This window comes from Leptodactylus fuscus, chromosome 1 (genome assembly GCF_031893055.1).
Source record: "Leptodactylus fuscus isolate aLepFus1 chromosome 1, aLepFus1.hap2, whole genome shotgun sequence".
NCBI classification, from domain to species: Eukaryota; Metazoa; Chordata; class Amphibia; order Anura; family Leptodactylidae; genus Leptodactylus; species Leptodactylus fuscus.
The window spans coordinates 119,116,813-119,177,760 of NC_134265.1; the positions used below are offsets into that span (position 1 = coordinate 119,116,813).

The following is a 60,948-nucleotide window of genomic DNA, read 5'->3' on the forward strand; positions in this document are numbered from 1 at the left end:
TACAAAATACTTACAAAATAATAAAAATTTAAATTTTTAGGAGCAAAACAGTAACAATACAGTTTATGTATTTATCTGAGATAGTCAAGATGATTGTCTATAAAATGGTGGTTGTCTCATGGTCGATGCTGTAGTGGATGGTGAGATATGGAGCCTGAAAGTCAAACATTCAAAACATTGTTATCCTTTTGCTCATGAGTGTATATAATATAGATATTGTATTACACTGTAGTTTACAAAAAGGGTTCCCTTGCATTCCATCAGTATTTTGTATTGAGTATATTTGTTAGTGTTTATTGTGTTATCAATACTCTAGTAGTGTTTTGGCTACTACTGTAACATGGTAAATTCAATTTTGGGATTAATAAAGTTACCTCTCTATCTGTAACTGGTGCTGACAGACAGTTACCAACATCAGGACAGTGGCAATATGGTGGCTCAAGATAGCCAACACTGCTTTCTTCTGCAGTCACCACGCCACTGTATCTAGCCCGCCATCTGTCATGTGGGGACACTGCCCCCAAAAGTCTCCGGGAATCGCCCACCAGCAGAGAAAGAACACACTTGACAGCTGGTTTCTCTCTGTGGTTTCCTTTTTCTTACAGCAGATGTTTATAATACAGCACGTCTTAAATAGAGATGAGCGAACAGTGTTCTATCGAACTCATGCTCGATCGGATATTAGGCTGTTCGGCATGTTCGAATCGAATCGAACACCGCGTGGTAAAGTGCGCCATTACTCGATTCCCCTCCCACCTTCCCTGGCGCCTTTTTTGCTCCAATAACAGCGCAGGGTAGGTGGGACAGGAACTACGACACCGGTGACGTTGAGAAAAGTAGGCAAAACCCATTGGCTGCCGAAAACATGTGACCTCTAATTTAAAAGAACAGCGCCGCCCAGGTTCGCGTCATTCTGAGCTTGCAATTCACCGAGGACGGAGGTTTCCGTCCAGCTAGCTAGGGCTTAGATTCTGGGTAGGCAGGGACAGGCTAGGATAGGAAGGAGAAGACAACCACAACAGCTCTTGTAAGAGCTAAATTCCAGGGAGAAGCTTGTCAGTGTAACGTGGCACTGACGGGCTCAATCGCCGCAACCCAGCTTTCCCAGGATCCTGAATGGAATACACTGTCAGTGTATTCCCGTATACCCGATATATACCCCGATACCCGTTCCAACGGTGTGCCCCCCCACCTTCACCCCAGAAATACCCTGCAAGTCCCCTAGCAATAGAATTGGGGCTATATACACCCACTATTTTTGCTACTGCCATATAGTGCCATTGTCTGACTGGGAATTCAAAGAATATATTGGGGTTACGTGCACCCACAATTTTTACTACTGGTATACAGTGCCAGTTTCTGACTGGGAATTCAAAGAATATATTGGGGTTATAAATACCCTCATTTCTTGCTACTGCCATATAGTGCCAGTTTCTGACTGGTAATTCAAAGAATATATTGGGGTTATAAATACCCTCATTTCTTGCTACTGGTATATAGTGCCATTGTCTGACTGGGAATTCAAAGAATATATTGGGGTTACGTGCACCCACAATTTTTACTACTGGTATACAGTGCCAGTTTCTGACTGGGAATTCAAAGAATATATTGGGGTTACAAATACCCTCATTTCTTGCTACTGCCATATAGTGCCAGTTTCTGACTGGTAATTCAAAGAATATATTGGGGTTACGTGCACCCACAATTTTTACTACTGGTATACAGTGCCATTGTCTGACTGGGAATTCAAAGAATATATTGGGGTTATAAATACCTTCATTTCTTGCTACTGCCATATAGTGCCAGTTTCTGACTGGGAATTCAAAGAATATATTGGGGTTACGTGCACCCACAATTTTTACTACTGGTATACAGTGCCATTGTCTGACTGGGAATTCAAAGAATATATTGGGGTTATAAATACCCTCATTTCTTGCTACTGGTATATAGTGCCATTGTCTGACTGGGAATTCAAAGAATATATTGGGGTTACGTGCACCCACAATTTTTACTACTGGTATACAGTGCCATTGTCTGACTGGGAATTCAAAGAATATATTGGGGTTATAAATACCCTCATTTCTTGCTACTGGTATATAGTGCCATTGTCTGACTGGGAATTCAAAGAATATATTGGGGTTACGTGCACCCACAATTTTTACTACTGGTATACAGTGCCAGTTTCTGACTGGGAATTCAAAGAATATATTGGGGTTACAAATACCCTCATTTATTGCTACTGCCATATAGTGCCAGTTTCTGACTGGTAATTCAAAGAATATATTGGGGTTACGTGCACCCACAATTTTTACTACTGGTATACAGTGCCAGTTTCTGACTGGGAATTCAAAGAATATATTGGGGTTACAAATACCCTCATTTCTTGCTACTGCCATATAGTGCCAGTTTCTGACTGGTAATTCAAAGAATATATTGGGGTTACGTGCACCCACAATTTTTACTACTGGTATACAGTGCCATTGTCTGACTGGGAATTCAAAGAATATATTGGGGTTATAAATACCCTCATTTCTTGCTACTGCCATATAGTGCCAGTTTCTGACTGGGAATTCAAAGAATATATTGGGGTTACGTGCACCCACAATTTTTACTACTGGTATACAGTGCCATTGTCTGACTGGGAATTCAAAGAATATATTGGGGTTATAAATACCCTCATTTCTTGCTACTGGTATATAGTGCCATTGTCTGACTGGGAATTCAAAGAATATATTGGGGTTACGTGCACCCACAATTTTTACTACTGGTATACAGTGCCAGTTTCTGACTGGGAATTCAAAGAATATATTGGGGTTACAAATACCCTCATTTCTTGCTACTGCCATATAGTGCCAGTTTCTGACTGGTAATTCAAAGAATATATTGGGGTTACGTGCACCCACAATTTTTACTACTGGTATACAGTGCCAGTTTCTGACTGGGAATTCAAAGAATATATTGGGGTTACAAATACCCTCATTTCTTGCTACTGCCATATAGTGCCAGTTTCTGACTGGTAATTCAAAGAATATATTGGGGTTATAAATACCCTCATTTCTTGCTACTGGTATATAGTGCCATTGTCTGACTGGGAATTCAAAGAATATATTGGGGTTACGTGCACCCACAATTTTTACTACTGGTATACAGTGCCAGTTTCTGACTGGGAATTCAAAGAATATATTGGGGTTACAAATACCCTCATTTCTTGCTACTGCCATATAGTGCCAGTTTCTGACTGGTAATTCAAAGAATATATTGGGGTTACGTGCACCCACAATTTTTACTACTGGTATACAGTGCCAGTTTCTGACTGGGAATTCAAAGAATATATTGGGGTTACAAATACCCTCATTTCTTGCTACTGCCATATAGTGCCAGTTTCTGACTGGTAATTCAAAGAATATATTGGGGTTATAAATACCCTCATTTCTTGCTACTGGTATATAGTGCCATTGTCTGACTGGGAATTCAAAGAATATATTGGGGTTACGTGCACCCACAATTTTTACTACTGGTATACAGTGCCAGTTTCTGACTGGGAATTCAAAGAATATATTGGGGTTACAAATACCCTCATTTCTTGCTACTGCCATATAGTGCCAGTTTCTGACTGGTAATTCAAAGAATATATTGGGGTTACATGCACCCACAATTTTTACTACTGGTATACAGTGCCATTGTCTGACTGGGAATTCAAAGAATATATTGGGGTTATAAATACCCTCATTTCTTGCTACTGCCATATAGTGCCAGTTTCTGACTGGGAATTCAAAGAATATATTGGGGTTATAAATACCCTCATTTCTTGCTACTGGTATATAGTGCCATTGTCTGACTGGGAATTCAAAGAATATATTGGGGTTACGTGCACCCACAATTTTTACTACTGGTATACAGTGCCAGTTTCTGACTGGGAATTCAAAGAATATATTGGGGTTACAAATACCCTCATTTCTTGCTACTGCCATATAGTGCCAGTTTCTGACTGGTAATTCAAAGAATATATTGGGGTTACGTGCACCCACAATTTTTACTACTGGTATACAGTGCCAGTTTCTGACTGGGAATTCAAAGAATATATTGGGGTTACAAATACCCTCATTTCTTGCTACTGCCATATAGTGCCAGTTTCTGACTGGTAATTCAAAGAATATATTGGGGTTACGTGCACCCACAATTTTTACTACTGGTATACAGTGCCATTGTCTGACTGGGAATTCAAAGAATATATTGGGGTTATAAATACCCTCATTTCTTGCTACTGCCATATAGTGCCAGTTTCTGACTGGGAATTCAAAGAATATATTGGGGTTACGTGCACCCACAATTTTTACTACTGGTATACAGTGCCATTGTCTGACTGGGAATTCAAAGAATATATTGGGGTTATAAATACCCTCATTTCTTGCTACTGGTATATAGTGCCATTGTCTGACTGGGAATTCAAAGAATATATTGGGGTTACGTGCACCCACAATTTTTACTACTGGTATACAGTGCCAGTTTCTGACTGGGAATTCAAAGAATATATTGGGGTTACAAATACCCTCATTTCTTGCTACTGCCATATAGTGCCAGTTTCTGACTGGTAATTCAAAGAATATATTGGGGTTACGTGCACCCACAATTTTTACTACTGGTATACAGTGCCAGTTTCTGACTGGGAATTCAAAGAATATATTGGGGTTACAAATACCCTCATTTCTTGCTACTGCCATATAGTGCCAGTTTCTGACTGGTAATTCAAAGAATATATTGGGGTTATAAATACCCTCATTTCTTGCTACTGGTATATAGTGCCATTGTCTGACTGGGAATTCAAAGAATATATTGGGGTTACGTGCACCCACAATTTTTACTACTGGTATACAGTGCCAGTTTCTGACTGGGAATTCAAAGAATATATTGGGGTTACAAATACCCTCATTTCTTGCTACTGCCATATAGTGCCAGTTTCTGACTGGCAATTCAAAGAATATATTGGGGTTACGTGCACCCACAATTTTTACTACTGGTATACAGTGCCATTGTCTGACTGGGAATTCAAAGAATATATTGGGGTTATAAATACCCTCATTTCTTGCTACTGCCATATAGTGCCAGTTTCTGACTGGGAATTCAAAGAATATATTGGGGTTATAAATACCCTCATTTCTTGCTACTGGTATATAGTGCCATTGTCTGACTGGGAATTCAAAGAATATATTGGGGTTACGTGCACCCACAATTTTTACTACTGGTATACAGTGCCAGTTTCTGTCTGGTAATTCAAAGAATATATTGGGGTTACAAATACCCTCATTTCTTGCTACTGCCATATAGTGCCAGTTTCTGACTGGTAATTCAAAGAATATATTGGGGTTACGTGCACCCACAATTTTTACTACTGGTATACAGTGCCATTGTCTGACTGGGAATTCAAAGAATATATTGGGGTTATAAATACCCTCATTTCTTGCTACTGCCATATAGTGCCAGTTTCTGACTGGTAATTCAAAGAATATATTGGGGTTATAAATACCCTCATTTCTTGCTACTGGTATATAGTGCCATTGTCTGACTGGGAATTCAAAGAATATATTGGGGTTACGTGCACCCACAATTTTTGCTACTGGTATATAGTGCCAATTTCTAACTGGGAATTCAAAATGCGCAAGGCTCCCGGAAAGGGACGTGGACGAGGCCGTGGGCGAGGTCGGGGGAATGGTTCTGGGGAGCAAGGTAGCAGTGAAGCCACAGGGCGTCCCGTGCCTACTCCTGTGGGGCAGCAAGCATTGCGCCACTCCACAGTGCCAGGGTTGCTTGCCACATTAACTAAACTGCAGGGTACAAACCTTAGTAGGCCCGAGAACCAGGAACAGGTCTTGCAATGGCTGTCAGAGAACGCTTACAGCACATTGTCCAGCAGCCAGTCAGACTCTGCCTCCTCTCCTCCTATTACCCAACAGTCTTGTCCTCCTTCCTCCCAAAATTCCCAAGCTTCACAGAACAATAACCCCAACTGTCCCTGCTCCCCAGAGCTGTTCTCCGCTCCTTTCATTGTCCCTCAACCTGCCTCTCCACGTCACGATTCCACGAACCTAACAGAGGAGCATCTGTGTCCAGATGCTCAAACACTAGAGTCTCCTCCATCTCCGTTCGATTTGGTGGTGGATGACCAGCAACCCACCCTCATCGACGATGATGTGACGCAGTTGCCGTCAGGGCATCCAGTTGACCGGCGCATTGTGCGGGAGGAGGAGATGAGACAGGAGTTGGAAGAGGAAGTGGTGGATGATGAGGACACTGACCCGACCTGGACAGGGGGGATGTCAAGCGGGGAAAGTAGTGTGGATGTTGAGGCAAGTGCAGCACCAAAAAGGGTAGCTAGAGGCAGAGGCAGAGGTCAGCAGCTTAGGCGAAGCCAGGCCACACCCGGAATCTCCCAAGATGTTCCAGTTCGTACCCAGCCCCGAAAAACTCCCACCTCGAGGGCACGTTTCTCGAAGGTGTGGAGTTTTTTCAAGGAATGCGCCGAGGACAGATATAGTGTTGTCTGCACAATTTGCCTCTCGAAATTGATTAGGGGCTCTGAGAAGAGCAACCTGTCCACCACTTCAATGCGCCGTCATTTGGAATCCAAGCACTGGAATCAGTGGCAGGCAGCAACGGCAGGACAAAGGCCGCCTGTGTAAGGATCCAGTTCTGTTTTTATGTTTCACCTGTCTGTGGGCAAGTCTGCCTCGTTGTAAGATGGCCGCTATAGCTTCGGTGGCCATCTTGCCTGCTCTTGAGGCTATATTAATGAATGCACCTGTGTTCCTCCCTGCTTGAGTATCAGTCAGATCTTTGTCTCGTCTGCCTCTAGCTCTCCGCCTCTATTGTGAAGAGTCCTGTGGTTCTCTTGTTCCAGAGTTCTGCCATTTCCTACCATACCTGCATCTAGATACCTGTCTTCCTCCCGGCTGTTGCCCTTCAGCTTATCCCCTCAGCTGCACATGAGCTCCCCCTGATTGATTCAGTCTCTCATCAGGAAAACCTCTAGTGCTACACAACCTGCCTTTTACTACCGGCCGAACGCTACCCAGCTGTGCTGCAACTGACTGTAAGTTCGTCTCTTCTTTGCTGTAACTATTGTCTGCTGTGCATTTCCCCTATCAGCCATAGGTGTCCACAGAGCATCCACACATAGTGTAACAGGATACTCAAGCCCACAAGATGGAGGCCGCTGAGTCTGGGGACTTGGAGACCCGTATTAAGAGAATACAGCAATACACAACTTCTTTGTATACAGAGTTGCAGTCGCTAAAGTCCAAGATAAATTCTCTAGAGTTACAAGCTAACAAAAATGTGCAGGATCTTGGCAAAGCGATGCAGGACTTGCATACACGGACAACCGCGGTTGAGGCTTTGAAGTCAGCTCCCCCCGTAGTACTGAGCCCCCCAAAATTGCCACCATTTAGGTTTGGTGGAGACCGCGACAAGTACCGTGGCTTTGTAAACCAGTGTAAACTCTATTTTGATGCACATATCGGTCAATTTCCAAATGATCGCGCCAAGGTACTCTGCATCATCATGCTTCTGACACACAAGGCTCTAGCATGGGCAAACCCGCTAATTGAGACCGCTGATCCTTGTCTAGATAGTCTGACTCAGTTCCTTGATGGCATGGCCCTGATGTTTGATGATCCTAATCGTCGCGCCACTGCAGAGACCAACTTACTGGCGCTTCGACAGGGCCGACGTACGGTCACAGAGTATGCCATGGAATTTAAGAGATGGGCAGTGGACACGACTTGGAAATCTGAGGCGCAACTACCGTTGTTCAGGAGAGGATTATCCAGCGCCATTAAGGACGAACTGGCCCGTTCTGAGGCTCCCTCCAAGTTTGAAGAGTATGTACACCATTGCATACGGATTGATATCCGCTTATCCGAACGAAGACAAGAGAGATGGGCAGCGATGAATCGCAGGGACAGCCCACCAGCATTTTCTCCTGCATTTCCCAAGGAACCTTCTAATAGGCCCCCACAGGAGACTGAGCCAATGCAACTAGATGTTGTACAGAGGTCTGAGAGTAATGCTCGTAGGGAACGCCGGCTGCGTGACGGTCTATGTCTCTATTGTGGGGAGTCCGGTCATTTTCTCATAAATTGCCCGAATCGACCTCGCAGGACTGTCGCAGCCGTGGCCGAAGGAGATTTGTCTGACTGTGAATCAGAAGCCTCAGAAGCGTCACAGCCTTTGAATGCAGTTATTCAGACCCTGTCGTCGGTGGCTTCACACCTGGAGAAGAGGAAGAAGGAGACCCATTGCCTCCTGCCAATTCAGATTTGGACCAACACTCGTTGGATTTCCACCTCAGCAATGGTGGATTCCGGAGCTAGTGGCAACTTCATGGATCTGGCCTTTGCTAAAGAACATGGTATCGCAACCCAACATAGGGCCTCACCCGTGCTTATGGAGACTGTGGATGGTTCCCCCCTGGTATCGGGGCCAATAGATCAGGAAACCAGACCCCTAAGGGTATCCATGCCGCCTGATCATCAGGAAGAACTATCCTTCATGCTTATCTCCTCTCCTCATTTTCCAGTAATCCTAGGCCTCCCATGGTTGAAAAAGCAGAACCCAGCTATCAACTGGGAAACTAGAGAGTTACGCTTCCCTGCAAAGAAGAAGTCAGCCATTTGCCCGGTCACATCGGTTCCTGACAATCCTTCTAACCTTTTTTCATCAGTCTATTCTGACTTCTTGGGCGTGAGTGACAAGAAGAATGCAGATAAACTTCCACCACACCGGCCATATGACTGTCCAATTGAGCTTTTGCCCGGTGCAGCAATTCCGTTTGGCCACATCTATCCTCTAGCCGGGCCGGAGTTAAAGGCCCTCAAGGACTACGTTGATGAAAACCTGGCAAAGGGGTTTATTCGTCCTTCCTCATCTCCAGCAGGTGCTCCAATCTTTTTTGTGAAAAAGAAGGACGGGTCCCTCAGACCCTGCATAGATTATCGGGAACTCAACAAAATCACTGTTAAAAACCGTTATCCACTTCCTCTAATCCCCGAACTTCTGGAACGAGTTCGCCATGCCAAGATTTTTTCCAAATTAGATCTTCGAGGAGCATACAACTTACTGCGGATTAGAAAAGGAGACGAGTGGAAAACTGCCTTTCGGTGTCGGTACGGACACTTTGAATATCTGGTCATGCCGTTTGGTCTATGCAATGCCCCAGCTGCTTTCCAACATTTGGTTAATGACATCTTCCGGGATCTCTTGGATCAGTTCATGGTGGTGTATTTGGACGATATCCTTATTTTTTCCAGCTCTCTACAAGAACATGAGGAACATGTGAAGATTGTTCTGGACCGCCTACGAGTAAACCAACTTTACATTAAACTCGAAAAATGCGAGTTCCACAAGACTGAGATCCAGTTTTTGGGCTATGTAATCTCACAACAAGGATTGTATATGGATATCAGTAAGATCCAAGCAATCATGGATTGGCCGGTCCCGAAGAATACCCGAGAGGTACAACGTTTCATAGGCTTTGCCAACTTTTACCGGCGCTTTATTAAGCACTTCTCAGAGATTGTCAGTCCCATTACCCAACTTACCAAGAAGGGGACAGTGTTCCGTTGGACACCCCAAGCCCAGGAGGCATTTACTCGCCTTAAGTCAAGGTTCACATCCGCCCCAGTATTAATACATCCTGATCCGGAGTTGGCATTTATAATAGAGGTGGACGCTTCAGACAGTGCCGTGGGAGCTGTCTTATCTCAGAGAACAGGAGAGAAGGGTCTCTTGCACCCTTGTGCATACTTCTCCCGAAAGTTATCTTCTGCTGAGAGGAATTACGATGTCGGAAACAAGGAACTGTTGGCGATCATCTCCGCATTCAAAGAATGGAGGCATCATTTGCAGGGGGCTTCTCAGCAGATTGTCGTACTCACCGATCACCGTAATTTGGAGTTTGTCCGATCCGCAAGATGTCTTTCTCCCCGACAGGTTCGCTGGAGCCTATTTCTAAACCAATTTAATTTTATCATCTCCTATCGACCGGGCTCCCGTAATGGCAAGGCTGACGCCCTTTCCCGGATGTTCTCTACCGAATCGGATTCGGCTCCCTCATTTGAGACTATAGTACCCGACGCCAATGTGGTGGGAGTGATACAGAATGAAGACTTAATTAACGCCTTTAAGGAAGCCTATGTCACTGATCCTCTCTTGTCCCAGCCGGCTAATGACGTTCATCTGACCTTTAAAAATGGAGTATGGTTCCAAGGCCAATGCCTCTACGTGCCTAAGTCTGCCAAACTAAGAGTACTAAGACTGATGCATGACTCCAAGGTGGCAGGTCATAAAGGGGTGCAGAAGACTCAAGAGTTCCTCTCACGATTCTTCTGGTGGCCGGGGTATCAGAGGGATGTTAAAGACTATGTCCGTTCTTGTGTCATCTGTGCCAGATGTAAGACACCTCGGTCTGCTCCGACTGGATTGCTACAACCTCTGCCAGTGCCTTCTCGTCCATGGGGATCCATATCTATGGACTTTATTGTCGAATTACCTATCTCTAAGGGTATGAATACCATTCTAGTTGTGGTTGATCGATTAACGAAGGCTGCCCACTTTATACCTTACCCCAGACTACCAACTGCTAAAGACACTGTGGAATTAATTATTCAAAATGTCTTTCGGCTGCACGGGGTCCCCGACGAAGTCATTTCAGATCGAGGAGCGCAATTCATGGCGAGATTCTGGCAAGGATTTTGTTCAGCATTAGACATTAAAGTCCGCTTGTCCTCTGCCTACCATCCGCAGTCAAACGGCCAGACCGAGAGGACCAATCAGACTTTGGAACAGTACCTGCGTTGTTTCATCAGTCATTTGCAGGATGATTGGCTGGATCTCCTTCCTCTGGCAGAATTCTCCTATAACAATTCCCAGAGTGCTTCTACAAAGGTGTCACCCTTCTATGCCAATCTGGGGTTCCACCCCAAAGTTTTTCCCAGGCTGCCAAGTGATGTCACCATACCGGCAGTTACGGAACGTGTGGCAATCATTCAGCAAAACTTGGAAGTGTTGAAGGAAACCTTGACTGCAGCTCAGGAGAGATATAAGAGATCAGCGGATCAGTCCCGCAGACCAGAACCCATATTCAAAGTTGGAGACTTAGTCTGGCTTTCTACAAAAAATTTAAAACTGAGAGTACCCTCCCCGAAGCTGGGGCAAAGATTTGTAGGACCATTTAAGATAAGTGCCATCATCAGTGCAGTGGCCGTTAGATTAAAGCTCCCTAACACCATGAAAATCCATCCAGTATTCCATGTTTCCCTATTGAAGGCTGCTATCCCTAATCCGTTCCCGGGACGCGCTGCCCAACCACCCGATTCAGTATTGATTGATGGTGAGGAACAATTTTTGGTGGAAGAGATTCTGGATTCTAGAATCCATAGGAACCAATTACAGTATCTGGTCAAGTGGGAAGGGTACCCGCCTGAAGAAAATTCTTGGGAACCTGTTGATAATATAAATGCTCCCCGTCTGGTGTCCAGGTTCCACCGAAGACATCCAGGTAAGCCTGCCCATAGGGTGTCCGGAGGCCACTCCTAAGGTGGGGGTAGTGTAAGGATCCAGTTCTGTTTTTATGTTTCACCTGTCTGTGGGCAAGTCTGCCTCGTTGTAAGATGGCCGCTATAGCTTCGGTGGCCATCTTGCCTGCTCTTGAGGCTATATTAATGAATGCACCTGTGTTCCTCCCTGCTTGAGTATCAGTCAGATCTTTGTCTCGTCTGCCTCTAGCTCTCCGCCTCTATTGTGAAGAGTCCTGTGGTTCTCTTGTTCCAGAGTTCTGCCATTTCCTACCATACCTGCATCTAGATACCTGTCTTCCTCCCGGCTGTTGCCCTTCAGCTTATCCCCTCAGCTGCACATGAGCTCCCCCTGATTGATTCAGTCTCTCATCAGGAAAACCTCTAGTGCTACACAACCTGCCTTTTACTACCGGCCGAACGCTACCCAGCTGTGCTGCAACTGACTGTAAGTTCGTCTCTTCTTTGCTGTAACTATTGTCTGCTGTGCATTTCCCCTATCAGCCATAGGTGTCCACAGAGCATCCACACATAGTGTAACAGCCTGCCGTTCACGCCACTGCCACTGCCTCTGCCACTGCCTCTGCCACTGCCACTGCTGACTGTGCTGGCGATGCACTCCAGAGGACGAGCCAGGACACCACTTCATCTGCCTCCGCCACTTTGTTGACTTCTCCCTCATCCTCCCCTGTTCCTGTCTTATCTCCTTCTCCTGCACCATCAAAGGCACCATCAGGCGCTTCTTTACAACAACCCACCATCTCTCAGACATTGGAGCGGCGGCAGAAATACACTGCTAACCACCCACACGCGCAAGCCTTGAACGCCAACATCGCTAAACTGCTGGCCCAGGAGATGTTGGCGTTCCGGCTTGTTGAAACTCCCGCCTTCCTGGACCTGATGGCAACTGCGGCACCTCGCTATGCCGTCCCTAGCCGTCACTACTTCTCCCGGTGTGCCGTGCCCGCCTTGCACCAGCACGTGTCACTCAACATCAGGCGGGCCCTTAGTTCCGCGCTTTGCACAAAGGTCCACTTGACCACCGACGCGTGGACAAGTGCATGCGGACAGGGACGCTACATTTCACTGACGGCACACTGGGTGAATGTAGTTGAGGCTGGGACTGCTTCCCAAACTGGCCCGGTGTACCTCGTCTCCCCGCCTAACATTCCTGGCAGGGACACGAGAAGAACACCCCCCTCCTCCTCCTCCTCTACCGCCTCCTCCTCCGCCACCGCCTCCTCCTCCTCCTCCGCTGTTAGATTGACCCCAGCTACGAGTTTGAAACGTTGCAGCACTGGCGTTGGTAGACGTCAGCAGGCTGTGCTGAAGCTGATCAGCTTGGGGGACAGACAGCACACTGCCTCCGAGGTGAGGGATGCCCTCCTCGATGAGACGGCAATATGGTTTGAGCCGCTGCACCTGGGCCCAGGCATGGTCATTTGTGATAACGGCCGGAACCTGGTAGCAGCTCTGGAGCTTGCCGGACTCCAACATGTTCCATGCCTGGCCCACGTCTTCAACCTAGTGGTGCAACGTTTCCTAAAGAGCTACCCCAATGTTCCAGAGCTACTGGTGAAAGTGCGGCGCATGTGCGCCCACTTTCGCAAGTCGACAGTAGCCGCTGCTAGCTTAAAATCTCTCCAGCAACGCCTGCATGTGCCACAACACCGGCTTTTGTGCGACGTCCCCACACGCTGGAACTCAACGTTTCAGATGTTGAATAGAGTGGTTGAGCAGCAGAGACCTTTGATGGAATACCAGCTACAAAACCCTAGGGTGCCACAAAGTCAGCTGCCTCAGTTTCTCATCCATGAGTGGCCATGGATGAGAGACCTTTGTGACATCCTACGGGTGTTTGAGGAGTCCACAAGGAGGGTGAGCTCTGAGGATGCGATGGTGAGCCTTACAATCCCGCTCTTGTGTGTTCTGAGAGAATCCCTGATTGACATCAGGGATAACTCAGATCACACAGAGGAGTCAGGGATAGCATCCGATCCGTCACAGCTGGAGAGTAGGTCCACACATCTGTCCGCTTCATCGCGTTTAATGGAGGAGGAGGAGGAGGAGGAGGAGGAGGAGGAGGAGGAAGAAGAGTTGTCCGATGATGTGATGGTGATACAGGAGGCTTCCGGGCAACTTCTAATCGTCCCATTGTTGCAGCGCGGATGGGTAGACATGGAGGATGAGGAGGAAATGGAGATTGAACTTTCCGGTGGGGCCAGAGGAGTCATGCCAACTAACACTGTGGCAGACATGGCTGAGTTCATGTTGGGGTGCTTTACAACCGACAAGCGTATTGTCAAAATCATGGAGGACAACCAGTACTGGATCTTTGCTATCCTTGACCCCCGGTATAAAAACAACATCTCGTCTTTTATTCCGGTAGAGGGGAGGGCCAATCGCATCAATGCTTGCCACAGGCAATTGGTGCAGAATATGATGGAGATGTTTCCAGCATGTGACGTTGGCGGCAGGGAGGACAGTTCCTCCAGTAGGCGACCAAGTTCTCACCGGTCCACACAAACGAGGGGCACACTGTCTAAGGTCTGGGACACCTTGATGGCACCCCCTCGCCAAAGTGCCGCCACAGAGGGTCCTAGTGTCACCAGGCGTGAGAAGTATAGGCGCATGTTGCGGGAATACCTTTCCGACCACAGCCCTGTCCTCTCCGACCCCTCTGCGCCCTACACGTATTGGGTGTCGAAGTTGGACCTGTGGCTTGAACTTGCCCTATATGCCTTGGAGGTGCTGTCCTGTCCTGCCGCCAGCGTCCTATCTGAGAGGGTGTTCAGTGCAGCCGGTGGCATCATCACTGACAAGCGCACCCGTCTGTCAGCTGAGAGTGCCGACCGGCTCACTTTGATAAAAATGAACCACCACTGGATAGAGCCTTCATTTTTGTGCCCACCTGTGTAAAGCACCCCAACATGAAACTCCATGTCTGTACTCAACCTCTCCAATTCCTCCGCATCCTCATACTCATCCACCATAAGCGTTGCACAATTCTGCTAATACTAGGCTCCCTCCAACATGATTTCCCCCAACTCTGCTGGTTAGAGGCTCCCTCCACCCTGATTTCCACCAACTCTGCTGGTTAGAGGCTCCCTCCACCCTGCTTTCCCACAACTCTGCTGGTTAGAGGCTCCCTCCACCATGAATTTGCCCAAACTGGGCTGGTTAGAGGCTCCCTCCACCATGAATTGGTCCAAACTGGGGTTTTTAGAGGCTCCCTCCACCATGAATTTGCCAAAACTGGGCTGTTTAGAGGCTCCCTCCACCATGAATTGGTCCAAATTGGGGTTTTTAGAGGCTCCCTCCACCATGAATTTGCCCAAACTGGGCTGGTTAGAGGCTCCCTCCACCATGAATTGGTCCAAACTGGGCTGGTTAGAGGCTCCTTCCACCATGAATTGGTCCAAATTGGGGGTTTTAGAGGCTCCCTCCACCATGAATTGGTCCAAACTGGGCTGTTTAGAGGCTCCCTCCACCATGAATTGGTCCAAACTGGGGTTTTTAGAGGCTCCCTCCACCATGAATTGGTCCAAACTGGGCTGGTTAGAGGCTCCCTCCACCATGAATTGGTCCAAACTGGGTTTTTTAGAGGCTCCCTCCACCATGAATTGGTCCAAACTGGGTTTTTTAGAGGCTCCCTCCACCATGAATTGGTCCAAACTGGGGTTTTTAGAGGCTCCCTCCACCATGAATTGGTCCAAACTGGGGTTTTTAGAGGCTCCCTCCACCATGAATTGGTCCAAACTGGGGTTTTTAGAGGCTCCCTCCACCATGAATTTGCCCAAACTGGGCTGTTTAGAGGCTCCCTCCACCATGAATTGGTCCAAACTGGGTTTTTTAGAGGCTCCCTCCACCATGAATTGGTCCAAACTGGGGTTTTTAGAGGCTCCCTCCACCATGAATTGGTCCAAACTGGGGTTTTTAGAGGCTCCCTCCACCATGAATTTGCCCAAACTGGGCTGTTTAGAGGCTCCCTCCACCATGAATTGGTCCAAATTGGGGTTTTTAGAGGCTCCCTCCACCATGAATTTGCCCAAACTGGGCTGGTTAGAGGCGCCCTCCACCATGAATTGGTCCAAACTGGGCTGGTTAGAGGCTCCCTCCACCATGAATTGGTCCAAATTGGGGTTTTTAGAGGCTCCCTCCACCATGAATTGGTCCAAACTGGGCTGTTTAGAGGCTCCCTCCACCATGAATTGGTCCAAACTGGGGTTTTTAGAGGCTCCCTCCACCATGAATTTGCCCAAACTGGGCTGTTTAGAGGCTCCCTCCACCATGAATTTGCCCAAACTGGGCTGTTTAGAGGCTCCCTCCACCATGAATTGGTCCAAATTGGGGTTTTTAGAGGCTCCCTCCACCATGAATTTGCCCAAACTGGGCTGGTTAGAGGCTCCCTCCACCATGAATTGGTCCAAACTGGGCTGGTTAGAGGCTCCCTCCACCATGAATTGGTCCAAATTGGGGTTTTTAGAGGCTCCCTCCACCATGAATTGGTCCAAACTGGGCTGTTTAGAGGCTCCTTCCACCATGAATTGGTCCAAACTGGGGTTTTTAGAGGCTCCCTCCACCATGAATTGGTCCAAACTGGGCTGGTTAGAGGCTCCCTCCACCATGAATTGGTCCAAACTGGGTTTTTTAGAGGCTCCCTCCACCATGAATTGGTCCAAACTGGGGTTTTTAGAGGCTCCCTCCACCATGAATTTGCCCAAACTGGGCTGTTTAGAGGCTCCCTCCACCATGAATTGGTCCAAATTGGGGTTTTTAGAGGCTCCCTCCACCATGAATTTGCCCAAACTGGGCTGGTTAGAGGCTCCCTCCACCATGAATTGGTCCAAACTGGGCTGGTTAGAGGCTCCCTCCACCATGAATTGGTCCAAATTGGGGTTTTTAGAGGCTCCCTCCACCATGAATTGGTCCAAACTGGGCTGTTTAGAGGCTCCCTCCACCATGAATTGGTCCAAACTGGGGTTTTTAGAGGCTCCCTCCACCATGAATTGGTCCAAACTGGGCTGGTTAGAGGCTCCCTCCACCATGAATTGGTCCAAACTGGGTTTTTTAGAGGCTCCCTCCACCATGAATTGGTCCAAACTGGGGTTTTTAGAGGCTCCCTCCACCATGAATTGGTCCAAACTGGGGTTTTTAGAGGCTCCCTCCACCATGAATTTGCCCAAACTCTGCTGGTTAGAGGCTCAATCCACCCTGATTTTCAAAACAAATGTTGGTGCCAACCTCAACTTACTACAAGGGCCAAATTCACTGCTGGTGACAAGCTCTCCTCACTGCAAGTGCCAAATACACATGTTTCAAGGTGTTTTCCTACTGTCAGAGAGGTGGTATTGAGTGTGTAAAGTGTGTAGTTGTTAGGCAGTGATGTTGGGGTAATAGAGGGTCTTTGGTGTGTTAGATGCCCCCAGACATGCTTCCCCTGCTGTCCCAGTGTCATTCCAGAGGTGTTGGCATCATTTCCTGTGGTGTCATAGTGGACTTGGTGACCCTCCAGACACGGATTTGGGTTTCCCCCTTAACGAGTATATGTTCCCCATAAACTATAATGGGGTTCGAAACCCGTTCGAACACACGAACATTGAGCGGCTGTTCGATTCGAATTTCGAACCTCGAACATTTTAGTGTTCGCTCATCTCTAGTCTTAAACAGTGTTAGCAAACACAATGGAGTAGTAAAGTAATAGAGTGCAAGTCTCCAGGGGACAATGATAAACAATGTGTGTCAGCTATTGCGAGGGATAGGCTACCCACAACCATACTCACGCCTAATGAGTTCTTGTTGGAGGTGTGCTGGTTCACTGATGGTTTACCTTATACTCCTCAGTGGCCCCAAGAAAAGAAATAATACTCCTCAGTGGCCTCCAGACAAGAAATAATGCTCCCCATTGGCCAGTTGTTACCCATCCTCGTTCCCCCACAGCTCCCTCCTGCTCTGTTCTTGTTGCTCCAGTTCGATGGTGCAGGCCTGCACTAAGCTGTAGACATCAAGAGCAGTTGTCTGAATGGTGAAGCAAGAACCTAAAGGCTTTCTGCTCACCACTGTATTCAAATTTATCAGCGTACTAAGGACAAGACATAAGTGTTAAATCACTAGTGGACCCAGTGGTCATGGCCCCAGCTTTCAGGAGATAGCGGCCTAAATGTTCCCCTGATTGCTGGAAGGAGGATTCTGCTACAGCCAGTTATATTAAGGACAGACAGACTATTAGGACGGGTCGGGGCCTCCGATGTGATGCAGAGGAGGCGCCCGACCTGATCCCTGTCCAGCGCTGGGATCACTGCTGCTTCTGGCGCTGGGGTAGGCCGGAGGCCTCCGCTTGAGAGTGCGGAGGTTCCGGTTTCCCCCTAGCGCCGGGACCAGCACTTCTGGCGTCAGTGGCAGGCCTGAGGCTATTAAGGCCCCATTTTGGTTTCGGCCCACCGCTGGTTATTCGTTTTCCCTGCGATATCATTTCCCCTAGCGACAAGCCTCTCTCCAGTTCCCTGTCTCCTGTTCTGCTACCTCCTGCCTCTTTCCCTGTACCTGGATTTCCTGTGGATGTGTATGACCCGGCTTGCCCTAAAGACCTCTACTCCGTGATCCTGACTTGGCACCTTCCTGACCTCATGTGTTTGACCTTTGGCTTCCACGTGACTTCCCTTTTGGATTCTGTTTTGGCTACTCCATTTACCTCCAGTGTATGACCCAGCTTCCTTGACAACGCTTCTGCCTCTGCTGACCTGCAGTTATCGACTCAGCTTGCTTGACCATGAATTTGTTCCTTGGGTATCTGCGTGACTCCCCTGGATTACCCTCCTGCTAACCTGCTCTCTTAGACTTCACTCTAACGTTAGTGTCTGGGCCCTTCTGGGTCCTCCTACTTGGGGTTCGCTGGGTGTGCGTCGCTCTCTGTGCAGTTGCAGATCCAGGCCTCGGACTTTACTAACTCCAACTCCACCATCAGGAGCTCTGGTGAAGAACTCTGGGGCCTGGTTCCGCTCTAGTTAGAAGAGCGTAGCACACCCAGGACTGTTTTTGCCTCAGCACTTGGGGATTCTAGTTGCTCAGGACTTACTCAATTGTTTGTTGCATCAGGTCCATAACACAGACAGACAGTAGAACTGTTGTTATATTTTTCAGTTTTGATAGCAATATGCATTGTCAGGGTCTGGGGTTGCTAGGTGGGGTGGCATAGACACAAAAGTCCAGTTTCTTCTAGTCCAAAACAAAGGTAGAGTTTATTTTAACTCAAAAATATAGTGCAGCAACAAAAGGAAACAATACAAAAATAAATACCTGCCCGGCTAGGCTCTAACTAAACATAGAATAGGTTACCTCACCTAGAATAAGCTCTCTTGATGAGCAGACTCTCTGCAGCTGAGTCGCTGCTGGAACATCCCCAAAGTGTGGACTGGAGGAGGGTGGAATGACAGGTCCCACTACCATCCTACCTGCCATTCCTAAAAATCCAGCCCAATACTGAGCATTTACTAAAATGCTCAGGAGACAAAAGTCGTCTGTACACCCCCTCTATTACCTGACCAGCCATCGGTTTACAGCATATAATTTCTATATATAGTGTCATTTTAAGAACATAATATCAAGGAACTGTCAAGTAATACATATAGCCAGATGCTTCACTGTGGAACTGAGGTGTCATTTTTTTGGATCAAAAATTAATTTAAAAATAATTCTCCTAACTGGACTAGTGAAATAGAAGGGCCTGGCTGAACTGAATGAGTTAAAAACATCATGGACAATAGCAAGCCACATTGCTTCATGATGTCACTTTGTATGCATGGATCAAATTCTGCAACTCTACACATTTTATTTTTATATGAGCTTTGTCAGCAAGACTGTCTGTCTGATATCTATCAAACACAAAAAAAGACTCACTGAAGGAGACTGTATTCTCACTGTGTCTACACCCTAATACACTTTAACACAAATACATGCAGTCGTAAAAAACAATAGTCTCATCCAAATGCTCAGTTTATATAGGGTGTGTGACATTTCATCTGACATTTTATATACTTGTTTTATAGTATTTATATGTACAAAAACATTTTTAAGCCAAGAGGTACAATGCATTACAATGGAGAATGGGTTTCCAGAAAGTTTTAGGCTAAGGCCCCATGTGGCATACCGCAGCAAAAAAGAACTGTGGGGAAAAAAGGCAGGAATAAAAGGGAAACTGCTGGCGTGTTTGTAGGTAGAATCAACATGCTTTGATTTCCAAAACTGTGACGGTTTTGGGAACCGTGCATGTCCACGGCATGGTTTTTACTGCAAAGTGGGCATGGGATTCTCTAGAATCCCGTCCACTTTACTCTGACTGTAAAACCTGCACTTTTTTCCGAGGCGTTTCCGCCATGTGGGCCCCCCCCGGCCTTAAAGCGGTTTTTTAGGGCATACTTCAGTCACATGGAACTGCAGCAACTCAGTATGACTGGAAATGATAGAAGGGATTGGGGCTGAGTTACAATACGATACTAAGGAATGAGTTGCAGTCTATGACCAATTATTTCTGTTAGATTTAAAAGACTATGAAACATAGGAAACAAACATGAATTCTAGAAAAAAAAACTTTAGAGAATCTATCCTCATGAAAGTAACTTAAAAGAAGATTACCACCTCCCCCAAGCATATTAAACTGTCACCACCATGTCACAGAGCACAATACAGTGATAAACAGCAGACCTCTCTTATGCATGTCACTTTTGTAGATGAGGAAAAAATAACTTTAAAGTCTTATGAAAATGAGGCAGTTGGTGCACTGTGGATGGGGTTTCAGCTCCTCGGAGCATTGCTATTGCTGCTCTAGTAGGATGGGTAATGTCAAAGCAGTGAGAGGATCAACTCTAAGGCTGGTCTTACACGACCGTAATGATTCTACGGTCCGCATGTTGCTGATCAGCAACACTAGTTGCTGATCGGCAACATACACTCCGCAGATGTCCGTGTCCTGTCGCACTCGCCCATAGAGTTCTATGGGTGAGTCCGTGCAGTGCCAAAATTCACGGCCATTACAGACATGCTCTATAAATTGTGGACCACGGTTGCGGCCCAGCCACACCACGGATAAAATATCCAGTGGTGTAAGAGGCCACATTGAATATAATGTGTCCGCAAATGGTCTGCAATTGAAAACCCTCAATTGCGGACCATTTGCGGACTGACATTATGGTCGTGTAAGACCAGCCTAACTGCATGGGATGGTGCAGGCAGGAGATGTTAGGGAGCTGAATGGCATGAGCAGTGTTTCAGGGAGCTGAAGATCTGGAGCAAACAATAAGGAAGGAGAAGCAGGAAGGGTCTAAGGGGAAAAAAAAAAAGAAACAAGACATGTATCTGAATAGACCAGCTTTGCATTAGTGCAACAGAAGTTCAATATTGTTAACTAACTATCTGTAGTTTGCATAAGTATTCAAGGTTGGTTTTCTTCTAATCTACAAAAGTGACATACATAACAAAGGTATGTTGTGTGTCACTATGATGTGATCTGTCACATGGCGGTGACAGTTGAATATGCTTAGGGAAGGTGGTAAACTCCCTTTAAGAACACACAAGTAATATCTGACAGGAAACACAGCTACTGCATCTGATCTCTTTTTTCAGTAGTAGCATTACAAGCTTTTATCATATTGTGAATCAGTTGTTCTAGACCAACAAGAAAACTAAATTCATTAACACCCAGCATTTCTCAGAAACTCTGCAGTCCTCACTGCCCCCTTTCTCTTCACTCTCCTGTCCTAACCTGACCGACAGTCACTATAATGAGGCCCTTTTAAGTACACGGAAAACAGGCGGTGACAACCGTGGCACACACCACATACAGCGGTGCTCTAGGTGTGCTGAACGTCTATGGAGAAAATCATGTACACCTGCAAACTTCTTCCACTTCAGGTTTATGCTCAAGTTCTGTCCTTTACCTCGCCAAACAAGCCCAATTCACCGCTCTCATCTCTTTACAATAACCCTAAAAGACTCTGAAAAGTTTCGCTCCTTACTTACTCCCAAGGTGCCGGTGCCATTCACAGACCTCTGTGCTGTACACCTGGCCACTTATTTCCATTACAAAATTGATAAGATCCATTAGGAAATAATCCCCAGACAGCATTGATCCCCTCACCTCCTGATCATTCTCATCATTCTCTTCCATAAGTCTCCCAGCACCTCTCTTCTTCTCGCCCTACTACCTGCAGTAGTGACCCTTTCCCCTCACACTTTCTCCAGTCTCTGTTACTGACCTTCACTACTTACCCTAATAAAATATTTAACCTCTATCTTATTGAATCTTTCCTTCCTCTTTCAAACATGCTGTCATAACCCCGCTACTGAAGAAATCCTCCCTTGACCCATCCTGTGCTCACTAACCTACCCTTCATCTCCAAAATCTCAGAGCGCCTGATCTATTCACCGTCAATCCACTTTCTGCTAACTCTCTTCCTGACCCCTTACAATCTGGCTTCCGCACTCTGCACTCTAATGAAACGGCCCAAAAGTCTCCAATGATCTCCTGTCAGCTAAATATAATGGTGACTCCTCCCCGGTATGCTGCGCTCTGTCGGCCTCACAAACACTGCACTCTCTTAGGGGGCGTTCACACTACCGTCTGTGTCCGACAGGTAGTGTCTACTCCTAGTGTCCGTTCAAAATCTGGCCCGGACATTAGGAGCGGACACTAGCTGTGTCTGTGACACCTGTCATTTATTTAAATGGCGATCGGGTGCGTTCTTTTGCACTCCGTGCCCTTCCTTCACTGTCCGCATGTAAAGATGTCCGACATGTAGGGTTTTTCTGTCCGCTTGAGAAGTCAGACATCTTTACATGCGTTTCAAGGAAACAAAATAAAGTGCGTGTGATATTAACTTCAGTGGAGTAGCGCAGTGTTCTTCCTATCCATCGGTCTTCTTCCAACTGTGGAACATATAACACTGCGTGGAGGCCACTGTGGAGCATATAATACTGTGTGGAGGCCCGCTGTGGAGCATATAATACTGTGTGGAGGCCCAATGTGGAGCATATAATACTGTGTGGAGGCCACTGTGGAGCATATAATACTGTGTAGGGACCAACTGTGGAGCATATAATACTGTGTGGGGGCCACTGCGGACTATATTATACTGTGTGGGTGTCCACTGAGGAGCATATAATACTGTGTGGGGGCCACTATGGAGCATATAATATTGCATAGGGTCACTGTGGAACATATTATGCTGTGTGGGGAGCACTGTGGAGTACATTCTACTGTGTGGGGGCCACTGTGGTGTATATTATACTATGAGGGGGCCACTATGGAGCATATTATACTGTGTGTGGTCCACTATGGAGCATATTATACTGTGTGTGGGGGCCCTTCACATCACACGCCTTCTGTTTTATAGAAGCAGTTTACGATTATTACATGCTGTAATATGGTGTGTAGCTATTTTATTGTATTATATATTGTGTAGCTCTTTTATCGCTAGTGTTGTATAATATGGTGTGTAGCGGTTTTACTACTAGTATTGTATTATATGTTGTGTAGCAGTTTTGCTACGTTTTATCACTAGTGTTGTATTATATGGTGTGTAGCTCTTTTATCACTAGTGTTGTATTATATATTGTGTAGCTCTTTTATCACTAGTGATGTATTATATATTGTGTAGCTCTTTTATCACTAGTGATGTATTATATGGTGTGTATCTCTTTTATCACGTGATGTATTATATATTGTGTAGCTCTTTTATCACTAGTGATGTATTATAGGGTGTGTAGCTCTTATCACTAGTGATGTATTATAGGGTGTGTAGCTCTTTTATCACTAGTGATGTATTATATATTGTGTAGCTCTTTTATCACTAGTGATGTATTATAGGGTGTGTAGCTCTTATCACTAGTGATGTATTATAGGGTGTGTAGCTCTTTTATCACTAGTGATGTATTATATATTGTGTAGCTCTTTTATCACTAGTGATGTATTATATGGTGTGTAGCTATGTTATCACTAGTGGTGTAGTATATGGTGTGTAGCTCTTTTATCACTAGTGGTGTATTATATGGTGTGTAGCTATGTTATCACTAGTGATGTAGTATATGGTGTGTAGCTCTTTTATCACTAGTGATGTATTATATGGTGTGTAGCTCTTTTATCACTAGTGATGTATTATATATTGTGTAGCTCTTTTATCACTAGTGATGTATTATATATTGTGTAGCTCTTTTATCACTAGTCATGTATTATATATTGTGTAGCTCTTATCACTAGTGATGTATTATATGGTGTGTAGCTATGTTATCACTAGTGATGTAGTATATGGTGTGTAGCTCTTTTATCACTAGTGATGTATTATATGGTGTGTAGCTCTTTTATCACTAGTGATGTATTATATATTGTGTAGCTCTTATCACTAGTGATGTATTATATATTGTGTAGCTCTTATCACTAGTGATGTATTATATGGTGTGTAGCTTTTATCACTAGTGATGTATTATATGGTGTGTAGCTCTTTTATCACTAGTGATGTATTATATATTGTGTAGCTATGTTATCACTAGTGATGTATTATATATTGTGTAGCTCTTATCACTAGTGATGTATTATATGGTGTATAGCTCTTTTATCACTAGTGATGTATTATATATTGTGTAGCTATGTTATCACTAGTGATGTATTATATATTGTGTAGCTCTTATCACTAGTGATGTATTATATGGTGTGTAGCTCTTTTATCACTAGTGATGTATTATATATTGTGTAGCTATGTTATCACTAGTGATGTATTATATATTGTGTAGCTCTTATCACTAGTGATGTATTATATGGTGTGTAGCTCTTTTATCACTAGTGATGTATTATATGGTGTGTAGCTTTTATCACTAGTGATGTATTATATGGTGTGTAGCTCTTTTATCACTAGTGATGTATTATATATTATGTAGCTCTTTTATCACTAGTGATGTATTATATGGTGTGTAGCTATGTTATCACTAATGATGTATTATATGGTGTGTAGCTATGTTATCACTAGTGATGTATTATATGGTGTGTAGCTCTTTTATCACTAGTGATGTATTATATATTGTGTAGCTCTTTTATCACTAGTGATGTATTATATGGTGTGTAGCTATGTTATCACTAGTGATGTAGTATATGGTGTGTAGCTCTTTTATCACTAGTGGTGTATTATATGGTGTGTAGCTATGTTATCACTAGTGATGTAGTATATGGTGTGTAGCTCTTTTATCACTAGTGATGTATTATATGGTGTGTAGCTCTTTTATCACTAGTGATGTATTATATATTGTGTAGCTCTTTTATCACTAGTGATGTATTATATATTGTGTAGCTCTTTTATCACTAGTCATGTATTATATATTGTGTAGCTCTTATCACTAGTGATGTATTATATGGTGTGTAGCTATGTTATCACTAGTGATGTAGTATATGGTGTGTAGCTCTTTTATCACTAGTGATGTATTATATGGTGTGTAGCTCTTTTATCACTAGTGATGTATTATATATTGTGTAGCTCTTTTATCACTAGTGATGTATTATATATTGTGTAGCTCTTTTATCACTAGTCATGTATTATATATTGTGTAGCTATGTTATCACTAGTGATGTATTATATATTGTGTAGCTCTTATCACTAGTGATGTATTATATGGTGTGTAGCTTTTATCACTAGTGATGTATTATATGGTGTGTAGCTCTTTTATCACTAGTGATGTATTATATATTGTGTAGCTATGTTATCACTAGTGATGTATTATATATTGTGTAGCTCTTATCACTAGTGATGTATTATATGGTGTATAGCTCTTTTATCACTAGTGATGTATTATATATTGTGTAGCTATGTTATCACTAGTGATGTATTATATATTGTGTAGCTCTTATCACTAGTGATGTATTATATGGTGTGTAGCTCTTTTATCACTAGTGATGTATTATATATTGTGTAGCTATGTTATCACTAGTGATGTATTATATATTGTGTAGCTCTTATCACTAGTGATGTATTATATGGTGTGTAGCTCTTTTATCACTAGTGATGTATTATATGGTGTGTAGCTTTTATCACTAGTGATGTATTATATGGTTTGTAGCTTTTATCACTAGTGATGTATTATATGGTGTGTAGCTTTTATCACTAGTGATGTATTATATATTGTGTAGCTCTTATCACTAGTGATGTATTATATGGTGTGTAGCTCTTTTATCACTAGTGATGTATTATATATTATGTAGCTCTTTTATCACTAGTGATGTATTATATGGTGTGTAGCTCTTTTATCACTAGTGATGTATTATATGGTGTGTAGCTCTTTTATCACTAGTGATGTATTATATATTATGTAGCTCTTTTATCACTAGTGATGTATTATATGGTGTGTAGCTCTTTTATCACTAGTGATGTATTATATGGTGTGTAGCTATGTTATCACTAATGATGTATTATATGGTGTGTAGCTATGTTATCACTAGTGAAGTATTATATGGTGTGTAGCTCTTTTATCACTAGTGATGTATTATATGGTGTGTAGCTTTTATCACTAGTGATGTATTATATATTGTGTAGCTATGTTATCACTAGTGATGTATTATATATTGTGTAGCTCTTATCACTAGTGATGTATTATATGGTGTGTAGCTCTTTTATCACTAGTGATGTATTATATGGTGTGTAGCTCTTTTATCACTAGTGATGTATTATATGGTGTGTAGCTCTTTTATCACTAGTGATGTATTATATGGTGTGTAGCTATGTTATTACTGGGCGTTGTATGGAGATATTATGGAGTTGTGTGGCACTGTCCTATGGGCTAGCTGGCAGCATCTTTAGGCCAAGGGTCTTGTAATTCTGCCTTTCTATACCGAGATATATATCTCCACACATTGCTCGCTTTTTCCACCTGCCATGACCAGTGCCCACCTCTCCATTGCCGATGATGTTGTAGACACACGCCTGACTACCTGTTATCCCCGTTACACGTCGGGGCCTTCCGTACAACACGTTACACACCCCGCAGCGTGTTATTATTCTAGTACATGTGTACGCATTCTACAAGGACGACACGGACTGATCCCGGCCGATATACCGAGAACTACATACGGGCGGCGGGAAGCACAGAGAGGCCACCGAACCTGCAGCGAGGGGCGTGGTCACGGACAGGCCTGAGAGGCGGGGACTCGGCGCGCGTCCTTGTATAGGCGGGGACTGTGTGTGTGTCTGGCACTGGAGGAGGAGGCATTGTGTGCGTGGGTGCGCGCCCCGGGTTGTTGAGGGCATTGCTGGTACTGAGAGAGAGATTCCCCCGTTTACTGGCAGCTTCATGAAGGGGGCGGCGGGAGAGGTGAGTACTGGGGTGGGGGATGGCCGCAGGCTGTGGGGTTGGGGGCACTCGTACATATGTATGTGTGTGAGAGGGAGGGGGAGTTCGGGGGTACAGTGCAATATCAGGGGCGCCTTGTAAGCGCTCAGCTTCATGTGGCCGCGGCTGCGCTGACAGATCCATGTGTGTATGTGGCCGTATATGTGCGGGGCTGTATTACTAGCAGCTGTGACATCATCATCAGGTGTAGTCTGCTATACATGGACTGACTACAGGCAAGTTGGTGAGAGCTGGCACTGCCCGGCTGCTGTGAAGTTGTGGAAACCTCACCAGTCAATGGCAGTCATTGAACCCTTCCGTGTCCAGGCTTGTGCTTTGTTCAGTCATTTGTAACCTCTATCTGCTTCTGGGAAAGCTGAGTGGCAGCCACATTAGGGTGTATGGCAGCTCTAACTCTCCAGGGAGTACAACATGGTAGCAGCATTTGTCAGTCAGGATACTAGGAAAGCTGAGTCTCTGCGATTGTAACTGCTATAATAGGGATGGCCAAGAGTTAAATCTGTTTTTATTGCCCACAGCACTGGAGATGAAAAGTTTTCCTTCTGATTGCCTTGTAGTAAACCTTGTCACAACACGTCATTTCGTTTTGGGACAGCAAAGTGGATGGGATTCGCCAGAACCCATCCATACATTGGAGAAGAATACCTGCAGTGGAAATGCTGCAATATCTAAAACCGTTGCGTTTTTGGAAATCGCACGTGTCAGTTATACCTATGAAAACGTTGGTGATTTCCCTATAGTGTAACTGAAGTGTGTCATTGGCGTGTGGGGGAAAACCACAAACTCAATAAATGTGTTGCTTTTGGTCTGGATTAAAGACTGAATTTATCACCAAATCAAAAATGTTAAATCATATGTATCTTGCTGTGTCCCTGGTGGTTTTTCTTTTTGGGCTGAGACCCCAGATTGCGAAAACGCAGTTTTTTTTTTTTTTGTTTGTTTGTTTCAGATTTTACTGCGTTTTTTGGAGCCAAAGTCAAGAATGGCTACCATCGGAATGGGAAATGTATAAGAAGCCCTTCTGCTCAATCTACTCCTGGCTTTGGCTCAAAAAGCTGCAGCAAAATCTACAAAAAATAGCTACGTTTCTGCAATGTTGGGCCTCATCCTGAAAAACACTCCAAAATCTGCCTCCCATTCATTTCAGTGGGAGTTTCAGGAATTCCGTACAGGGTTTCTGTGCATGTGCTGGGTCCATGGTAAAATTGATACCATTTTACCACCCATGTATAGAAGTAAGCAAAATAAATAAATAACTGTAACCTATGCCACCATGGGCCCAATGATTTTTTTTTTTTTTTTTTGTGAGGGACTATGAGTAGGCCCTGTTTTGAGTTTTTGCGTGGCTCACAGTCCCATGATAATACTTGGGCGTGTGTATAGCGCAAAAGAAGAAAATGGGTTTGGTGTGCTAATCGTGAAAATCACGTCTGACAAAGTTGGTATGTGTGGAGACTTGGTTAATAGTAACTTAAGAACGTCACACACTGCTTTTTTTTTTGGGGGGGGGGGTTGCAAACAGGTTGTTTTTACTTTTCTTGTGTGTTTTTTGGTTGGTGTTTTTTCGGACATGCAATCCTGCTTATTTCATGTACAAAAATCTACTACTTGCCAGTTCCAGCAGCACTGCGCCAGTCCTCTCTGCCAGTTTTGTTGTTTACTTGCCTACTGAGATGATGTGTCGTCTACAGCTTGACTGCTGCAGCCAATTGTTGGCTTTACTGGTACATCACTTGGCTAGATTTTGCTTGATATAGGACAACCATTTTAGGCTGAGTTCACACGGAGTTTTTTGGTCAGGAATCCACCTCAAAATAAGCCTCCAAAAAAAAGCTTCCCAATAGAACTTGGGGAGCTTTTTTGGGAGGCTGATTCTGAGCTGGATTCCTGAGCAAATTCTTGACCAAAAAACTCCATGTGAACTCAGCCTTAGGGTAAGTTCACACTGGGTTTTTTGGTCAGGATTTTGAGGCCATATCCACCTCAAAATCGTGACCAAAAAGACGGCTTCCATTGATTTCAATGGGAGCCGGTCAGTTTTTTTTTTTTTTTCCTAGGAGCCGTTTGTTCCGGCTCCTGGAAAAAGAAGCGAGATGCTCATTCCTCAGGCCGAGTCGCCACACGACATCTGCCTGAAGACACACCCTCCTGACTAGGCCCATTCATTTGGGCCTAATCCGGAGCGGAGTGTGCGACTGGATGCTGGTGCAGTGAATACGTTCACATGGGGTTTTTTGGTCCGGCTTTTGAGGCCGTATCCGCCTCAAAATCCTGACCAAAAAGACGGCTACCATTGAAATCAAAGGGAGCCAGTCAGTGTTTTTTTTTTTTGTTTGTTTTTTTTTTTTTCCAGGAGCCGTTTGTACATTATTGGCCATGAGTGTTCCTAGGCCCAGATGAGGTACAGCGGAGGAACTTCTATACTTTCATAGCTTCATGTTTAAGCCTTGGAAAGCTTATTGAAAGGCTAGGTGGAAGAGTCTGTGATCTAATGCTGAACATGCTGGGGCTTTTTTGGGGTCAAACAAATCACTTCACATGTTCCCTTCAATTGTCTGTTGTGATATTCTTACTAGAGTGAACCTGAATGGGACAACGGCCTGCAGAAATCTATGTAGAGTGTTTCTTGAGAGTAATCAAAGAAGAAGTAACTGTTTCCTTATTTTTCACTTTCTAGTCTGTAAAAACAATTAATCTTGTTGGCTCTTCTACATGTGTAAGATTGTAATAAATAATTCTATTCATCATTTGTGTATAGCACCCGTAGAGTATCCCCTGTAAATATATCCTTGAGCAGTCTTTGGTCTGGGAGAAGTCCTATCCTGCCACTTTTAAAGAGGTTGTCTAGGCAAAAAAAAAATGTCTTTAAAGGGGCTCTATCAGTAGATTTTCAGTTTTTTAGATAAACATATGCCTGAATAGCCTTTAAAAAGGCTATTCCAGGTGCTGCTAATCGTTTTTTTTTTACCCCCCCCCCCATTTTTCTTAATTACCATAAAAATATATATGTACATCAGTCCTACCGTGCAACCCCGTGTCCTAGCTTGTTCATGCCCTCCTCTTCTTTGACGTCGTCCTCCTTGCGAATCACTGCCTCCAGCCTGGCGGTTTCGATCGAAATCTTGCACATGCACAGCAACACTCCCTCCGGATCGCTACTGCGCACGTTCCCGCACCATTTTTGTGTAGAGAACATCGTCAACCGCCATTTTTGTGTAGAGAACGTTGATCGAAACCGCCAAGCTGGAGGCAGTGAATTGCAAGGAGGAGGACGTCAAAGAAGAGAGGAGTGCGTGAACAAGCTATGACGCGGGGAGAAAAAGGGGGTGCACGGAACGCCCACCGTGCATGGTAGGACTGATTTACATATACAGTTTTACAGTAATTCAGAAAAAAGGGGGGGGGGGTTCAAAGACTATTAGCAGCACCTGAATAGGCTATTCAGGCATATGTTTATCTAAAAAAAAATCCGAAAATCTACTGAGCCCCTTTAAAATAGGCCAGGAGGGGTAAAAAAAAAAAAAAAAAAAATCCATATATTTACGGGTTCCTGGTGCTCCAGTGTCATCCCAGTGCGATTCCAATGAAAGATGAAACTGCTCACCAGCTGTGATGTACCCCTTCTGCTGAATCCGCTGGTCTCAGGAAGAGATCCTAGGTCCTCACAAGTAGTGATGTCAGGTGTGGCCACAACTTCTACTGGAAGAAAACAGACTGAGAGGATGTTTTTTTTTTTTTTTTTGTTTTTTTTTACTGCCCAGCAGGGATGGGGAGCTAGCTGGGCCAGAGATACCTCTGACTGATGGATTTCAAGATGCAAAGTGTTTGTGGCTGTAAATCCTTTATATGCTGCAATCCATTGTGGTTGTGGTATCTAATGATCAGTATTACACCACTTTCACTAGGTCACACTTAAAAATTAATAAACATAAACATGTTGGGTATCCCTATGTCTGAAAATGTCGGAACTATAAAAATGTCAAAAATATTGAATTTTGGTGAATGCAGTAGTTGGGCAAAAAAAGTCAAAATGGTTGAATCAACATTTCCTCACAATTTTGCCATCAAAAGACAATTGACAGATCTGTACATGGAAAGATACAGTGTAAAATGTAACATGTAAGAAAATGGCGTCATTGCAGGGTTTTTTCAAATAGTACATTGTAATATTAAATGACAGTATTATGAACCTGCAGCACGTCAGTTATTGTTGCGGCTTTCAACCTTTGCAGTACAATGGGTAAAAACTGCTGGGGTCCCTGAAGGAAACCTAAGGGTAAGTTCACACGTAGTTTTTTGGTCAGGGTTTTGAGGCCGTATGCGCCTCAAAACCCTGACCAAAAAGACAGCTCCCATTGAAATCAATGGCAGCCGCTCAGGTCTTTTTTTTTTTTCCGGGAGCCGTTTCTTCCGGCTCCCGGAAAAAAAGCGAGATGCTCATTCTTCAGGCCGAGTCGCCTCACGATTTGGCATTAAGACACTCCCTCCTCTGGACTAGGCCCATGCAGTGCACTGGCTTTCAGTCGCAACTACCCGTTTTTTGGATCGGAAACTGAAGCGGCATCCGCCTCAGGTTCCGATTAAAACAAAAACCCCATGTGAACTCTCCCTAAAGGTGAGCCGCAGCAAAAATGACTTAGAGGTATTCCCAACTCCCCTGTTCACCACTATGCATGCTGTGTGCTCTGTTCACTTCCTGGTTTACTCGGTAAATTGGTGGGCGGTGTTTCACTTGCTGTCTCACAGACAAAGCCAGCTCTGCTATCTCTCTTCATAGCAGTACATGTTTGCAGTCAGTAATAAGGGATGGTTGTAAATTAGCACAGTATCACTGGAAGATGCACCATATGAAGCTGATGTAGCAGAACTGGATTTGTTAGGTGATGAGAATCCCAAACATGCATGCTACAGGACCAAGAGTCAGCTTGCAATATACTCACTTTTAGGTCTGTGTTTAATGGACTCCCTGTCTCAGCCTTTATCAGCTAAATTCAATCAGCCGATTGATAACTAGAAGCGGGAGATAAACAGCTCAGGCATACAAGCTGCTCCGAGCACTCGGCTCGCCCTCCCCTTTCTGAGAGCAGGGAGCTGCGTCACTTGTCCTGGGCGGTGAGATAAGACCATCCCCAGGTCCGTGCATATGGAAACAATGAAGTGAATAATCTCAGCGGCCAAACAAAGCAGTTTTGCTGAAGCAATGTATTTAGTAAAAGACTTAAATCCACACAAGCTAGCAGTATAGATAGGATCTTTGAGATGGGACAACCCCTTTTAAGGGTCCATTCACACAGAGAAAAAGGTGAAGAATTTGGTGTGGAATTTCAGCGCTTAAAAAAAAAAAAAAAGTGCTGGAAAAAAAAAGCTAGCAGAAAAAGGAACCCATTGAAGTCAATGGGAGGCATTTTTTTTCAGTGCTGAAATTCCACACCAAATTCCTCACCATTTTTCTCCGTGTGAATGGACCCTAAGCTAGTTCACATGTAAAAACAACCTGGCTTATTTTGGTACTGAAAAAAAAAACACTTCCTAATTAGCCAGCGGGTTGGGTTTTTTTTTTGGCGCTTTTTCTGGAGCAGTTTTTGGTAAAAACTGCTTCAGAAAACGTCAGGCGGTTTTCCCCTCCCCTAAAGTGAATGGACTGCAAAGAAAAAAACACTAGGCGTTTTCAGTCACTTTTTTTTGCAAAAAAAAAAAACCAAAGACTAGGCGTTTTTCGCCATCCATTCACTTCTATTGCTTTCCTCAGGCAGAATCCACCTGAAAGGTCAGGAAAAAAAAAGCTAGCAATCTCCATAGACCACCATTGTATGGAGGCAGATTTTGAGGCAAAATCTGCCTCATTGCCCCTGTGTGAACTATCCCTTATAATAGTGATGGGTTCTTGCCACAGAAGCTTACAGACGAACATATTGTAGACTAAAGCATGGTTGCCCTTTGTCCTCAGATTTATATAATTTCAGAGTTTCCGTAAAGCAGTTAAATCAGTGTAAACGTATACAGTATGTTAGTGTATGTAGATACTATGGAAGAAACCGCACCAGAATGTCAAAGAACTGGTTTAATTTCCATTTTTCAAAGCTTCAGACTGGGCATTTCCCAAGGTATAGATGCCTTTCCTAAAGCCACGTAATGTTACTGAGGTGTGAATAATAAGGGGACGTTAAGGTATAATTTATAGTTTCTATATTATTTGTCTTAAAACTGAAAAATGTAAAATTGGTCTTAGCCTTGGACTACACCTAGACTTTTTATATCGCTGCAGAAAAGTTGTAAAATTGTTGCACGATGTCATGCTATTCAGTGAATTCCAGTCTCTTCACAATCGCTCTATGTGAGAAGAAACACTCTAGGTGTGGCCCTAGCTCTAGTCTCTGGTTACATCATCCTGTGTACGTAAAGGGGTTTACAAGGATAAATGGAAAACCTATTGGTAGTTGGGGGTGGTATAAAGTTAAAGGGGATGTGAAGGATATTTTATTTTTGTGGTAAGAGGCCAGGGAAAGTGGCCTATCCCTGTGTTCCCGGTGTCCCTGGCCGCTGTTCAGTCCCCAGGGCTTTTCCGGTAGAACTCCCCACCACGTGACCATTGGAGTCAATTGTCAGCCTAAGGCAAGGACATGGGCATCACTCTTGGACACCACAAGGAACGTCTTAGCTCTTTTCGTGAGGCTGTAGATTGATCTCAGAGATCACTGCGGAGACTGGACAGCAGCCTAGGACACCAGGGACAGGTGAATGTGGCCTCCTGCCGCAATAATAAAATATCCTAGACAACTCCTTTAAAAAAATAAATAAAATGTTGTACAGTGTCTGTGATGTGGTGTAGCCCATAGCCTATAAGAAGCCTATGGTAAATTTTGTACAGCACTGGTTGAAGTTGCCATGCTGCATCACATCCAGTACAGTAGGGTTCAAAGATACATAGGTTGCCATGAAGTGGCTAGTGGGCTTATACACTATGATCATAGGATGTTGCGTCATAATCGCCTAGCTTTAGTTCTGATGCTTCGTGACAACGGAACAGAGCAAAACTTTCTATAGAAATCAATACAAGATAAGGCCTCGATATGTTGCTATAAGGCCTCGTTTACATTTGCGTTTGTATTCTACTGCATGAGGACCTCCCCCGAATGGAATATCGAACGCAACTGCAAGTGGTGTGCCAGTGAAAGCACGCGGACCCCATAGACTATAATGGTGTCCGTGTGCTTGCCGTCAGATTTCCGCAGGCAACATGCGGACAGGAAAGTAGTTCACCATCTATATTCCTGTCCGCATGATTTGTGCGGTCAGAACACAGACCCCATTATAGTCTATGGGGTCCGTGTGCTTTTACTGCACACCGCTTGCAGTTGTGTTTGGTATTCCTTTCAGAGGGTCCCCATGCGGACTCCCCAAACGGAATACCAAACGCAGATGTGAACGAAGGGTAACAGTCCTACACTGAAAGACCCAATATATCAGGGGTAGGGAACCTTCGGCTCTCCAGCTGCTGTGAAACTACAACTCCCAACATGCTCCATTCACTTCCATGGGAGTTCCAAGAACAGCAGAGCAAGTATGCATGCTGGGAGTTGTAGTTTTGCAACAGCCGGAGAGCCATACGTTCCCTACCCCTGCAATATATCAAACAGCCCCTTGAAGTGTTAGTGCTACCTGACTGGAAAGTAATGTTCATAATGGTTCTAGTACCAGTCTTTCTGAACATAAATCCATCTTTATCCCTCCTGCTCTACTGCCTGCACAGCCATTTATTTCCCTTAATAATAAACCAGACCTATCTGGTGGCTTTACTGTCAGACCCCCTGGTGATCTGACCTACCTGGTAGTGGTCGGCCATGGCTTTACTGTCAAACCCCCTTGTGATCTGACTTCTATGACATGCAGGATTGACAGGTTTACCGTTTTTAACCCCCTGTGTAAATGAATAGTCCTTTTTCAATCAATATTTTCTTTGTTCTCTCTGACCTTAAAATGAAAGACGGCATGAACTGAATGTAGATGGCTGATTGATAACCTCTGTCTTCGTAGAATTAATATAACATCTGCTGCTTTTGGCATGTGCACGTTCCTCAAAACCACCATTGATGTCTGGTAGAAGGTTTTCATTTTGATTTTTGCAGACTTTCTCATTTGTGTCCTCACTGGGAGGATGCAGTAGTTTGCATTTTATTGTAGGTTTTATTTAAAGATACATTCCACCACATTGTTAATCCTTTGTTTGAAGGGTCCTTGGTTTATAGACCTGCAGAGTTTCATGGCCCCTTCAAACAGCAGATTGTTGGGAGTGCTAAGATTTGGACCCTCACTGTTCTTCATTCTTTATATTATGATTTAGAGATGAGCGAATATGCTCGATGGAATACCTCGGCCACATAGCTCCCGGTGCAAAAACGCTTCCGGGGCATCGTATTTTTACTGCCCCTCCCACCTTCCCTGGCGCCGGGAGCTATGCGGCCGAGGTACTTGATCAAGTATATTTGCTCATCTCTATTTAGAGACCATTGTTTCATGAATTCAGTCTAATCTATGTATATGACATAATCATGCACAAACTGGGGCTGGTTGACAACTTGTCTTTGAAACCATTTAGTAAGGCTACAAAAACTCACAATGGAGGCCTGGCCTTAAAGGGTTATCCAGGAATTTGAGATATATGGCCTATCCTTGAAATAGACTTTGATCTAAATTCCTGGGCAACCCCTTTAAGGCTGGGGCCCTATATTGCGGAAACGCAGCTTTTTTTGTTGCAGGTTTTACTGAATAACTTCAGATTGGGAAATTATTAGCTCCTCTTTGGAGCGTTGATCTCATTTCATGAAATACTAAGAATGCCTATAAGAGAGACAATGCAAACTTGATAATGCAAAGTGTGTAATGATAAATCTGGCACATCTTTAAATTGTTGAGTACAAGGGGGTACCCAAAAGTTTCCAGAAAAGTTGTTTTTGAAGCGTGTATTTTTTTTTTTTTTTTTTTTGTACAAAATTCCTTCAATCTCCTTTAAAGTACTCTCCTATAGCGGCAATACACTTGTCAAATCTCGTCTGCCATTGTTCAAAACCTCTTCATTCGTGGGAATAAAAAAAAAAAGTCACTGGGAGCCATATCGGGTGAATAGGGTGGGTGGGGCAAGACAGCCATGCTGTTTCTTGCCATGAAAATGGTCACCGAGATGGCGGTGTGGGCTGGGGCATTGTCGTGGTGGAAAAACCAATCACCAGACTGCCACATTTCACGCCTTTTTCGCCACACACTGTTGCGCAACCTCTTGAGAATCCCCACGTAGAAAACCTGGTTGACGGTCTGACCTGTTGGAACGAATTCCGAGTGCACAATCCCTTTTGCATCAAAAAAACAAATGACCATTGTCTTCACATTGGACTTCACTTGACGAGCCTTTTTGACACAGGCCGAGGATGGCGTCTTCCAGTGGCTTGATTGTTTGGTTTCCGGTCGTAAGCATAGCATCGTGACTCATCTCCCGTAATAATTTTAGAAAAAAATTCTGGGTCAGTTTCTGCATGTTCTTTCATGTCACGGCATGTTTCGATGCGACGCTCTTTCTGTTGATCAGTCAAGAGCCGCGGCACAAACTTTGCAGTGACCCGTAACATGCCCAAATCCTCCGATAAAATGCGCAGAATCGAGCTCCAACTCACTCCAGACAACTCTTCGAGTTCTCAATGGTTCGTCGTCGATCTTCACGCCCGAGCTCGTTGGTTTGGTTTTTGTTTTTGTTTTTTTTTGTTTTTTTGATACTTTTGTCCATTCGGGAAGTTGACGGACGTCCAGAACGCGGTTGATCATCATTTGACATTTCACCATTTTTAAAGTGGGTGAACCATGAGTAAACTTGAGCTTGACACATAACTTCATCCTTGTAAGCGGTCTTCAACATTTGAATGGTTTCTGATGCTTTTTTTTTTTTCCCGAGCAGAAAGGAAAACTTAACAGCTGTGCGCTGCTCATAAAACTTCTCCATGAAAAAAAACGACGGCTGGACAAAACAGCTCTTGCAAGAAAATTCACTGCGGGTAGATGAAACCTTCCGGAATCAATGCCGCTTGGCATAATGACTGAGAAGGCGTGGTTGAACACATAACTAGATGCAGAACCACATACTATGAAAACTGCGCACGCAGCAGCCTCATTCTGGAAACTTTTGGGTCCCCCCTCGTATAACTATGTAGCCCACTAGTTTCCGCAAAAAAAAAAAAAAAAAAAAAAACCCTTCCTAAATTCTGGCTCATTTTTGGCACACTCTATTGTATCTTAAGCCCCACCGATGTTTCGGACAGCCCCATTTCCTTGTTGTTCAGAGCACAGAAGCTGTAGATTATAAATTTGGTGTCATATACTCCAGATTTTTGAAGTATCTTCAAAAGTAAATTTTCTCCAGCATTTCCTGTATAAACAGAGGGCCAAACTCCCAATTCAAGTCTGTTATAGCGTTACTCTGACTCCCACAGACCCATTTTATTAGTTTGGCCTTCTTTCTGTTCATACTGGAAACAATGGAGCAGATGCATTAAGAATCTATTCCACTTTTATAGTATTTTAAAGAGAAAAAAAGTGTCTGCAGTGCTTGCAATAATTTATTTATTTTTTTTTGTCCTTACTTCTTTCTGAAAAGTCTGACCACCAATGAAACTGGAGATCTGTTTGTTTCTGTACCACATTAAAAGTACATGTTGGGTAAAAAAAAAAAAAAAAATGAATTTTGTTGTACTCTGCACTTTTCCAACCTGTGGAGTCCAGCAAAAATTTGTACATTTAAATGTATGTTTGTTACTTTTCAATGAAACTCTATGGTGACGGATGCTACTGTCTGGCAGAGACTTCCATTTAACATATATGTCATGTATCTGCATTATAAGGGTTTTCCAGGCAGAACTTTAAAAAATTTTTTTTTTTTTTTTTAAGAAAAGTATGTTAATGGTAGTAATGGGTTAATAAGTATACCCATATACCTTTAACAGTGTTTGGAGTGATTTCTGAGTATCTCTTGCTGCTGCATCCTCTGCCTTTGTTCACATGGTGTTACTTCCTGCTGTGCAGCTTCCTATGTGGCTTCTACACTAGTTCCCTCCTCTCTCACTCTTATACTTCCCCTTCCTGTCTCACTGGCCTAGTGACCCACCCATTACTAGCTCCTCCCACCCTCCCCATCTCTCTAGCCTAGTGATCCCGCCCATTACTAGCTCCCCCCCTCCCCTTGTCTCCCTGGCTAACCTATTCTGCCCACTACTAGCATACTGCAAAATGGGAGGAGCTGTTCCCGAACACAGGAAGGCTTGGTAAAAAGGGGGAAAAGGTAGGGAGAATTGGTGACGTTCCATTTTGGAAGCGGTGAAATGGAATGTCACTGGACTATCAGAAAGTGTCCAGGAATATGGGTAATTATAGAATTTTATTTATTTACTTTTTTTTAAATTGAACTAGATTAGAAGTTAGGTGGGGGGGGGGGGGGTTAGTTCTTAGTTTAATCTGGACAACCCCTTTAAATAGAGGGCAGGAAAAGAGATGAGAACAGTCTTACCTTGTCCTTATACAGTAACATGATATCAACTGTGGTAATCCAGGACTGAAAAGCAATCTATTATGTAACCTGTGTAATTTCCTGTACCACTTGGATGACTCAGCCACGTTTGTGGTTTCTATATACAGGGCCTTGGTAGGTACATATATCTAACATGCAGAACATCTGCCATCCAAAGGAAGCCGCAGGTTTAAAAAGCACTGTAAAAGAGAAAGCTGTGCTGTGATTGGTTGCTAGTCAGCAAAGACTGCTCTTGTACATATTGGGGAGTAAAACATTGCAATAAACAGTGTGTGGACAACAAGTCATTCCCCCCCCCCCCCCCCCTCCCCATGAGCTTTAACAGGAGACGTTGCGTCCATTGCAGTATAAATATAAAAAAAACAAAAAACTTGCAAGTTTTCTTAAGTGACACTTTTTTTTTTTTTTTTTTTTTTTTTTTTAATGGCTAACTCATAATGATGACAGAATATAACGTTTCGAAGCTTCCTGACTTCTTCTTCAGATATATCTAAAAACACTTTCTAAAGCCTTTAGAAAGTGTTTAGATATATCTGAAGAAGAAGCCAGGAAGCTTCGAAACGTTATATTCTGTCATCATTATGAGATAGCCATTAAAAAAGGTATCGCCTACTGAAGACTTGCAAGTTTTTTTGTTTTTTATATTTCATACCCACTGGCTAACACGGTACAAAAACAAACATTTTAGTATAAATGTAGTATTACATGGCTATTATTCATAGACTCGTCAGCCATAATAGGTATGACTCCTCTGTATTGCCTTCATGCCCCATCAGGACAGGCCAGAGCCATTCCAAATATTGCCTCCATCTTCATTAACATACTAGAAACTTGACTTTCATTCGATTTAGAATGAAGACCAAAGTTTTACTAAAATGTAAACCCCCAATTTTCTGGCCATAAGAGTGGCAAATGTTACCATTTACGTAAAAACGCCGTATAATATTAGCGATCAATATATGCCGTCTGATGAATGGGACTGTCATCTACCTCTTAAATGAAGCCTCCTTCCGCTGTGCCCCAGCTCTTACCTGACAGCGACCAATCTGACAAGTCTAAAATCCTTACTGCTTGGTCAACCTATAAATCTGTGTACATTCACTTGGTATAAAACCTGTGTACTATGTAGTAATCTAGCAGTCAAGGTGTAGGTAAACGCCATCCAAACTATCTGCAGTTTTGCTGGGGGTTTCAATGTGGCTGTTTTGTTTTCTTTTCCTCAAACACAACATGGTCTGAGTACAGTATTTTTTTTTACGGTTTGTTTTTTATTTTTTTGGGGTGGGGAGGGGTTCCCAGAAACTCCTCTGTAGAATTTGAAAATACCATAAAAAAAACTACATATTTTATAACGTTAAAATAAAAAATAAAAAAAATCACCAAACGCTATGAAAAATGCCTGAAATGTGTGACGTGTTTTAAAGAGTAGAAAACCGTGAGGCAGATTTCTGGAGTGGCATTGCCAGTCTTCATACCCCAGAGCCAGTGGAGGGTTGTGTCTCACATATATAAGGCGCACCCTCTGGCTATACACTGTAGCCCCATCATTTACACAAGATTTGTGATGTATACGATAGTAAATCTGCCCCCCCACATCCACTTTGCCCCATGCTACTGACATTAATGACAATAGTGTGACATATGCAGGCGTATGCCCCCTCTGTCTGTGTCTGCTCCTATTGACTATAATGTAAAAAACATGATGGTAGCATGTAGAACTGTTTTTTTTTTTTTTTTTTTTTTAAAGAAAGTTTCCTCCCCCCCCCCCCCCCCCAGAGTGAATGCAGACGGACATCAGATGAAGGGTGCCAGGTCTGCACTGCATTAGTCACTCTTCTACCATTAATGTCTGTTTTTCTTCATTGCATAAAATGGATGAGTAACGGACATTAATAACATTAGTATGAACTTGAAATTTTTTAATTTTTTTTTTTTCCCAAACAAGATGTGCCACATCACGCCAAAAATTCGTCATCCCGTGCCACATTTACGCCAGTGTCCAACTGTAACAATAGTAATAAATCTGGGACATTGACTGCAAAAATGGCACAAACCCCATAAAAAAGGAAAGTAAATGATAGGGCTGAGGCTTTGACATGCTGTTCTCATCGCACGAGCAAAGATCACTGTGTTTACTTTTAGTAAATGAATGGAATCTCCTTTCTAGTCCCTAAAGATTGAGCAGTGTTTGATGGCTATGCAACCTCCATTTACTTACACTACTGAGGGAATCGCAGGGCAGCATGGACATCCTTGGTTATATAAAGGGAGCAGCCATAGTCTCCATGTATCCCTAGCCTAAGTGTTGAGGTACATGCACAAGCACAATTTTTTTTTTTTTTGAGTGGACTCCAAAAATGAATCTCCCTCAGAATCCGCATTTGTTATGTATTGCAGCATTTGATGTGGATTCTGCTCTCTGCATTGCAAACTATGAAATCCGCTGTGAAAAATGGCAGCATAAATACACATTGCATTAAAATCTGCACCACATCTATAATTCCATCCTGCAGTTATAACCTTCATAGCTCAAACTATGATCCCTAACCATTCTGATCTCGCCATTGTCAGTGGAATTATTTTCGGTACGTTCTATGTTCTTTGTTGTGGAAGTTCACGCTAGTCTACATGTATTTTCCAGCCAATAGAGGCCAAAGTGTGTGTGTGTGTGTGTGTGTGTGTGTGTGTGTGTGTGTTGCAGCTGTATAGAGATAGACTGAGCGTGCAGGAAGTTGTGGGTAAGCCCCGATAACAAATCTTCACAAGTTGCTCTGAACTGTTTTTTTTTTTTTTTTTTTACTATTTGAGGTTCATGATTTAGAAAATACATAAGATGCCAATTTTTGTTCATAGGTCCTAAAAATAAGGCAGAGGTTTTCCCAAAAGACACTAGGATTCTTATTCACATTTCAATAATTTAAGTGATTTGCATCAGTGATCATGTACCAGAACCAGGAGTGAAGATTCTACAATCACTGATACAAAATATTGACATGTGAATAAGACCTTAGAGTGCTCATAACTTATCATTATGCCGGGATTCCAAATTCAGGATACTGTTTGAGAGAAAAACAAAACAGAAGTGGGTTGGGGAAAAAAAAAAAAAAAAAGAGAAATTGCTTGCTGAGAAGCCGGGCCACTATGCAGTTGCCACTATGTGCTTCCAGTTCTGTAAACTGTAATGGAAACTGCTGCTCAGTGCAGTGTCAGTCTCCAGGCCTGTCTATACCAAGAAATTATCACATGTCTAATTGACCTCCATTGATGAGCTGCTGCCAATTTACAGGCCTGTGACATCACGTTCTTTCATCACATGGATCAATCCCATTCATATGAATGGGGTTGAGCTGTATTACCAATTACCAGCCCTACCCAGTATATGACTTGGTATTTAGTGAAGAGGCTGCAGTCTCTTTAAACAGTTGATTGGTGGGGGTTCTGATGTTGGACACCCACCCACCACATATTGATCTAACCTAAAGATAGGAAAACCTCTATAATTATACACAGTAAAAATAAATAAATGTATAAACTGCGCAGTCAGGAAAAAATAAAACCACATTTCCTATACACTGTAAATGTAGATCACAACATGGGATTCTGCCCACTCACAAGCAATAGCTATACCACCATAAAGGACAGATTAGTGAAGTATTGAGCAGAACTGATATGAATAAAGCACTTGTGTTCAGATAGAAAACTTACTGTTATCTGCAGGGTTGTGGAATTAGCAAAATTACCAACATCAGTAGTGATGAGCGAGTAGTATTCGATCAAATACCTCACCGGCATATGTATGCATGTAATCGGCCGAACACACACATTCCTATGCCGGCGAGGTATTCAATTGAATACTACTCGCTCATCGCTAAATATCAGTTTATATAAATAAGGTTATATTAAAAAGGATCATTTATATTATGAATTTTTTTTACATTTCTATTTATACAATTATTGATGTGAATTAGAGGCCCTTTACTGCTTCTGAGTGACTATGGCTGTCAGTCAGTGGTTTGGCCTCCTGACTCCACAGTCTCGGCTATCTGCAGCAGCCTCTATTTGCCTGTGCTTCTGTTTCTCTCACTAGGCTTCCTATTCTTTTACTTCCCCTCTCCATAGACTTCGATGGTCACCTGTAATTTGATACTTTAGTAAACTAGCAGTTAATTGAATTCAGCACACTGTCGGCTTTCCAGCAGTATATGGAACTGCCTGTGCCCAATCTGATGAAAGGTCCTGTTTAAGTAATACATGAATAGGGGAAAACTTGTACTAACTAGAGGTTAGTACAGGTAGATCAGATTTTATTACTAGTATTATTTATCAAGAGTAAAATGTATATATTTCATGTATTATGGTTAACTGTCTTCTGCCTGTGACTTCGTCTGCGGGTTGGTGTCGGCGCTGAGCCGCTTATATTTATGATTTTATGATCTGCCACGGGCCCTGCCCCTCCAAGGCCCCCAGCGCTCTGCTACATCGCTTCTCGGCACTGCTACATCGCAGCCTACATCGGTGTATCGAGGTCCCTGCATATGGGGGGCACACTGTGCCTGGCTGCAGCTTTCCCCTCGCTTGGCAATGTACTTACCGAAAAATGTCCAGCCGATACCCTGCTCACACAACCGTAAACTAAGGCTGCATGTCCGCTCCTCTCCCAAGCATGTGTGCAACACCATTTTCTTCTGCTTGCAGTCTGCCCGATAGCTCCGCCCACACAGCAGTGCCAGCCAATCAGGGAACAGTTCAAGGACCTGGGATGACGTCATCTCAGGTCCTTCAGTTTAGCCTGAACGGAAATTCGTCAGTAGCGGTGGCGAAGTCCAGGTGTGTACTGGGAAAGTAAGTAGCCTATGTTTCAATCTGGGTGCCTATGTATGTGTGAAAGTGCAGGCAAATCCGTTCTGCCGTTTGGCTGTGATTGAGGAACAAACATACAATTTTTACATTTGTAATATTAGTAGGATGTTAAGCTACATAAGAATGTGCACAAGTATATGTAACCCAGGTCATTCATTGTACTGCTGGTATATAGTACTCTTTAGAAGTCTTGCTTTTTATATACCGTCCCCTTTATGTGTTATACAAGCACAGAACTATTATAGTAGTCGTCATACTTCATGTTTATAACACTCTTGTATTTCTAGTTTAGCGCCCAATTGTATTTCACAATTGGCTGACAATAGCGGCCTGTATACTGAAATATCAATCCCCTGTCATAGTGTTCAGAAAACTTCCACTTTTTCCAGTATAACAATGAAATAAAGAAGAAACTATATTTAGTCCCAGTTCTGGAACAGCTGGAAGCAATATCTGTACAAACTATCTGAGCTGCATTATGGCGAGCGCTCCAGATGATGTGCAGGTGGGAATTTTGGCCTAGGGGATGACTGCCGTGTTGTAAGTGCAATTCACAGAATAGTCTAGGAAGGATTTATATAATGCTGCACAGGCTTGATGAAAAGGAAGCAGAGGATTCTATCCAGAGTGGTAGTTTTTTATCTAGGTAGATTTTATATATATTTTTGTAGTGGACTTAATGAGCAAAGTTGACATGTAAGAAGAACTTGTGTTCCCTTGCTGACATTGTGTCCCTCGGGGAGCCGTCATAGTGTGCCTTCTTGTGGAGACATGTCACTTCTTCTATGTTCTATATCCATTGACATCTATTAGTGACTTTGCTGTATAGATATGTGTCCATTGAGTGGAGGTGGTTAGGACGGATTAGGTTTCCTGCCTGTCACAATTGCCTGCAATGTTAAATAATGGGACATAAAACTTTCTGAAAGTTCCTAGTTTTGTTAAATGATTCATTTGACATCTCTGTAATGGCATGTTATTTGGAAATGACTAGGACTTGTAGGTGCTATGTACACATTGATGTTGTTAGATGACTTGTCTTCCGTCTACTTGACACCCTGGTGTGACATTTGCTCTACTTTCGTTATGTAGTCATCACTTGGTTTAATATAGAGCAGTCTGTTTGGCTTTCAGGTGACTGTATTCTGGCTTTCGTGTGTGCTTTTTGTTCTTACTGTACAGCTGGATTTCGTGTTATATTTATAAGTTAGTGTTGGGGACCCCATGTTTAGGGATATTTTTTCCGATGGAAAACCCTTTCATTATTGTAGTCTTTGGAAGACTAAAAAAGCAGGATTTTTTTTTTTTTATTTTTTTTTTTCTTCCCCCAGTACTAATCTTATGTTTTTGTAAGGTCAATGAATCTGGAGCATCTTTTCTTCTAACTGTATGTTGTACCATTCTTGTTATCCCTCCTATAAATTTCTCAGTGACACTTGACTTTTACCAGTTGGAGGTCTATCCCTTCATATTCTCACCAGTATTGTTATGACTAATAGTAAGTTTTACCATGTCATACATGAGTCAGAAGTGCTAACAGGTCCTCTTTAGGCTGAGACCCCACGTTGCGGAAATGCAGCTTTTTCTGTTGCCAAAGCCAGGAAGAGATTGAGCATAAGGTAAAAGTATAGAAGCTTCCTAAATATTTCCCATTCCTTATGTAGCCATTCTTGGCTTTGGCTCAAAAAACTGCAGCAATATCTGCAACAAAAAAGTTGCGTTTCTGCAAAGTGTGGCCTTAGAGTCAGTCTGTCACCAGAACAATCCCTATCGAACAATAAGTATAGTCAGACACCCAGGGATCATATGAATAAAATGTTCTTACTGCTTCCCAATGTGTGCCCCCGATGCTGAGATTCACTTTTTTCCTGATATGCGAATGAACTGTTTGGTGCAATGAGACGCCATAACTAAGAGTTCTGCCTTTTTAGTGCCCATAGATACAGGCCATGTACGCTTCCTGACTCTGTCAGCCATAGCAAAGAGCGAGTTCTTTGGTGTGATGATGATGCCCTTGTTGCACCAAACTGATCATCAGCGTATGGGGGGGGGGGAGTGCAATCTTAGCAGCATTGGGGAAGCAGAGAAAAGCATTTGGCTCACATGGGCCCTTGTGATCTGACTGTGTTACTAGTTGAGCAGGGAATGTTCTGGTGGCCATTTATAATAATCATCATGGTGGAATCTAATACAGATGTAGTACTTGTTGACCTCTTTAATCTGTAAGTGAATAGTAATGGCTGCTCTCCCTTTCTCTTTCAGAACGTACCACTTTAAACAACATGAAGATCTCAGCGTAAGATGATTACACCATGGATAGGTTGGTTCATCTTCCATAATATGGTGTAATATTATCGCACGGCTGATATTAATATTTCATATTGTAAATGGATACTGTATTGCTGAACCATTAATAATGAACTCGCTTTGGGTGTTTCCAGATTTTATGAGGAGATCACGAGAGATCTTTACTGCCGCCGACAGGCGTGCATTTATAATGAAGCTCCTGGGGAGCTCGGGCCAGGCCATGGAGCGAACTTCACTTTACCTATTGGAGGGCACCACTCCTGACGTCTGTGCGACCTGCACTGTTTCCGGTGTCCTCCTGCACATCGATTGTAACGCGGCGTTGATTCTGACGCGTAAATTTGTGTCAGAATCAGCGCTTCAAAACAGAATCCCATTGACTTCAATGGGTTCCGTTTAATGCGTGTAACATACTGAAATCAATGGGTTAAAAAGCCTCCCATTGATTTCAATGTGTAGCGCACGTAAGATGGAACCCATTGAAGTCAATGGGATTCTGTTTTGAAGCGCTGATTCTGACACGAGTTTACATGTCAGAATCAACGCCGCGTTACATCGTGTGCACGGGCCCTTATGTGTATTTTCAATAAAAGCCTTAGGAGCAGTGTGAACAGTGTCCTGGTGCTGTACTTGTGAAGTGAAAACATCTAGGTTCAACGACAGCTCAGCCAGGAAAAAGAATGTCATGTAGTTGAGTGTTCCGCACAAAAAAAAAAAAAAATCTGTCCTTGGTTGATACTCTGTAAGTTTTGGGGGGTTTTCAGAATTGCTTCAAAGATTTTCTTTTTCATTACGGACACACATCCTCTATGTACAGCATAGGGTATAAGTGTCTGATCAGTAAGGGGCCCTCACAGTTCTTGAGAACAGGGGCCCAGAGTCTCTTATCATGAATGGTCATTTATGCTCTATTCATCTCTGAGACTTTCAGAGATGGCTAAGTGACAGTGAATATAAATGAATGGGCAGCACGGTGGCTCAATGGTTAGCACTGCAGTCTTGCAGGGCTGGAGTCCTGGGTTCGAATCCTGCCAAGGACAACATCTGCAAAGAGTTTGTATGTTCTCCCCGTGTTTGCGTGGGTTTCCTCCCACACACCAAAGACATACTGATAGGGAATTTAGATTGTGAGCCCTATATATGGGACAGTGACTGCCAGTGTCTGTAAAGCGCTGTGGAATATGATGGCGCTATACAAGTAAGCATAATAATAATGCTGCTCTGCATTCTTTGTTGGTATATGAACAAAGCTATAGGATTAGTTGGTGAGTTTCGTTGTCTGTTTACCCTGTTGCTCAGTAGTTTAGAGTCCTCTGCAACCGAGAGACTTTGAATACTTGTGTGGGACATCTGTGAATAAATGGAGCCCACAGGGTTAAAATACTGGACCAACGAGACTTGACTTGTTTCACATATTTACTGGCTTCACTAAAAGGATTGGATTAAAAACAATGTCACACTATATATATATATATATATATATATATATATATATATATATATATATATATATATATATATATATATATATATAGCCAGGACCTGTTGGACATTATTTGCATGTATTCACAGCCAGAGTCTTGCTGGAAATGGGGATGAAGGGATCAGATAGAACTGATGCAATTGTTTAAGATACAGCACATTCTTCTGCCACTTTTATGTTAGAGCAGAATGCTGCCACCTTGTGTCAATTTGTGGTACTTCATCCACATGTTAGAATCATGTGAGAGAGTTTGTCACTCTGATGACGGTATAACAGTTCACCTAATCTGTTGTTTGTTTTTCTTCTACCAGGTGCCTCATGGAAATGTTATCCTACTGAAAGTTTACCCGCTGAAGTGCTTGTGTCCGCATGTTGACCTGTAAGAATGCGGTTCACGGTGAGGAAGGTGCTGTTGGTGTTTGGCTTCATTGTCTTGGTGGCCGTAGCAGTACATCTTGGCCAACAAATGCTAGAATGCCAACAGATTCTAGAAGGGTATATTAGAAAAAATCGGGGTGTCATGAAGCCTGAAAGTGAAGAACTTGTAATGATGGATGCCAACAATATAGAGTACAGATACAGTAAGGACATGCCACTTATATTCATTGGAGGAGTGCCTAGAAGTGGTACCACATTAATGAGAGCCATGCTGGACGCTCATCCAGATGTCCGATGTGGAGAAGAAACACGGATTATTCCTCGAATTTTAGCAATGCGCCAAGCATGGTCAAAGTCTGGCAGTGAAAAGATGCGTCTCGATGAGGCTGGTGTAACAGATGGGGTCATGGATGCTGCTGTGCAAGCCTTTATACTAGAAATTATAGCGAAACATGGAGAACCTGCTAAACTCTTATGTAATAAGGATCCCTTTACTTTAAAATCCTCAGTTTATCTCTCCAAACTTTTCCCGAATTCCAAATTTCTGCTAATGATTCGGGATGGACGTGCCTCTGTACATTCCATGATAACTAGGAAGATAACTATAGCTGGCTTTGATCTAAACAGCTATAGAGACTGCCTGACCAAATGGAACAAAGCGATAGAGATTATGTATGCACAGTGCTTAGAGATCGGGGAGCACAAGTGCCTTCCGGTGTATTATGAACAGCTAGTATTGCACCCTAAGCAAACCATGCATGCCATCATCGAGTTTCTGGGCATCCCATGGAATGATGCCGTGCTTCATCATGAAGAACTGATTGGAAAACCAGGAGGCGTATCCCTGTCTAAGTGAGTAGAAAAGGCATTTGGGAGCGCTGGGTGTGTAGAAAACTTATATATATGTAAATATTGACCAGCAATTTAAAAAAAAAATTATATATATATATATATATATATATATATATATATATATATATATATATATATTATAAATTTTTAATTTTTTTTTTTTAAATTGCTGCTTATTTACTACAGCAAAGCCGAAAAGTGGCATGCTTGTGCAACTTGTGGCCATTTTGAAAACCAATAAAATGACTCTAAAATAATTCTATTTGCCTTTCAACAAACAGTTGTCTATTTTCTAATGATGGTTAATGTTTAAAGAGAAATGTTACATATTAACGTAGGAGATGAGATTGTAAGAAGGCAATGGTCCAGCCCATCCAACCTATAGTCCTACAATACTGATCCAGAGGAAGACTGATGCCGGTTTCCCATTGTCAGGAAAAACTTCCTAGATCAATTCATCATCTCCAAAACCCAGAACCTGTAATATTTTTATTTTCAAGAAAGCCATCCAAGCTTGACCTTTTGCAGTGAATCCGCCATCCCCACATGCTGTGGCAGAGAGGTCCATATCCTCACTGCTGTTACAGTAAAAAATCCCCATATATGATACTGGTGAAATGTTCTTTCCACCAGGTGTAGAGGATGTGCCTTTGTCACTGTCATCTTCTAGGTATAAAAATATCATTAGAACGTTACTTGTGCTGTCTCTTCATGTATCTGTATATTGTCATGACATACCCTGTAGTCGTCTTTTCTAAACTGAATAACTCCAAGTTTGTCAATCTGTCTTTGTTCTCCACCCATTCCCCTTGTTTTGGTGATTCCACCATATAGAACAATTGATCTTAGACCAAGACACATTGAGGGTGTGTAACATGGAAAATGCAGTAAATCGCTTGAAACTGTAGCATGTTCTTTAAATGTTCGCTCCAAACTATTTTTTTATTGTGTTTTCAACACTTCTCAGATCTCTGCATGTTGTCATGTATGTATGGGAAACATTTACATCCACAGGCAGAAATCCTGTGCAAACCTAATAGTTTCCCATAGCGGAGGGTTTTCTACAATGTACCGTATTTTTTGGACTATAAGACGCACCTAGGTTTTAGAGGAGGAAAATAGGGAAAAAAAATTTTGAAGCAAAAAATGGTAAAATATTTAATATATGGGAGTTGTAGTTTTACAACAGCTGCAAGGCCACATTGACAGGTGACCCTGCAGCTGTACGGGGATGCATAGAGTGTTTGTTTTTTTTGCGGGGCCAGAAGTACTTTTTAGTTATACCATTTTGGGGAATATCTATTGCTTAGATCACCTTGTATTGAAAAAAAACCCGGTGGTTTATGATATATGATTTTCTACATATATATATATTCTAGGGACAGGAGGTGATTTAGAACTTTTATTTATTTCATATTTTTATTATATATTTTTAAAGTTGTTTTTTAACTATTTTATTCCCCCTGTATTCCCAACTGTATTGCCGTCTATGGGACATTCTGTCTATTAGTATTACGGCTGGTCATAGACCCAGCCGCAATACTAATACAGCAGTGACAGGCCTGGGAGCCTCATTAGGCTCCCGGCTGTCACCTGAACAGGTCGGCTCTTGCGATATCGCCGCGCAGGAGCTGGCCTGCAACTTCACAGGTACGGGACCGGCCCCGGGGGAGAAGGGGCCACCGATACTGACCCGGCATCCGCTGTACTAGAGAGGCGGATGCCGGCGAGGGATAGACGCCGGCACAGGTGCCGGGGCCTGAGACATCGCTACGCTCCTCTGCCCTGCATGAAGCCAGCGGTGGGGGGATGGAGGAGCGGAATAGCATCGCCCCTGCCGCTGCTGGCTTCATGCAGGGCAGAGGAGCGCAGCGATGTCTCAGGCCCCGGCGTCTATCCCTCGCCAGCATCCGCCTCTCTATTACAGCGGATGCCAGGCGCCACATTCGGACTATAAGACGCACCCTTCTTTTCCCCCCAAATTTGGGGGGGAAAAAAGTGCGTCTTATAGTCCGAAAAATACAGTAATCAGTCTGATTACTTTGTCAGTGGATTCCCATAACTCCCATAGAGGAGAATGGAAGCTGCTGAAACCGCATAGCATAACTGAGCTACACTGTTACTGAAACCGCGTAGCTGAATGTGCTATTCTGTTTCTGTAGAATCTATTCACCTCTATGGATGTTACAGGAACTGTGTAAACACATATAGCTCTAAAAAGCTATGCAAGTCTCAGGGTTTGCAGCAAATCTTTTAGGGATTTTTTTTTTTTTTTTTTTCCCTTAATTTTTGTTATTAATATAATCCACCTCCAGACTGACTTCAAGATACTAGGACACATGACCGCCTGCAAAATACAGTGCTGATTCGACCTCTCTGGTCCGTAGACTGTTAGAGTTTAACCAGTTCTTTGGCTGTCTGCATGAACATATTTTTGCTTAACCCCTTAACGACCGGCCCATAGGGAATCTACGTCGGCACTTGCAGGTCCTTCCTGACTGCCCTATAGGAAAACTACGTCGGGCAGTCAGGGAAGGATTCCCTGTAAGTGCCGACATAATTGGATGGGATTTTAGCTGTATCTAACAGCTAAGACCCCATTCCATAACCCCCCATCGGAGGGGGCTCCGATCGGGGTTTTTTAACCCCTTCAGTTCCGTGATCAAACATGATCACGGAACTGAAGCGGTTCCGTGACGGTGCCGGCTGAATCGGCACCCCCCGCGGCGAGATCGGGGGGTGCCGATGTCTCTAACATGGAGCCTGGGGTCTGGCCAGTGACCCCAAGCTCCAAGAGACCCCCAATACCTGGTTGATCCTGCCCGGGGAAGAGGAAGTCAGACGCAGGCAGCCCCTGCGTCTGACTTCCTCCAGACGCTGCAAGACACTGACAGCTGTGTCCTGCAGCGTCTAATAGAGAATTAGTGATGCTTTTATCAAAGCATCACTAATTCAAGTGTCCTAAAGGGACACATGAAAAAGTAAGAGAAAAAAAGTGAAAAATAAAGTGTCTGATAAAAATGAATAAACTTATAAAGCCCCAAAATTCCCTTTTTTTTCTATAGAAAATGAATTATATTAAAAAAAAACCTAAAAGTTAATAAAAACAATACATATTTGGTATCGTCGCGTCTGTAACAATCTGAACAATAAAACTGCAACAATATTTAATGTATACGGTGAACGTCGGGGAAAAAAAACCCGGAAAAAACCCGCCGGAAGTAGTGATTTTTCGCCATCTCACCTTACAAAATATGCTATAAAAAGTGATCAAAAAGTCATAATCACCGCACAACAGTACCAATAAAAAGCGCACATTGTCCCGCAAAAAATAAGCCCTCAACCAACACTGTCAACCAAAAAATAAAAATGTTACGCCTCTCAGAAGATGGCGATACAAAAAAACATTGATTTATGTCCCTAAATGTGTTTTTATTCTACAGAATTGGTATCGCATTAAAAAATAACATAAATGAGGTATCGCTGTAACCGTACCGACCCACAGAATAAAGGTCACATGTTACTTATACTGTACGCTGCATGGCAAAAAATTTAAAAGGTAGAATGCAATGCCAGAATTGATTTTTCTTTAGAAAATCCAGCAAAAAAGAGTTAATAAAATGTATTCAATAAGTTTTAGGCACCCAAACATGGTGTCATTACAAAATGCATCTCATCCCGCAAACAACAAGCCCTTATATGGCCACATCACCAGAAAAATAAAGAAAATATAGCCTCTAGTAATGTGAAGACAAACAACCCCAAAATCGCCAAATCATTAGAACACAACTGGCTGCGGCAGGTAGGGAATACATAATCTGTGCGAGCGAATATCAGGGGACACCCCAGATTTAGAGTTTATGAGCGAAAAGACACCAGAAGTGACCCCAAAGTGACCCCCCAGAGTGACTCCCCCAATCATAGGAGCTACTGGGACATAGTAGGGAATTTGGTGTTCCCAATGTCCTCCGCACAGCTTATATATTCCCTCTTCGCCATCCGCTGTGCAGTCACGTCTGGGATACTAATACTCACTACACCCCCTGAGAAATTCTTTGAGGGGTGCAGTTTTCAAAATGGGGTCACTCCTTTGGGGAATCCAATTTTCTGGTACCTTACAGGCTCTACAAACATGACATGGCAGCCAGATACCAAACATTTGAATCTGTACTCCAAAAGCCGCATTGCGCTCCTTCCCTTCTGCGCCCTGCTGTGCGCCCAAACTGCAGTTTATGACACATGTATGACACATGTATGACACTGGTGTACCCGGGATAACGGACGTAATGTCATATGTGGGTATATACTGATATTAGGGCACAGCCGGACACAGAAGGGAAGAAGGGTTATTGGGTTTTTGGAGCACAGACGGTTTGGTTTTTGGATGCCATGACACTTTTGCAGAGCTGAAGCGCCAGTAAAGTGGAATCCCCTGATATGTGACCTTATTTTGGAAACTACACCCCTGAAGGATTTATCCAGGGGTACAGACAGCATTTTTAACCCCCAAATGTTGCTATAACTTATTATCCATAAATGAATACGCAGATGATTGTGAAAGGTGAAAATGACCATTTTTCCAGGAATCTGTCATTTCAGTGCATAATATGTTGTGCCCACCTTGTATCAGAGATGAACGCTCTAAAAGCTGTTGTGCCCGGGATACCCGCTTACCAGTGTTTGGAGTGTGTATCTCTGCTGACATAAGTTGGGCACAACATATCGGGCGCTGAAATGGCGAATCTCTGGAAAACTTCATTTTTAACTTCTCATTATCAGCCGCAATTTCATTTCTGGAAACCAAATAAATGCAACACTCAAGGGTTAAAAATTCTCGCTACACCACTTGATAAATCCCATCTGTGGGCTAGTGTCCAAAATGGCGTGACATGTCTGCGGATTCCACTTTATTGGCAATTCAGGGGCTTTGCAAAAGTGACGTCCAAAAACCAAACTGTGCTCCAAAAACCAAAATAGCGCTCCTTCCCTTCTGTGCCCGGCTGTACCCAAACAGCCGATTCTACCCACACATGGCATTAAGTCCGTTATCCAGGGTACACCAGTGTCATACATGTGGGCATACACCGCCATTTGGGTACACAGCAGGGCGCAGATGTGAAGGAGCGCTATGTGCTTTTGGAGTGCAGATTTAGATTGTTGGTGTTTGGACACCATGTCATATTTGCCGAGACCCTAAAATTTCCCCTACAAAATGGGGTCACTTCTTGGCGAATTCCAGTTTACTGTCACCTCCAGGGCTCTGCAAAAACAACATGGCGCCCCAAAAGTCCCTCTAACTCTGTACCCCAATAGCTAAAAAGCGCAGTGCTCCTTCCCTTCTGCGCCCTGCTGTGTGCCCAAGCAGCAGTTTACACCCACATATATAATTTTCTGCCCCTCGGGATGGCCCCTTAATAGTTTTAGGAGTGTAGGTCTCTGACAACACAAAGTGGGTGCAACGTATTGGGCACCGAGATGGCAGATTTCTTTAAAAATTTCAATTTTCATTTTGTACATTAATTTTTGGGAAGCATTTTTAGGCTCAAAATGATAATACCCCTTGATACATTCCTTGATGGGTGTAGTTTTTAAAATGGGGTCACATCTGTGGACTTTCCATTGTATTGATACTTTAGGGGCTCTGCAGATACGACATGGCACCTGAAAACTATTCCAGCAACATCTGCCCTCCAAAAGCCAAATAGCGCTCTTCCCATTCTAAGCCCCACCATGTCCCCATACAGCAGATTATGGCCACATATGGGATATTGCCGTGTTCAGGAGAAATTTTGTAACAAACTGTGGGGGGCTTTTTCTCTTTTAACCCCTTGTGAAAATGAAAACTTTGGGGATAAAGGGACATTTTAGTAATTTTTAACCTACACATCCCAAGGTTAGTAAAATCTGTGAAACGGCTATAGGGTCAAAATGCTCACTATACCCCTCAATGAATACCTCAAGGGGTCTAGTTTATAAAATGGGGTCATTTATGGGGGTTTTCAATTATTTTGGTAACTCAAATCTTGTTTAAATGAGCAATGGGCCTGAAACATTTAGAAGCAAAAATTGTGTCTTGAAATCCAGTTGGTGCTCCCTTCTTTTTGGGCCCTACCGTGCGTCCGTACATAGGATTAAGGCCACAAAGTGTACATTTTTGAACACCGGAGAAATGGGGTCATCTATTTTGGGGTGTTGTGTTATGTGCAAAAACACTGCCTATAAAATGACACTTGTGTAAAAAATATGATTTTTTTTTTTTGTTTGACGCACATTTTCTCAAAACTTATGGGGTCAAAGTACTCTCTATACCCCTCAATGAATACCCTAAGGGGTCTAGTTTATAAAATGGGGTCATTTATGGGGGGTTTTCAATTGCTTTGGTAACTCAAATCTTGTTTGAATGTGCGATGGGCCTAAAATATCTGCAAGCAAAATTTGTGTTTTGAAATCCAATTGGCCCTCCTTACCTCTTAGGCCCTACTATATGTGTGTACATAGGACTAAGGCCACAAAATGGACATATTTTAACACGGGAGAAGTGGGGTGATATATTTTGGGGTGTGTTTCTTCTTTTTGATGTTTTGTGTGCAAAAAAACTGGCTTTAAAATGACATATATTTGAAGAAAATGAAAATGTCATTTTTTTCATCATTTGTAGTAATTCTTGCAAAACAATATTTATTTGATCAAAATACTCACTATACCCCTCAAAGAATACCTGAAGGGGTCTAGTTTTCCAAATTGGGTCATTTAATGGGAGGTTCTGTCATTATTCCACCAATTCCTGTCTGCAAACAGAGCTTGGTACAGGAAAAAATGACAAACTCAAAATTTCCAAAATTTGCTTATAAACTTGATAAACTTGTAAATTGTCTAAGTTACTCAAATATGCTAAAATTATTTCAAATATGCTTGAAACACAAAAGGAACATTTGGAAGTATATAACTAATAACTTTTTTGCCCTGTATTATTGTGTATATGTGAGATATCGCAGCTAAAAATGGAAAACATTGTAAAATTTTCAAAATTTTCAGCATTTGCGAGTTTTTAAATAAATTTATGCAAGTGTTATCAGTCTAATTTTACCTTCTCAGTAAAGTACAACATGTCACGAAAAAACAATATCAGAATCGCTTGGATGCGCTATACTGTTACAGAATTATTCACTGATAAAGTCACAGGGCAAATTTCCAAAATTTGGCTTGGTCATTAAGGTCCAAAATAGGCTGGTCACTAAGGGGTTAAACATTTTGCTTTTTGTCTTTCAATTTTCAGAACTGAAAAGTCGACAGATCAAGTAATGAAACCTGTGAATCTCGAGGCCTTGAGTAAATGGGTTGGAAAGCTTCCAACAGATATAGTGGAGGAGATGTCTCGTATAGCTCCAATGCTTGCTCGACTAGGATATGATCCTTTTGCAAACCCGCCAAAGTACGGTAATCCAGATGCCCTAGTGGTCAACAACACTCACAGAGTGAGTATATCTATGATATGAAGACTTGTTCACACTGTTAACTGCAGACTTCAAAATTTGCTCTCTGTGGTTGGAATAATTTTTTCTGCCAAAAAGAGAGAGAGAATTTGAAAGCGGCTGAAAATGGATTAACATAATTAGCAAAAAAAATCCTACTCCCCTCACCCAGTTCCTGACAGGTTTCTGCACTTTCTGATGTAGCTATGATGTCCTGACACAGACATATGACTGGTGGTCAGTAGTCACTTGCCTTTTTCAGGATATATTCACTGCTGCAGGAAATGTAGTTAACTGAAAGTTAAGGTTTTTATGACTTTGAGTATTGACTTTTTTTTTTTTTTTAACCCATTCTGAGCTGTCAAGAAATGGCCAGAATCTCTATAAAATCGGTGCTCTAGTAACTGGTGAAAAGTGTAGTTTTACTGCAGCCATACACTTTTCACCTTGTGCTGTGGAGTTTGTGTTTTTATGCTACACTTTACTGAAATCTACAGTTATAACAGCATTGTGTTATTGTTGATCTAATTCCGGACATTTGTAGCCTCATTAAACAGTTGTCACAATACTTAATATTTTTTCAGGTATTAAAGGGAGACTTTAAAACACCAAGCAGCCTGAAGGGATTTGTTCAGGTTAGACTTTTTCATTCCTCTATACTTGATTGTTGTTATTAAGTGTATTCTGTGGATTAGAAAGTCTTAAAGGAGTTCTCCAGCTTCTAGGAATTGATAGCCTGACCACAGGAATGGCCATCAGTTTTAGATTGGCAGAGGTTTGACTGTTAGAACTCCTACAGATGAGCTGTTACCCATGTGCTCAGTTCACAAAACTGTTCACATGACTTGCTCATTCCCTGTATTCTAGGAAGTTTTAGGATATGACTTTATAACCCTTCCCAGTTTGATGGGCAGTAACAGCAGCTTCTCTGATGCTGAAGTTTTTCCTCATCAGCAAACTGCCAAAACTTCTGCTTTAATATAGCTGGCCACACTTGCAGATGATAATTTACTCAAAGAGCTTTAATTAGCAGTACTGCTAATTAATTCCTTAAATGGAGATGATCACCAGAGCCCAGGATATCAACCCAGCCCTGTAGATGGATATGCTGGTATCACCTGGATCAAACAGTGTTTTTGCCTTGTGTATCAGTGCCTCTTACTGAGTGATCACCATTTTTGTCAATATGCAAATGAGCTCTTTGGAGCAATAAGGGCATTGGCATTTACTCCTTAATGACAACGCGCTCATTGCTCCAAAGATCACTTTTGTGTATCGACACTAACAGTGGTAACTCAACTACAAAGGCATCAATTCACAGGGGGCAAAAAAGGTTGGATAGATATTAAAAAGTTACAATTTTCCAATATACTTTCTGTATCAGTTCCTCACAGTTTTCTAGATCTCTGCTTGCTGTCATTCATTCTGTTACTTCTAGAGGATAAAACTCTGACCATGGTCATGTGATTTACGGTCCATGGTCATGTGATGAGCACACAGGTGCCGCCTGTTATAGTCTTAGCACAGTAATCAGACATCTGCCTGGTAACAAGCTGTCCATCACTTGACCATGGTCACAATTTTATCCACTAGAAGTAACAGAATGAATGGCAGCAAGCAGAGATATAGAAAACGGTGAGGAATTGATACAGAAAGAATATTAGAAAGTTGTATAACTTTTTATTATACAAACATATCATTTGTCTCTCAATATTGATCTAGAAATCGCCAACCCCTTTAAGGACCAGATGCTGTTTTTTAAGTCCTTATATGTATAACTATCGAATTTAAGTAGAGGGAACTGTTATTTTTCTCATGGCTGATTGTTATAGAAATACTAAAAAAGCAGTAACCTTATTAATGGTTTCTATTCTTTTAGTCGGAAGCATTTTCACAGATGCAGAGTGATAACACTTACTGATAACACGCATGATAACATGGTGGAGAACGTTGGTGATGTTTGTGATAAGTTTGTTTTTTTTTTTTTTTTTTTTCATTTCCAGATTCATCAGAATAATTCCTCGCATTGGTGACAGCAGCAGAGTAGGTTCGGCTATATGTAGCTTTTATTTCTTGTATGTATGCTCTAAAGCTCTACAATGGGGCAGATTTACCATGCTTTGTACATCAGTTTTCTGATATTCAGTGCATGAAAAAGAAACCAATTTACGCAGAAGTTGGGTTTTTGCATAAAACTTAGTGACTTTTTACTCTCTTATGCCATACACCCCCCTGAAAGGGGCATAGCATTGGTGGGTCAGTGACCCAGCCACTTTATTGGTGTAAATGATGCCTGAAATCATCTATGCCAGTTATGAGCTGAGGTAAATTTCAGTGCAGAAGAACATCCCAGTGGAGGGTGTATCTGATTTATGTGGAGGCCTGCATCTTGTCAGAAATTAGGTGCACCCTCCACCATGTGCCATGGTGGTATGAAGACTGGTGTTCAAAATATCAGTCTCTATAAAGCTTCCCATAGTGAACATAAACTCTGGGAGTGCTTCAGTTCCACGTTGGCTGTTGTATAAGGCTTCTGTGCCATGTAAATATTGTCTGATACCAAGACATGTAGACATTACTTATTTATTACTGGTGTAAGTGGCATGTGAATTATATTTGCATTCTATTACATCTTTTTAGAGATTTATCAACTGCCTTGTGTTCATTGATAAGCTTCAGTCATGTGGATCTCAAGCCTATTTATATAAAACACAACCATCCCTAGTCTCTGTAGTAAATCAATGTATATCTTCAGCACATGTACTATTTGTATCATCTCCTCCTTCAATGTCATATGTTAGTATAGCAAAGTTGTGGAGTTATACTAGTAACTAATAGTAAATAATAGGAATTCTGAAATAAAGACCCTGCGATCTGGTAGGAATTGGCTATAGAGATGTTAGTATTTCCACAGTTTTCATTATATCCCTTTTTATTTTCAGGACTTGACGTTGAACTTCTCATCATCAAGACACAAAAGAAGAATATTTTCATTAAAGGAATCCAGATATCCAAGCATATTGCTTGCCAAATATTGCCAAACTGTGACTGTCTAGAGCGAATGTATTTGCACTTGTTTGTACGCTACAACCTTTCAGACTTGTTGGTAAAAATCGACTTGCATATCTCATCTGATTTTACTGTGATCTTGGGATCGTTTATTTGTTACTGAATATGGAGCCAGTATTTTATAAAGGAGTTACAGGCGGCTTTTATGTTTGCCACATTTAGCACCAGACACCTAACCAGTTTAAGGAAGGTTCAGATTTCACTGTCAGTTTATTGGACTGATGAGCTGAAGCGTCCTCTCACATATCATAATAGATGCTTCTAATCCATCACACGGCCTGGTGACATGAAGGAGTGGCTGCAATAACTAGTTCTATTTTTTTTTTTTTTTTTGTCACAAAAGACTGGTACATTGTAATAGTCTTTCATCTTGTTTTAAGTGGTTGAAAAGGAAAAAAGTGGCGGCGGAGATGGTTTTTACATAAGTGTTAAACTGTATTCTTCAGATCTCTATTTAAAGTTTTAATATATGATCCATTGCATTCCAAGTTTTCATTCCAATTTCGTTATAATAAACTGTTTTAATGAAGTGCCAAACCATTGCTTGCTTTTATTTCAAGAAGTTTTATTATAATGCCGATGAGTGTTTTTTGTTTTTTTTTTTTCTGGTGGAACATGATTTAGAACATGATTTATGATACGCACTAGGTTATTTGCAGCTTTATGATAATAAGAGGTTGTGATGGTCCAACAGCTAAAAATTTGTTACAGAAATGTACAAAGAAGGGGAACAACACAAGCAAGAGTTACCAGGATTTTAGTAGGTACAAAAATTGTAATGTAGTTATCTTACCATTCTGTGATATTCCTATGCCATTGCTGTCTGCAAGCCCTTAAAGTGGAACCATTTCATAATTTTTATATATATATATATATATATATATATATATATATATATATAATTTTTTGTAAATGAATAGTTCAGATTAAGATATATTACAGCGTTTCTTATATTTATCAGAGGAGAATGTTTGTCTTCTCTTATCAACTCCTCTCCTTCCTGCTAAACTGTTCTATTCACAGAGCGATCCATCTACAATGAAGGTAGACTACAGTTTATAGAAGGCTATGGAGAGGGTGGGAGGAGGTGAGTCCAGTGAGAGAGAAACGGGCAGACACACAATGCTACAGAAAACTATAAGATATCTAACACTTTTATGTAATTTTTTTTTTTTTTTCAGGTGATCCTACAAATATTAAGCAGTACAGATGAGAAACAAGCTCTTAAGAGAAAAAGAGATCTCACTGTTATTGGTTTCAGAATACTTGTTTCTCTCATCTTCCTTATCACTCACACCTCCTTCTCCTTAGGCTTATATAAATAAAAGTCTGTCTTAAGTGAATTGACCAATTTGGCAAGCGGGAGAGATGCTGATTAACAAGAGAGAAAAGTATTTTCTCTATATTTTACAAGCTATACATGGTAGTCATCCATGTAAATTCACAATCTGCTGGTGCCGTCACACATATCTGGTATCTGTAGCCATTTCTATTTCCTTTTCTGCAAAAAAAAAACACTATCTGCGAGTCTCATAATCTCACTTGCCAGGAAGATGATGTCATGACTACACCGTTCGATCGAATAGATATTCAATCGAATATCAGGCCGTTCAAGGTATTCGATTCCAATCGAATACCACGAGCCAAAGGCAGTAAAAAGTCGTATCCCCCTCCCACCTTCCCTGACGCTTTATTTTGCATCAATAACTGCGCAGGGGAGGTGGGACAGGAACTACGACAAAGGAGGCATAAAAAAAAAAATCGGAAAAAGGAATTGGCGGGATTACCTTTATTTAGGTGGGAATGTTACTCACTCAGCTCTTTGGGGCTCTATCTGGTCGGAATCCCTGTCAGCTTGTGATATGAGTGAGCTGACTTTTTCCCATAGGAATGCATTGACCAGCGTTGATTGGCCGAATGCCATACAGAATACAGTATTCGGCCAATCAACGCTGGCTGTTCCGGAGGAGGTGGAGTCTAAGATCCATCCACAGCAGTTTCCATTGTGGT

General features: G+C 42.7%; 1 protein-coding gene across 3 annotated transcripts; it reads left to right on the forward strand.

Annotated features, from left to right (window-relative positions):
- The first annotated feature begins 26,809 nt into the window (after window positions 1–26,809).
- Window positions 26,810–59,462, forward strand: TPST2 (tyrosylprotein sulfotransferase 2). 3 transcript variants are annotated; one of them, XM_075276543.1, is made up of 7 exons: window positions 26,810–26,912; window positions 45,640–45,697; window positions 47,479–48,397; window positions 55,674–55,872; window positions 56,454–56,504; window positions 57,873–57,944; window positions 58,812–59,462. In XM_075276543.1, exons 3-6 carry the CDS (start codon window positions 47,553–47,555, stop codon window positions 57,900–57,902), a joined length of 1,125 nt encoding a protein of 374 aa, XP_075132644.1. In that variant the 5' UTR covers window positions 26,810–26,912; window positions 45,640–45,697; window positions 47,479–47,552; the 3' UTR covers window positions 57,903–57,944; window positions 58,812–59,462. The 3 variants fall into 3 exon arrangements, with proteins under 3 accessions (XP_075132644.1, XP_075132645.1, XP_075132643.1); XM_075276544.1 differs by having other exon boundaries at window positions 57,873–57,916; XM_075276542.1 differs by having other exon boundaries at window positions 57,873–57,912.
- Window positions 59,463–60,948: the final 1,486 nt, after the last annotated feature.

Coding starts and splice junctions, on each gene's coding strand:
- TPST2 (XM_075276543.1), top strand. CDS start 47,553: ATGCGGTTCACGGTGAGGAAGGTGCTGTTGGTGTTTGGCTTCATTGTC. Junction 48,398..55,673: donor GGAGGCGTATCCCTGTCTAA/GTGAGTAGAAAA, acceptor TTCAATTTTCAG/AACTGAAAAGTCGACAGATC. Junction 56,505..57,872: donor GCCTGAAGGGATTTGTTCAG/GTTAGACTTTTT, acceptor TTTCATTTCCAG/ATTCATCAGAATAATTCCTC.